Source organism: Terrapene carolina, unplaced genomic scaffold (genome assembly GCF_002925995.2).
Source record: "Terrapene carolina triunguis isolate 2854851 unplaced genomic scaffold, T_m_triunguis-2.0 Scaffold96, whole genome shotgun sequence".
In the NCBI taxonomy this organism is placed as follows: Eukaryota; Metazoa; Chordata; order Testudines; family Emydidae; genus Terrapene; species Terrapene triunguis.
In genome coordinates this window covers 36441374-36512583 of record NW_020664447.1, presented here as the reverse complement: position 1 = coordinate 36512583, position 71210 = coordinate 36441374, and the positions used below count along the sequence as shown (strand labels likewise).

At 46.4% G+C, this 71210-nt stretch overlaps 3 protein-coding genes across 4 annotated transcripts in view; all 3 read left to right on the top strand.

The window, feature by feature from the left end:
* The first annotated feature begins 19919 nt into the window (after positions 1-19919).
* Positions 19920-50555, top strand: MED6 (mediator complex subunit 6). Of its 2 annotated transcripts, XM_024218810.2 has the most exons (8): positions 19920-19981; positions 26409-26568; positions 29229-29320; positions 42126-42208; positions 43608-43716; positions 44404-44519; positions 49381-49408; positions 50065-50555. In XM_024218810.2, the coding sequence occupies exons 1-8, from the start codon at positions 19960-19962 to the stop codon at positions 50193-50195; spliced, it is 741 nt and encodes a 246-aa protein (XP_024074578.1). In that variant the 5' UTR covers positions 19920-19959; the 3' UTR covers positions 50196-50555. The 2 variants fall into 2 exon arrangements, with proteins under 2 accessions (XP_024074578.1, XP_024074579.1); XM_024218811.2 differs by lacking the exon at positions 19920-19981 and having other exon boundaries at positions 26484-26568; positions 29191-29320.
* Positions 50556-55547: 4992 nt separating this feature from the next.
* On the top strand, positions 55548-62471 carry LOC112119919 (disintegrin and metalloproteinase domain-containing protein 20-like). The gene is made up of 4 exons (XM_024218809.2): positions 55548-55568; positions 57025-57036; positions 57913-57991; positions 60097-62471. The coding sequence occupies exons 1-4, from the start codon at positions 55548-55550 to the stop codon at positions 62463-62465; spliced, it is 2481 nt and encodes an 826-aa protein (XP_024074577.2). The 3' UTR covers positions 62466-62471.
* A 5624-nt stretch (positions 62472-68095) lies between these two features.
* The window catches only part of SYNJ2BP (synaptojanin 2 binding protein), a 13593-nt gene continuing 10478 nt past the window's right edge, over positions 68096-71210 (top strand). The window contains exon 1 of the mRNA XM_029911405.1: positions 68096-68302. Coding sequence (XP_029767265.1) covers positions 68239-68302 — 64 coding nt within the window. The 5' untranslated portion in view covers positions 68096-68238. The remainder of the gene's footprint in view (positions 68303-71210) is intronic.

Below are 71210 nucleotides of genomic sequence, written 5' to 3'. Positions count from 1 at the left end.
ACAAGTACTGGGGTTGCAAAGGGGCAGCCCAGCAATAGGTAGAGGCAGCAGGTCCAGACCCAACCTTGCCTATGATGAGTGGCTGACACTGCAGTCTGCCCCAGTGCGCGGGGGCGAGTTGGTGACTGGCAGTAGCCTACAACTGAGGCGCAGTGGGGGTAGTGGGTGGGGGTTCCCCTGAGTGGGGAGACCCGGAGAAACAGTGGGGGTACTGCCAGGGGGCCAGCGGTAGCGCGACACCAGCTGACGGGGCGCTCCAGAGGCTGGAAGCTAATCCCCCAAGACGACCAGCAGGAGGTGCCGCCGGGTAAGTCTGCGCCTGGTTACAGTACTGTACAAACAAAAGACAGTCTTAAGAATCAGTTGCAACAAGAGATCTATGTCTGTACTGCAGCTGAAAGATGTCATTCCCAACTTGGGTAAACATACCTGCACTTCTCTGCTTGAGCGAGTGTGCTAAAATGGCAGTGGGACCATGGAGGCACAGGCAGCAGTTTCAGACTAACCACCTGACTATGTACCTAGGATCTCAGATGGACTTACACTCATGCAGCTAGGCTGAGCTGGCGCCTGTGCCATCACGGCCACACTGCTATTTTAGAGCACTAGCGTGAGCAGAGCTAGTGTGTATACGACTACCCGATCTGGGAAAAGACAGTTACCTGTTCCGTAACTGGTGTTCTTCGAGATGTGTTGCTCATGTCTATTCCACAATAGGGTGTGCGTGCTCGCCACGCGCACCGGTGTCGGAAGTTTTCCCCCTAGCAGTACCCGTAGGAGAGCGCCCCTAGCGACCACTGGAGTGGCACTGCCATGGTGTGGTATAAGAGGCGCTGCACGCTCCCCCCTCCCTCAGTTCCTTCTTGCCAGACAACTCCGACAGAGGGGAAGGAGGGCGGGATGTGGAATAGACATGAGCAACACATCTCGAAGAACACCAGTTATGGAACAGGTAACTGTCTTTTTTTCTTCGAGTGATTGCTCATGTGTATTCCGCAATAGGTGATTCCAAGCTATATCTGTTGGAGGTGGATAGGAGTTCACAAATTCTTGGGACGGAGCACAGCCCTTGCCGAAACAAGCGTCATCCCTGGTCTGGGAGACGATCGCATAATGAGAGGTGAAAGTATGAACTGAAGACCACGTAGCAGCCCTACAAATGTCCTGGATGGGGACATGGGCCAAAAAGGCAGCCGATGAGGCCTGCACCCTAGTCAAGTGTGCCCTCCCAATTAACAGCGGGGGGATTCCTGCCAGGTTGTAACAGACACGGATGCACGATGTGATCCAGTTGGAGAGCAGCTGAGTGGAGATCGGCTGAGGCGATGAACAGCTGCGAGGACTTTCTGAACGGTTTTGTCCGCTCCAGGTAGAAAGCCAGAGCCCGTCACACATCCAGCGTGTGGAGGCGGCGCTCCTCACTGGACGCATGGGGCTTCGGGCAGAGGACTGGCAGGAAAATGTCCTGACCCATGTGGTAGGCAGAGGAACGAAGGATGTGGGCGGAGCTGGACCTTATCCGTGTACGGGGGCTTGGAGGTCAGGGCCCTGAGTTCCAAGACCCGCCTAGCCGACGTGATCGCCACCAGGAAGGCTACCTTCCACGAGAGGAGTGAGCAGGAGCACGTAGCTAGCAGCTCAAACAGGGGGCCAGTGAGGCGGGCCAGCACCAGGTTCAGGTCCCACTGGGGGGCTGACGTACGGGAAGAGACGATCCAATCCCTTAAGGAATCAGCCAGTCACAGCATGGGAGAATAGCGTGTGGCCCTGCGCCGGCAGGTGGAAGGCCAATATGGCTGCCAAGTGCACCTTGACGGACGAGGGTGCCAGGCCTTGGGCTCTAAGGTGAAGGAGGTAGTCCAAAATGAGCTGGATCGGGGCAGCCATGGGGGAAATGCCCCGCTCATCTGTCCATCGGGAGAACTGAGCCCACTTTGCCAAGTAGGCTTGGTGCGTGGAGGGTTGCCTGCTTTCCAAGAGGACATGCTGAACCCCTTCCGAGCACATTCTCTCCTCCCAGCCTAACCACTGAGCAGCCACGCCGTGAGGTGGAGTGCTGCTAGGTTGGGGTGGAGGAGGTGGCCCTGGTCCTGGGAGAGCAGGTCTGGGCGGGACGGCAATGGCCACGGCGGGGCGACCGCCAGGCCTGTGAGGGTCCCGTACCAATGCTGCCTGGGCCATGCCGGGGCAATCAGTAGGACCTGAGCCCTGTCCATCTTTATCTTTTCCAGGACCTTGCCTATCAGTGGGAATGGGGGGAAGGCATAGAGAAACTGGCCCGACCAGGACAGGAGGAAGGCATCGGAGATAGCGCCCTGTCCCAGCCTCCCCCCGGAGCAGAACTGGGGACAGCGACGGTTCTGCCGAGTCGCAAACAGGTCCACCTGGGGAATGCCCCACTCTTGGAAAAGTCTGTGCACCGCCTCTGGATGAAGAGACCACTCATGCTGAGAGGCAAAGTCCCTGCTCAAGTGATCTGCCCGCAAGTTCCAGGCGCCCAGTAGGTGGTAGACCTGTAGGCAGTGGAGTAGCCAGGTGGAATGAACAGGGGAAGCGATCACAAAAAAAGGCGCCACCCGCTGCGGCACTTTTACTCACCGGGCAGCGCTTTTACTGACGGGGCGGCACTCCGGGTCTTCAGTGGCACTTCGGCGGCGGGTCCTTCACTCACTCCGCGGGTCTTCAGCGGCATTTCGGTCCTTCAGTGCCACCGAACACACCCGGAGCGAGTGAAGGACCTGCCGCCGAAGTGCCGCTGAAGACCTGGAGCGCCGCCGGGTGAGTAAAAAAAAAAAAAAAAAATGTAAAAAGGCGCCAAGAAATGGGCTCCCCACCCCAGGTCTGATGCATTGGACACCAGTTCCATTGAAGGGGACCTGCCTCTGAACAGGACCCCGTGGAGCATGTTCCCCGGGGAGGACCACCATCGAAGGGAGGCGATCACTGGTTCGGGCACAGTGAGGACTTTGTCCATCCTGTTTCTGGTCTGGGAGAACACTGAGGCCAACCAGAGCTGGAGGGGCCTCATCCTGAGTCTGGCGTGGCGGACCACATATGTACACGCTGACATGTGACCCAAGACCTGGAGGCACTCTCTGTCTGTTGTCACTGGAAACCTTGTGACCGTGTCGATGAACACTTTCAGGGTCTCGAACCTGTCCTGTGGGCGGGAGGCTCTGGCTGACATGGCATTTAGGACCACCCCGATAAACTTGTTGTACTGGGACTAACATGGACTTGGTGTCGTTTACCAACAGGCCCAAAGTGGTGCACGTGGACAGAAGGAGCGCCACATGATCCCGCACCTGCGACCGGGAGCTGCCCTTGACCAGTCAGTTGTCCAGATAGGGGAAGATCTGGATCCCACAGCACCTGAGGTAGGCCGCCACCACCGACATACACTTTGTAAATACCCTGGGGGCAGTGGACAGGCCAAACAGGAGGTAGTAAATTGGTAGTATTCCTGCCCAACCGTGAAAAGGAGGAAGCGTCTGTGCCCCAGGAATACATGGATGTGGAAGTGCGCGTCCTGCAGATCGAGGGCGGCATACCAATCCCCGGGATCCAGGGAGGGGATGACGGAGGCCAGGGAGACCATGCGGAACTTGAGCTTTACCATGTACTGGTTCAGGCCTCGCAGGTCCAAGATGGGCCTGAGCCCCACTTTGGCCTTTGGGATAAGGAAATAGCAGGAGTAGTACCCTTTGTGTTTGAACTCCACTGGCACCAGTTCCACCGCTCCTAGGCCAAGGAGCCACCCCACCTCCTGCTCAAGCAGAGCCTCGTGCGAGGGGTCCCCAGGAGGGATGGTTGGGCAGGGTGGAGGTAAACTGGAGGGTGTAGCCCTGGGAGATGATGCTGAGGACCCATTGGTCCAAGGTCAGCCGCGACCACTCCGGGAGGAAAGCACAACACCGATTGGAGAAGGGAAGCTTTATTGAGGGTGGATCCCTGATGAGAACTGGCAGGGCACCCCCGGTTGTCCCGTCAAAACCGTCATTTCCCTGCCTGTTTGCCTTGGAGGACCAAGGCTGGGGGGCAGGCCAAGACTGCCTCTGCGGGCGTTTCTTATAGTCCCTCGACTTTTTATAAGCAGGCTCGTATTTAGAGTGGGCGGCCTGGGCGGGAGCCTTCTGTGGCTTAAACTTAGGTTTAGCCGGAGCCAGAACATAGGGGCCCAGAGTCTGAAGCGTTATGCAAGAGTCTTTCAGGCCATGCAGTTTTATATCCGTTTGTTCCGCAAACAGAGCTTTGCCGTCAAACGGGAGGTCCTGCAGGGGGGTCTGCGCCTTGCTGGACAGCCCAGAGAGCAGGAGCCACGACGCCCTTCTCATGGACACCGCAGAGGCCATGGACCACGCGGCCGTGTCCACCGCATCCATCGCTGCCTGCAGGGTTGCCCTGGCAGCCACTGTACACTCTTCCACCAGCGCTTTGAATTCAATCCTGTCATGCTCCTGGAGGAAGTCCTCAAACTTGGACAAAGAGCCCCACAGGTTGAACTCATTACTGGCCCAGGAGAGCCTGATGGTTTGCCACCCGTTACTGGAAGCTCAAGGACGAATAAATTTTCCTTCCAAATGAGTCCAGCCTCCTTGAATCTTTATTTTTCGGAGTAGGGGCAGAAACCTCCCCTACTGCCGCTCCCTGTGGTTGACCGACTCGACCACCAGGGAGTTAGGGGCAGGGTGGGTGTATAGGTATTTATGCCCCTTGGCGGGCACAAAGTACTTGCGTTCCGTTCTCTTAGAGATGGGGGGCCAACAAGGCCGGGGTTTGCCACAGGGCATTTGAAATTTTTGCCACCCCTTCGTGGAGAGGCAAGGCCACCCTGCCCGATACCGAGGCGGACAGTACGTTAAACAGGAAGTCCGAGGGCTCCTCCACCTCTTCTGCCTGGAGGTTGAGGCTTGATGCCACTCTTTTTTTAATAGTTCTTGGTGGGCCTTAGAGTTCTCCTGCAGGATGGAGGGAGGAGGGGCCATAATTGCCTCATCAAGGGAGGGTGAGGAGGCCAGCGCCATACTTTTTGTGTCCACCAGCACCAGTGGATCCACCACCTGGTCGATCTCCAGGCACAGTGTCGAGGATATATGTCCTACCGACTCCTTCCTCGGAGGCCAGGAGAGGGAGGCCGACGGCCCTTCTGAGGCTCTGGCCACCGAGTGAACTCTCAGCGGGGGCTGCGTCGGGGGCCACGGTGCCCACTGGTACCATTGCACCAGCCACAGGGCCCGGTGCCACTGTACCTGCTGTGGCGCCAGGGGAGCGGGCTGTTCGGCCTGGCTGGCCTGACCCATTGATGGACGGATACTAAGGGAGGCCGGGCTGATGTACGACCTGCCACTGTCCCTGGACCGGGAGGAGCGGTGGCACCGGTAGCGGTGCCGACCCCGAGACCACAACCTCGACGTGGAAGACTGGTACCGTCAGTAACAGCTGCTCGGCGATCGGCTCCGACAGGCGGATCCGCGACGGTGACTTGCCAGCGATCAACGCCCGGGGCTGCAGAGGCGGTGCCATGGCGGGGTCCTGGAGTGAGACGACGAACGGGAATGGCATCGACATTTGTGTTGCGATTGGCTACGATAGCCCCTCCGAGATGAGGATCTTCGGTGGCATCTGCCTCGGTCCCGTTGGTGTTCGTTCCGCAAGGCGGAGCAGTGCCTGGAGTCTCGGTCAGATGGAACCCAGCCAGACAACCTGGTGGGAGTCGACGGAACGGTTGCTGAGCGGCAAACAGCGTCAGGAACATTCCCTTGACAGAGACCGGTACCGAGTCGGGGGTGACTGCGGAGATCCCAGCGGCGGCTTGCCTCCGGAGCGTGGAGCCAACATTGGCGGTGCTCCTGGTACCAGCATGGACATGACGTCCCGGGCCGCCTGCAGGGCCTCCGGTGTGGAGGGCATCCGGACATCTGGGGAAGCCTGCTCTGAATGGGCCGGGCTACTCCACTCGACTTGAGTCGGAGGCCTGGAGGCCGATGGGGATCAAGGACTGCCCAACATGGGTCTAGTCTCTGCCCCAGATTTACTGCGGTGCTGTGGCAGAGAAGGCCTTTTCTTAGCCTTCTTGGTGTGCCCTGTTGATGGGGACCAGTGCCGACTAGTAGATGGCACCAGGGGGTCGCCGCGCACTGACATCGCAGTGCCTGGTGTCGACTCGGAGCGGCGCACCGGAGCCGGGGTCAATGCCGACTCCATGAGGATAGCCCGGAGCCTAATGTCTCTCTTGGTCTAAGGCTTAAACGACTTGCAAATCTTACAGCGATCGCTGAGATGAGTTTCAACCAAAAAGCGTAAACAGTCTGCGTGTGGCTCACTCAGTGGCATCGGGCGCTTACAAGTGTCGCACGACTTAAAACCCGGAGCGCGGGGCATGCCCCGGGCTGGGTGCACTAGCTAAACTGAACTAAAACTAATCAAGTAATAACTACAGGTTACATACACTGACCGAACAAGAGTTCTGGGGACAAGCTACAGCAAAGCTGGAGCAGAGCAGTTCCGAAGCACCGTCACTGGCGGCAGGAAGGAACTGAGGGTGGGGGAAGCGAGCAGTGCCCCTTATACCCCGCCATGGAGGCGCCACTCCAGGGGTCACTAGGGGCTCCCCTATGGGTACTGCTAGGGGAAAAACTTCCGACACCAGTGCACGTGGCGAGCATGCACACCCTATTGTGGAATACACATGAGCAATCACTCGAAGAAGAATTACACCTTCCAGCTGCAGTGTAGCCATACCCTAAAAGGTTTGATATGCCTACAGAGCTGGGCCTGAACCAACCCCTTGCTCCTGCCACCCCAAAGCTTAGCAGTGCATCTAACTTCACTAGGTTGAGTGTAACTTGTTATGTTAGCCCCACTTCCATGTCTTATTTTTCCCCTTAATGAATGAAAATATTTAAAACAGAAGAAAAACTCCAGATGCACATAAGAAACATTTCACTTGTTCAGTTGAATAAGACCCCAAGTGTTCCTTGCTACGTGTCCTATTGCATCTATAGAATAATGGGACTGATTTCTGCCAGATGTGCAGCTATCATAGAATATCAGGGTTCAAGGGACCTCAGGAAGTCATCTAGTCCAACCCCCTGCTCAAAGCAGGACCCATCCCCAGAGAGATTTTTGCCCCAGATCCCTAAATGGCCCCCTCAAGGATTGAACTCACAACCCTGAGTTTAGCAGACCAATGCTCAAACCACTGAGCTATTAGCATACGCTATAAAGTAGTTGCATACCAACTGACTTCAATGCCCTGTGCAAAGCAGAGCACTTCTGTGCAGCTTTTAATTATACAGATGAGGCGCTTTGCGTAAGCGCAGGTTAGTTATTTACTTGGAAGATATCACACTTCTCTGTGTTGGAAGCCTAATTAAACTTTTTTTCCTGCTCCTAAGCTCCTGCTGTAAAATGCTAAGCAACCGGCCCCATCTGGTCTAGCGGAGAGAATGCCACCAAATGGAGCTCTGCTGATGTGTGAAATGTATTGGAAAGCACTCGTCTGCATCCCAGTGGCGGCTTCTTTACCTCTTGAGCTGGACTGTTACTGGCATTGCATACAGTGAGGGTAGGTTTACATCTGCAGTCTCTCCCGGATCTATAGGCTGAGGCTATGGCTACACTACAGAGCTTACAGCGGCATAGCTGCACTGGTGCAGCTCTGCTGCTGTAAACTCTCTTGTGTAGCCGCTCTAAGCCGATGGGAGAGATTTCTCCCATCGGCTTATTTACTCCAGCCCCCGCGAGCAGCAGTAGCTATGTGAGCGGGAGAAGCTGTGCCCCGACATAGCTCTATGCACACCAGCACTTAAGTTGGCGTATTTCACTCAGGGAGTGGCTAATTCCCACCCTTGAGTGACATAACTGATGTCGACTTTAGCTGTAGTTTAGCCATAGTCTCACACTGCAAAAGTAATATTGCATCCTTACACAGCAGAGGGGGAAATACCTGTCCTATCTCCTAGAAGTGGAACGGACCTTGAAAGGTCATCGAGTCCAGCCCCCTGCCTTCACTAGCAGGACCAAGTACTGATTTTGCCCCAGATCCCTAAGTGGCCCCCTCAAGGATTGAGCTCACAACGCTGGGTTTAGTAGGCCAATGCTCAAACCACTGAGCTATCCCTCCCTCCACCGTCAATGTAGCGCGTGTGCAGCCCCAGACATCTAAGGGCATCACAGACCTGTTATTGCTCAATCTCGGGTGGCTGAACGCCTTGTCAGCCTTGATCACATGACACTTTGTTGGTGTCACTAGGCATAGCTACCAGGTAACTCGGGGGAGTGGAAGGCCATAAGCGCCTATGAAACGCCTTTGCTCTGGGTCTAAGTGAACCACAGAACTCCATCTTGTGAACTTTCACCTACTTCTATGCTAACTGCTTACATGCTGAAGCAGGCTGAAGCAGTAATTTGATGGTCAGCTTTTCTAGCAGACAGCTGTAGTTTCGCTCATAAACACAGTAGTGATAAGAGCGGGGGAAAGGGAGAGGGGGGGGGAGTTCACATGCGTCTAAAGCACAAGGCCATAGATAAACAGATGAACAAGAAACTTTTCTCACATACCAATGTAGTGCCTATTGTAACTGTTGTCTGGGAGGGGTAGGGGAGAAACAGACAAAGCCTGCACAGAAACAGCTTGGAATATAAAATGGGACACTTGCTTGTATGTGCTGCGCTTGATTTGAGACATGTTGGTCTCCTAGTGCCTATTCAGAGATCTTGAATAAATTTGTTTTGCTTCTCCACACCTGGTGTGATTATTAGTGTGAAGCACACCGGGAAACGAACCCCACTGCTGCCTCCTCGGGCCCTTTGGCCGGCAACAACTTGGTTGAGTGGTGTGGTATTCACAAAAGCCCAGGCTATCCTATCTGGCAAAAACCCAGGTAGGAGACTGGAAACTCCACAAGGTTCCTCTTGTGGGATTTCCTAGACAATTATCTGTCAGGGGAAGTTTGCTCCTCTTTTAGGAAATAAAAGGAAGTACCCCAAAAGTGAGGCTCCCCCGTGAGCTGCAGGCCCGAGCTATTTGAACAGAGTACCTTGGGCCTCTACACTGGCTCCAGGCCCAACCCTCTGGCTCTACTGATACTCTCCTCCCTGCACATAGGAGTTCTACAGCATGGAGTAAGTCCATATAAGAGTCCGTATTATTACACTTTGTGAGGATTTCCTGTGGGTTTTATGAGGAAATTAGCCTCTTCTCTATTCATGGAACTCCAGCCCCGAGCAGCAGCTTCTGGGTGAAAAGGAGGATAAGGCCACAACCTTACTGCCCATGGGCACAAGGCCCTTTGTGGCCAAGCAAATCCTCTTTCTAGAAAATGCCTTGTGTGGACAAAGGAGGCAAAAAATTCCTTCTAGCTGCCTAAATTGCTAGTTTCCCCACACAAGCCTTTGAAAATTCTGCCCTCTAGTTCCTTCTATTCACTTACATTTATTCCCCCAGTATGATTCAGTAGTCATATGTGTTGCATCACAAATTTTAATCACCTGGCAAATAAAGCTTTGATGCTGCTGGTTTCCTTGACAGGTATATATGGTGTTAATATAGCACATATTACTGTTTCACAGGATCAGCAAATTTCCCAGCCCCACGCCCTAGGGCTTACCTAATCTTCAACTACTAATTCATTTCTTTTCTACAGGCCCTGAAGATGAGGCTCCTGGGTGCTTGGAGGTGGAGAGCTGGAGCTGCCACTCGATCTAGCATTGGAATCAGGAGGTCATCATAAGAGGTTAAGGTATTTGATTCAGTGGCATAAAGTACATTCTCCATCAACATTATTGGAGTAAACGTCATTCTCTGTTGGTATCAGTGGAAAAAGGTTATGCCAAATAATATGTGCAAGTTAACTTTCTCACCTACTCTATTCTGGAAACATTATCAATATCTATTAAATAACTGGGGGGGGGAAGAATTAAGTTACAATTGAGATTGCTGGTGGAATTCAAAAACTGATACAGCATCAATAGTACTAAAACATATTTTAAAAACCTGAACATTAGGATGAGAACCCCAACCCCTTCTAAGATGTCTTTGCCCTGTGGAGCAGCATACGGGGACCCTCACCAGCCCTAACTGAATCCCGAAATTGTGTGAAGTTGGTGTGATGGGCTTTTCACTGGCTCCTCCTGATCACACCCCATCCTTGCAGACCGTGCAGGGCCATTGTGGGGTGGGTATGTTTTGGGTGAAGAGTGAAGGCTGGAGCATGATGCTTTTTGCTAACTTCCAACCACTGGACTGGTCCCTCAGGAGCCATTCTAGCTGGTGTAGGTTAGGACAGGCTGCTCTAACTTGTGGTGGTTGTTTGTTCATCTCTGGCTGGCCCAAGGTCTGAGGAAGGCATTAAGGTCACCTTTGACACTCCTGACATCTCCACCCTAAACATTTGGAAATCATTAAGTAATATTATAGGAACATTTCTGACACCAACCCTACTACCAAGCACATAGACTATTAAACAGAAAACATCCAAATGATCAGGATCCAAACAACCTTAACTCTGTCCTCAGATTTGGTAGTGGTTTATGAGCCAATCCAACTTCCATGCAAGTGGACTCTTTAACATTCTATTTTACATTCAGCATAATATTATACTTTACAAGTGTAATCAGCCTCTTTAACATTACACTGCTGGAGAACTGAATACATACATTGTATTTGTTCTGAAGTACCAAGGTGGATGTTAGGACGTGATCAGTTGCTGTTGTAATGAAAGGGACTTCACTTCGAGTGTGTGTGTGTGTGGTGGAGCAGGAAAGGGAATATGTGGTGGCAGGAAAGTAAAATGGGACAGGAGAAGGGTGTGGGGAGCAGGAGGAATCAGAGTGGGACATGCAGGGCTGTGGGGTACAGGCAAGGGATGGGGGATGTGATAGGTTTGCAAATGTAAGGAAGCAGTTGGGGGTTGAAGAAGCATGAGGGTGAATGCTACATTGGGGAACATAGGAGGGTGGAGGACTGGGAGCTCAGGAGGAGTATAGGGGTGCTGGACAATTTCAGGAGGTTGGGGAACATGGGAATGAAGGGGACTCACGGGGAACACAGTGGTGGGACGGGCGACTTTCTTCCAGATTCCCTCTGGGATGTAGGGATGCTGAGCACCCTGCCCTCACTCACCCCTCCCAAGCCATGGATTCCTGACCCCACGGAGAGCTTCATGCAGGTGCCTTCCATGTTGTCCCAAGGGAGAGAATGATTGGTCTCGCCCGGGGCTCAGAATGAAAGGGGTAGGAGGGTGAAGTCTCTGCTTATCCAGCTGTGCAAATGGTTGTTCATTTAAACAGAAAAGGTCATTACAAGTGATTCTAATCTTGCTGAGTGACAAAAAAAATAGGCTCTGATCAACATTTTGGTCACCTGACGACCTTCAAGAGGCGGTGCTAGGGAGTCACAGACGGACAAGAAAGACACCACTGAGGATATGAATGTTGGTAGGGAAAAAAATCGTGTAAAATTAGTGGGAGGGAAAAAAGGGGACTTAGGGTTACCAGGCAACAAGCACTGGTAAAGAATAACATGAAAGGACAGCAGGGAGGAAGCCCTCCAATCAGTTGGCTGCCTGGGTAATTAGGTGCCTGAGAAAGCGATGAAATTAACAAATTAACATTCCATAGAAGGTTAAGAAATCTGTTTGAAGTATGTAGAAGGTGCTGAAGAACAGAGATTATTTGAACAAAGGGGCACAGTTGAGATGAAAATTATGCATTAAAAGAAAATCTCTTACCTTAGCCATTAATAATACCTTTGATTATTCAAATGGAAAGAAACATAAATCATTCATTTGCTTTCCACCACTGCTGCTGTTTGTTTAATTTTGCACTTTCATTCATCATGAACAATGAAACTAGGCTTTTCATTTTCACTTTCTGCATCCAGTCCAGCTTGCTGGGTTTCATGCATGCCAGTTGTGAATTAGGTTATCAGTTCTGTGCTGTTGAGGCAGGCTTGAAACCAAACAAAAATGCTATTTTCACTGAAATTAAAAAAATGAAAAAATCTCTTTCTATTTCTCAAAATTGTGAAGTCCTTATTCAGTCAAAACACTCATTCCAATCAGTGAGTGTTTTGCCTGAGTAAGAACAGCATCAAACCCCAGGACTTCACAAATTGATCCTGTTAGGTTTTCTAAAGCCTTGCTCAAAAATTAAAATGGGGGCCTATGTCATAACTATAAAGGGAAGGGTAACAGCTCTCCTGTGTACAGAGACTCCAAATCCTTTTACCTGTAAAGGGTTAAGAAGCGCGGGTAACCTGGCTGACACCTGACCCTAAGGACCAATAAGGGGACAAGATACTTTCAAATCTTGGGGGGGGGAAAGGCTTTTGTTTTGTGTCCTTTGTTTAAGGGGTTGTTCGCTCTTGGGACTGAGAGGGACCAGACATCAATCCAGGTTCTCCCCATCTTTCTAAACAAGTCTCTCTTATTTCAAAATTGTAAGTAAAAGCCAAGCAAGGCGTCTTAGATTTACTTTGTTTTCTCAACTTGTAAATGTACCTTTTACCAGAGTGTTTATCTTTGTTTGCTGTACTTTGAACCTAAGACAGAGGGGGGTCCTCTGAGCTCTTTAAGTTTGATTACCCTGTAAAGCTATTTTCCATACTGATTTTACAGAGATGATTTTTACCTTTTTCTTTAATTAAAAGCCTTCTTTTTAAGAACCAGATTGATTTCTCCTTGTTTTAAGATCCAAGGGGGTTTGGATCTGTATTCACCAGGAGTTGGTGAAAGGAAGGAGGGGGGAAGGGTCAATTTCTCCTTGTTTAAGATCCAAGGAGTTTGGATCTGTATTCACCAGGGAATTGGTGAGAGGTTTCTCAAGGCTTCCCAGGGAGGGAATCCAGTGAGAATGGTGGCAGCGGGACCAGAGCTAAGCTGGTAGTTAAGCTTAGAAGTTTTCATGCAGGCCCCTACATTTGTACCCTAAAGTTCAAAGTGGGGATACAGCCTTGACAGCCTACTTGACACTATCCTGTAAATGGCTAGATTTTTAGTGAGTCTGCAGATACTTTTATCATCACTATTTTTTTCAGTGTGGCAACTGCAATAAGTGTGCAATACACATAAGCGCTGATAAAAGACTGCTTTTTATTTCCCTGGTCCCAGTTACCTGATGTGGGGTTACAGTTACAAAAGGTTACTGCTTCCTGCCATAGGAACAGGAATCTGGCTCCACTGAGGCCAGTGGCTACTGGTGATCTTTTTTCTTTTTGAAAATCAAATGCAAATAAAACATAATATCAATCAAAACCAAAGCCCACAAACTAATCCAGCCAATTGATAAACCACAGAGGGAGTCAAGTAGGGCAGAGGTCAGTCAATGACTCTCTCCCCCCCCCCCCCCCCGATGACAGAGGAGAGGATTATTTTGCCTCTTATTGGGCATCTGTCAGTTACTACTATGTCTGAATCTCCATGGCTTTCTGATCACATGGTCATTCTTGTTCACTGAATAGTTCCTTCTGTGCCACTGAGATGTAGCCACCAGCTGAAGCCTGTATATGTTTTTCTTTATTAATAACTAGGTGGGCTTTTGTGTTTCTTCTACCAATGCTGCAGCACTGTCAGTAGCATTCCAAATGTCCTCAAGAAGCATACAGCTAGTGACCTCCCTGCTTTTGTTTATCTGCTGTTCCTCCTTTGGGACTGAACCCCAAGTGTGGTTATAATGTATGACCTTGGGGCATATAGAATAGCTATTACCTTCTGTTTAGAAGCCAACATTCTCTCCCGCTTGCTATGAAGGTCCTTTTTGGCATTCTTATAATAATTCTTCTGTTCTATCTTCCTGGTATAGAACTATATTGCAAGTCTTTTTTTTTCAGGAAGCTTGTTAGATGTTGGCAAGATTTTTGTCCTTCTTCCCACGAATCCTTGAACTGATGACTCTAATAAAGCATTGTGAGGGTCTGATGATACTCTAACAGTGCCAAGCAAGGAGCCCTTTAATGCCCAAAGCCTTTCCCCCCCTCAAGTTTTTGCAGTTTGTACTCCAACACTGTTAGCAATGTTGGGAACTCTAATCTGGACAGGTCATCAGCTGCAGTCATCACTGTAATTACCATATCAATTAGATCTTCTCTGCTCTAGTAAGAAAATGATACAAGCCAAGTCATTTTTTTCTGTAGTCAATGCATATCTTTAGCTGTAGTTATGAAAACTATATGCATGGACAACAGCCTAATTGAAGGGAATGCTCTAAGGAAGATATAAGCCAGTTCACAGTTTAGGGCTTTTAAAGAAAATAACCCTCCAGCTCCATTTTCATGACACTGTTTATGAGCACAAAATCCCCTGCACAACCCATGTTTATGTATACAGCATACATTGTGTATGTAAATGACAGACTGTCTGTAACTTGAAGTCTTTAAATTATAATTTGAGGACTTCGGTAACTCAGCCAGAGGTTAGGGGTCTATTTCAGGAATGGGTGGGTGAGGTTCTGAGGCCTGCAATGTGCAGCAGATCAGACTAGATGATCATGAAGGTCTCTTCTGACCTTAAATTCTCTGAGTCTATATCAGTATAATTATTGGAATATGCACCTCAGCTAGCATCAGGTTGAATGGCTGCAGTAATTATTCAGAAAAGGGATGAACATTTGGCAAATTAAATAGATGTGAGGTTCAGAACTCAAAAGACATACGGTATTTGTGGTCTGGTATAGACACAGGGCACAAATACAGTGTGCACTTCTGTAGCAGCTTTCATCTAAGGATCTCAACATGCTTTACAGCTATTATCCCATTAAGGCCCACAGTGTCTTTGTGAGGGAAGATGACTTTGGGGATTTCCAATGGTAAACACAGAGCTTTTCACTTAGCTCACTGGTTCAAATCCATTGACAGTGACGAAAAGTATGAGAAGATCGACATTAGCATTCTGCACGTTAGATGCTGGGGAGCTGGGTCTTGGAGTAGGGAATGGCATTACAGAACATAACGGCTCTGAAGGAGTCTTTATTGAACATATGTATTACCTTTCATATGCAAGTTGTATGAACCAGTGCTTAGATATCAAGATTAAAGGCACTCCAGAAATATCAAGATAGATAGAACTAGTTTTAATCATTGATCATTACATAAACTCCATTAAACATTAATGTACATTGTATTATTATTTGTACATAGTATGATGTTGCAAAGAGATGAAAAGGTCAGGGTGCTATATATATATATGAAGAATATTGAATTGTGTGTTAGATCAGATGTCAGGACTCAGGAGTACAGAAGAGAGAATAGCACCTCCATGTTGACAATACAGTGCTCTGAAATCCTTTGGAATGGAATGGGCTATAGAAATGTGAGACCATTTGTGATGGGTTCGGTCACAGAGACCCCCTTGGGACTGTCACCTGACGTGCTGAAACTACCTCTGAGCCTGTTTTCCCTGTCAGCTTGGGACTCCAGAACCCTGTCTTGTGGAGCCAGACATGCAACACAGACCCAGGGTCTGAACTATGTCCCCAAAGCTGCAGGCTTTAACTGAAAACCACTCAGCAGGTACTCCTGTCTCCCAATGGGATCCAAACCCCAAATAAATCCATTTTACTCTGTATAAAGCTTATACAGGGTAAACTCATAAATTGTCTGCCCTCTATAACACTGATAGAGAGAGATGCACAGCTGTTTGCTCCCCCAGGTATTAATCACTTACTCTGGGTTCAATAATAAACAAAAGTGATTTTATTAAGAATAAAAAGTAGGATTTAAGTGGTTCCAAGTAATAACAGACAGAACAAAGTAAGTCACCAAGTAAAATAAAACAAAACATGCAAGTCTAAGCCTAATACATTTAGAAACTGAATACAGGTAAATCTCACCCTCAAAGATGTTCCAATAAGCTTCTTTCACAGACTAGACTCCTTCCTAGTCTGGGCCCAATCCTTTCCCCTGGTACAGTTCTTGTTAGTTCCAGCTCAGGTGGTAACTTGGGGATTTCTCATGACTGCAGCCCCCCTTGTTCTGCTCCACCCCCTTTTATAGCTTTGGCCCAAGGCAGGAATCCTTAGTCTCTCTCTGGGTTCCCACCCTTCCTTCTAAATGGAAAAGCACCAGGTTTAAGATGGATTCCAGTATCATGTGACATGTTCACATGTCCTGTGAGACTTCATTACCCACTTCACATACACAGGAAGGCTTGTAGCTAAACAGAGCCATTTACAGCCAATTGTCCTAGTGAATGGGTGCCATCAAGATTCTAAACCACCATTAATGGCCCACACTTTGCATAATTACAGTAGGAGCTCAGAGTTAACTTCATATTTCTAGTTTCAGATACAAGAATGATACATACATACAAATAGGATGAACACACTCAGTAGATTATAAGCTTTGTAATGATACCTTACAAGAGACCTTTTGCATAAAACATATTCCAGTTTACATTATATTCACACTCATAAGCATATTTCCATAAACATAGGGAGTGCAATGTCACACCATTGTCATATACCCTGAAAATATTCTGCATTTAAAATAAATTATGGTTAAACAAAAAGAACATTCAAGCAGCAAAACTATCATCTTGTTTTAATGCTACGTCTGACAAATTCACAAAGGCCAGTGTCAAAGTAGACACTGGGTCTGTAAGTCAAGTCCTTCTGTCTGTCTTTTTTTCAGTGATGTGCTTTTGAATCTTTGCCCTGCATTGCCCAGCATTTTTTCAAAGTTACTTGGTGTTACTTCAGTGGGTACTTTGTTCTGTGGTTTCATATTGTTCTAAAGCCAGAAGAATTTCAAGGAATTCTCCTAGCACCATTTACTGTAAACCCAGTAGCAACCTACTCATATTTCATAAGTAATTCAAGCCTTGCAGTTCTGCATTAGTGTAGGGAGTGTACTCTCTGTGCATACACTTTAGAATTGTGCGTGTGGGGGACTGGTAATGGGAGATGGAGCTTCTCGCTATTTGGGTGCCAGTTCAAATACAGCACATGGGGGTAGTGTCCAAAAGGTTGTTACGATCTGATAGCTTTTCAGCAGCCTCGGAAATGAGTTGAGAGTTGCCTAGTGCTTAATGGCAGGTGTATACACAAAAAAACTACCACCTGACTGACATTAATTGGCTTCCTTGCTGTAAGTGTCAGTAGACTGCCCAAGGATCTACATGGGCCATGAAGCCAAAGTTCCCTTTTGTTCCTAGAGGTGATCCTTTCAAGTCAGAGTTTAGGTACATCTGCTAAACAGCTAAAGTGAGGCTTGCACTGCCACTGCTCATGCTGTACCTATTCTGTGGGTAGAGGACTGCAGTCTCCAGGGCTATCAAACCTTTTATATACTGAGCTGTTTAGAGCAGGCACTGTCTTTTTAATTATATGTATGTACAGTGCCTAGCACAATAGTGCCCTGATTCCCAGATGGGATTGCTAGGAACTACCATAATAGAAAAAAACAATAATAATTGTACCAGGAACAAAAATCATTAAATAACATGCAAATAACAGCACCATGAAGAGTGCCAGTTTTTATCTAGTTATTTATTTAGATTTTAAAAAATACAAAAAAGATGTCTGTCTTTTTATTATTCTAGGTATCAGGAATCAGGGCTTGCTGCCCTTCCAAGAGTACACCAGGATTCTAGTGGTAGTTGATCTCCTGATGAAGATGGCACATTTTATACCATGTTGCGGCCTCCCCACTGCCCAGGAAATAGCCTGTCTATTCAAAGACAACATCTTTCACCTTCATGGGTTGTCCACAAGCATAGTATCCAACTGGGAGTCCCCATTCATTTCTTGCTTTTTGTGGGAATTTCTGCATCTTTTTGGCATCAAACCTCGTACCTCAACTGTTGAGTGAGTCAATCAAGTCCTGAAGCAGGATCTAGGCTGCTTACTAAACTACCAGGACGATTCGCTGGAACTCATTCCCCACACCGAATTCGCCTACAACTCCACACATGCCCTGAATCAACAGACCCTTTTCTTCACGAATTATGGGCTCCACTCTTGGTATCACCTCAAAATCTTCCTCAACATTCACCAAGTACACAGGGCTGCTGGAACAATTTTTATAGTGGGGGTGCTGAGAGCACTTGACTCAAGCTGTAAACTCTGTATATAATGGAAACCACTTCAAGCCAGGGGGTGCAGCGGCACGCCTAGTTCCAGCACCTATGCAAGTGCATCAAGGACTCAAGCACCGGTTAGAAGAGACTAAGACAACATACAAATGCCATGCTGACACTCACCATCAGACGACCCCCAACTTCACAGTAAATGACAAGGTTTGGCTTGTGCATCCGTGAAGCTGGGCCACAAGTACTAAGGCCATTTGCAATCACAGAACAACATAACTCAGTAAAATTTTGATTGCAGCTGCCAGAATCCCTTAAGAGTCACCCTGTGTTCCACATCTCTCTCTTGAAATCTTTTGTTGAAAATCCCTTCCCGCACTGCTCTACTCCTTCCCTGCCGATAACCATGCAGGACCAAGAGGAATACGTGATCCAGCAGATTCTGGACTCCTGCCAAGTCCAGGAAAGACTTCAATATCTGATTGACTGGGATGGCTATGACCTGGAGGAGCGGCCACGGGAACATGCCCATGTCCTGAACCTCCTACTCTCTCTGTCATTATCTAAATAAGTGATGTAGATATTGAATAGAACCAGACCCAGAACTGATCCCTGGGGGACCCCACTCGTTATGCCCTTCCAGCTTGACTGTGAACCACTGATGATTACTCTCTGGGAATGGTTTTTCAACCAGTTATGCAGCCACCTTATAGTAGTTCCATGTAGGTTTTATTTCCCTAGTTTGTTTATGGTACGCTGTCAAACTGGGAGGACCCACAGGGGTTTGTCCTGGGTCCAGTATTATTCAATACCTGTATTTTCATTAATGATCTGGGTGATGGAGTATACACTTTTAAAATTTGCTGGTGACTTCATGCTGGGAGGGGTTGCAAGCACTTTGGAGGATAGGATTAGAATTCAAATAAATTGCAGAATTGGTCTTCAAATTAGTAAGATGAAATTCAGTAAGGACAAATGAAAAGTACTGCAATTAGGAAGGAACAATCACTTGCACACATACAGAACGGGGACTAACTGGCTAGGCAGCAACAGCTCTCCCTTGAAAACTAGCTTTTTCTTTCCCTTTTCATGCGGTCATATTTTATCTTCTTGAAGTACAGATGGCTACCCTGTTTGTGGCCCAAAGGAACTTACAATGTATCTGTAGCCACCTTCATCTTTAGCATGGAGAGGTGGCCCACAAAGGCAACAGATACCAGCTTGCACTGGCCATTACAGTGTTGTCAGTTCTCACCATTTTATCCCAAGTGTTGTGATGCATAGTGTTTTTCTTAAAGCCCCTCCTCCGGGAATCATGCTGTTATGTCAGAATCCGAGCTTTGTGTTTTGGAAAAAGGATGTTTTTACCCTGTGTGTTGGTGGTGGCAGGCTTGCAAACATGACCCCTGAGGACTACATACAAGAAACCAGCAGCAGCAGGCAAACAATAAGCACCTCGTTTTGTTAATTTTAGAAAACCTTGTGATTTGTGAGCCAATCTGTAATTTTTTTCTTTTGGATCCTGATTCACGAATGCTCGGGGGTGACAACACTCAGCATCCTCTGCCGGCCCGGGGTCCTGCGTCCCCGTGGCCCAGGCCGTATTAACCTGGGGAATTGCTCCATGTGATGCCAACTAGCCCCTGGCTTGGTGCACCCGCCCCCCTGCAGGAAGCCTGGGGCTGCTGGGAAGGAAAAATAACCCTGTGCCGCGCAGCAGCAGCTGGGCCCAGACCCCTCAGGGCTCTCTGACTTCGACTAGAGCTGAGTCCCACGGGGCGTCCTCCGCTTTCCCTGCCCCCCGCACTGTGGCCGTTGCCGCTCTAGTCCTTCTCTCTATGGTTTTTCTGCCGCTCTACTGCACTTCCTGCTCTTTATGGTTTCCTGCCCCGAGGCCAAACCCCGCGCCGGGCGGAAGTGCGCCGTGCTGGGGATCATGGCGGCGGTGGATATCCGAGGTACCGGCTCCCGCTCTCTCCTGATGGGACTGGAAAGCGATGTGAATGTGCCGGCGGGCTGTGTGTGGGGGGAGGGGCTATAACGCTGCAGGCTCCTTGGCGGGCCGCCGAGGCCATGGCGGCTGGGAGCTCTTCGCCGGCGAGGCGGGCGGGCACTTTAGAGACGGCCCCTGATGTCCCGGGGGATTCGGCACATCCAGACGCAGGGCTCATCTGTACAGTACAAACCACAGTGCAGCCGCTGGGCTTAGCGGCCCCTCCCCTTACAAACCGCCCCCGGAGATGGAGCGAGGCCGAGTCCTGTTACCATCCCCCAGCCCGATGCACCGACCCGTCTGGGGTGGCTGGAGCTGGTGGGTTAAGGGTTAATCTCATTGGCCTTGGCGGCTCCTCTCCGCCCGGCTGGGGGAGCAGGTGGTGGGAGACGGGCGCTGTGCTGTGAGCACCCCTGGCCCCCTCGCCACTTGAATACCCTACGTGCCAGACAAGAGACTCTGCAGCACAGGGTCTCTGTGGTATGTCTGTGCTGCTAGCTCCCGAAATGCTGCCTGTCACCCTTCCTGCCCTCACAGGCAGAGCCCTGCTGCTCTCTCCTTGCTGTTATTTCTGCACCTCAGCAGTGGTGGTTGCTGTGCGGCATGTTGTTATGTGCCATGATATTGGCATGTCGTCCAGGGAAACAAGCTGCAAGCCTGTAACTGGTGGCAATGAGAAACCTGTATTATCTCTGTGTATCTTTGTCATCTCAATGCCCTTTAAATCTCTGAAGAAACTGAATCCCCCTCTCCACTAAATAAATAAATACATAGAGATGTAACAGTCCAGAAGCTCCTTTTCTCCATGTTACATCTTGATGTTAGCATGGGGTTATTTTACGTGTAGTCAGACCTTCTTGGAAGTACTGTCTTTCTGTAGTCTGTAATACTGACCTTTGATTATATAGTGACTTTTTACTGTAAAGGATCCCAGAGTGATTTATAAGCTATAGGCCTGGTTTTGCAGTTCCTGTTCAAACAAGACTTCCACTGAGGTCAGTGGGAATCTTGCCTATATAGGGACTGCAGGATTGTGCCCTAATTACATGCAGAAATCACTCCACTTATTGTGGAATTTCAGTCAACTTTCTGTGATATGGAGACTGGCAGGCAAGTGGACAAGCAATGCATGTCACCCTGCAACCGTGGGAAACAAGAAATTATGGGCATACACACCAGGCAAATATACTCTAATTGAAAATGCAGTGGAACAAAGCAGACAGGATGGCCAAATGACTCTCACATGGCAAGCTGCTTAGTACTTGGTCTGATTTAGCTGTTGTATTTCTGAAGTGCCCTATTACTTTGGTAGAAAAGCACTGTATTATTCGAGAAGGTTTGCCTGTGGAAAAAGCCAGTGAATGAGATTAGATTAAGCTAAAGACTGCTTGTACATCTCTACTCCGATATAACGCTATCCTCGGGAGCCAAAAAATCTTAACGCATTATAGGTGAAACCGCGTTATATCGAACTTGCTTTGATCTGCGGGAGTGCGCAGCCCCGCCCCCTGGAGCACTGCTTTACCGTGTTATATCCGAATTTGTGTTCTATTGGGTCGCGTTATATCGGGGTAGAGGTGTATTTAGAAGATGTCCCCCTATTTGTCAAAGCTGTCCGATCCTAGCTACAACAAAAGTTGAGAGAAAAAAGAAGGGGGAACAGGATGGTGGAGGAGCAGTGAGAGAGACAACCCTCACCCACAAGTAGAGCTTCCTAGAATCTGTGAAGACAGAGGAGAAGAATCTATTCTGAAATATGCTGTGGACTATCTTCATGCAGATCTGATGTATATATTTGGGGTTCTATAATGCCTGTCAGATTTAATTCAGCAGATGAAGGATGGAGGGAATCTCAATATTTCAAACCTGTGGGTTAGATCAATGTAACATTCTAGAGCAGTGAAAAATACTCAGTATAGGAGTTGTTGCCTGTCATTAAAGTTTTCCAAACATTCTGAGCTGACACTTCTGCTTGCATTATCTTCAACTTTTAAGTACTCATCTCTGTATATAGATTCATCAAATTTAAATCACAAGTGTTGAATCATGAATAGAGAATAATTGGCTAGGCAGCAGTACTGCAGAAAAGGATCTGGGAATGATAGGGATCACAAATTGAATATGAGTCAACAGATTGCTGTTGTGAAAAAAAGGCAATGTGATTGTGGGATGTGTTAACAGAAGTATCATATATAGACACAGGATGCAATTATTCCACTCTACTTGACACTATTGAGGCTTCAGCTGGAGTACTGTGTCTAGTTTTGTGCAATGCACTTTAAGAAGATGTGAACAGTTGGGAAAGAGTCCAGAGGAGAGCAACAAAAAAAAGAGGTTTAGGGAGTCATGACCTCTGAGGAAAGATTGAAAGAATTGGGCGTGTTGAGTCTAGAGAAGAGAAGACTGAGGGGGACATGAGAACCATCTTCAAATATGTAAAAATATGTTATAAAGAGGATGGTGATCAATTGTTCTCCTTGTCCTCCAAGAGTAGTGCAAGAAATAATTGGCTTAGTCTGCAGCAAGGAAGATTTAGGTTGGATATTAGGGAAAAATTTCTAACTATAAGGATAGTTAAGCATTGGAACAGTTACCTAGAGAGGTTGTGGAATCCCTATCATTTAAGGTTTCTGATAACAGATTAGACAAACATCTGTCAGGGATGGTTTAGGTATACTTGGTCCTGCCTCAGCATGGGAGGAGGGACTGGATGACCTCTTGACTGCACCACTACTACCAAGCTGTCACAGTACTTGGATGAGATCAGCCCATGGATGAAGAACAGCTGGCTGAAGCTCAACTTGAGCAAAACAGAGGTCATACTGGTGGACAGAAGAAAGTATTTTGAAGAATTTGCAGCCATGGTGCCATCCCCCTTTGGTTGAGGGGTCACATTCACAATTAGTCACTTCAGTCTGTAGTCTAGGAGTACTCTTGGATTCCTCGCTGATGCTCACTTGTTACATAGCAACAGCCGTGAGTAATGTTGTTTACCATTTCTGGCTGGCTAGGAGACTCTTTCCCATCCATGCAGATGAAGACCTGGCCTTTGTCATGTCGTCGTCATTTCTTGGCTGAGCTGCAGCAATGCAATATACCTGGGCATGAAGCCTTTAGTATTTAGGAAACTCCAACTAGTACAAAACGCTGCAGCACATCTCCTCAGCTATCACAGCACATCACACCTGTCCTCTGGCTCTCTACACTAACTTCCCATAGAATTTTGAATCAAGTTCAAGGTTCTCAGTCCTTATCTTCAAAGCACTCCATTGCCTGGGCCCAGGATACCTAAAAACCATCTAAAGCTCCAGGACAAAGACTGTAGTCAACAGTTTCGCTCCTCTGGCTTGATGGACCTCTCTACAATAAGAGTAAAACTCATCTGTGCAGGAGAGAGAACCTTCTCTGGGCACGATCCAGGACTGTGGAATGAACTCCCCCAGAAACTAAGGACCATCACAAATCTCTCCACTTTCTGCTCCACATGCAAGTGGCATTTCTTTGACCTGTCTTTTCCAATATAAATACATCACAACAAGTATATTTCTTTATTTTTAAAAACAACCTACCAAAACAGACACTTAATTGCAGATGCTTCTCCCTGTGGAGAGAGGATGTGAGAATAAACAACTGACTGATGTGTAATCACAATCACGTTGCTTAATGCACTATTGCAAGGAGCTCAGATACTGCAGTGATAAATGTGGTATAAAAACCTATATAGAATAGATTGAGGTGCTTTCCAGGCCTACATTTCTATGATTCTATTAAAACAAGAAAGGGAATGTGATTAAGTTTGAGAAACTTATCTCACTTCAGTATATTATTACTTGTATTATAGTAGTGTGCAGAAAGTTCAATAAAGTGCAGGGGCCCATTGTACTGAGTGCTGTGCAAACAGACTACAAGACAGTGCCCGCCCAAAGAGCATGCAGAGTAATTAAAAAGAGGATGTACCACATGGGGAAAAGCACACAGATGGCCAGTGAGTGTAGTAGGAGTATATGGTTACTTAGACTAGAAATGTTAATAATTGTTAGGACTCACATTTCTTGGGATACTGATGAACAAGAGTTTTTAATAGTGTGGTACAGGTGGGTGTAGGGAAGGAATTTGGAGGCGACAGTAGTGGCTTAATAAATTGGTTCAGAGTGGGTGTTCCTGGGATATGGGTCAGCATGAAAGAAAGTGCAAAGATACTTGTGGGAGAAGCAGACTGGCAATTGAGGCTGGCATTGTTGAGAGTGTGGTGAGGTCATGACACGACAGGTAAAATAGCATAACGGATAAAAAGGAGAAGCTAGGTTGTGAAAGGACCTTGGGGGTCAAGATTAGAAGTTTGTGTTTGAAGTCATGGAAAAATGGGAGGCAGTGGAATGACTGAATGGGGTGACAAAGCCAAAACGATGGGCTGGGCAGATGTTCTTAACAGTAGTTTGAATGGATCTGGGTGAGGCAACGTGAACATCAGGAAAGCCAGAGAGGAGGATGCAGTAATTGAGAAAGAGGGAGGGAAAGGGGCCTGGATGAGAATATTAATGCTGTGGATAGGGAGAAAAGGATGGATCTTGATAACGTATGGAGGAAGAAGTGGTAAGATTTAGATGAAGTCTAGAAGGAGGGTGGAGTTGAAGACAAGCTTCAGGTTACAGGGCTGGGTCACTAGGAAGACTGATGGTGGTGACAGAAAGTGGTGCAGGGGAGGGGTTAGGAAGTAAGATGAGGATCTCTCTTTTTTAGCTTACTGTACCACCATGGACTTCTGTGTCCCTTAGTTTTGAGTCTCTGTCTCACATTAAACTTTGAAGGTAGATTGAGAGGAATGGTACAGACATTTGGTGGTTGAGATGAGGATATTCCTCAAACTCCATTTAAATGCATTGAATAAGATGCCTTTTTTGAAAGGATTGGGAATTATAGTACATTTTTTTGCACACATGAAAATGAAGATGTTCCCTTCTGAAGAGGAACAATTGATATATGATATCAGGGTTGCTGTTTCCTAGAGGATGGCCTGTTGTATATTATAAAAGCAATAATAAATGGACTACTCAGAAGTAGTGACCAATAATAGTCTGGTCCTGGAGTTGGAACTTTACATTCAGTTTTATGGCATATTTACTCTGAAGTTCTAGTCCTAGGAGAAACTTCTGCAGAAATACAGTTATTCTTCTGACACAAATGAGATTTTTTTCATGCTGCTTGAAAAACTAAATGAGCAGGTGTCCTGCCAAGAATATGAATATTGAGAGGTTTGGGTACCTTATTTTCATTGAGATAAAGGCCTTGTTGTCATATATATTTGGAAAGCATCTAGCATATTGTGGGTGCTTCTGCAATATAAATATTAAATAATAAAATACCTTTAGTACTGGAGGATCTCCTATTTTTATGATGAGGAGAAAGAGTATGTTATTTCACATATACTAAAGACCTCATTTTTCCATTTTATGTAAGAACTAGACTAGCAGCTCTGAGATTGACAATACAAAAATGAATTATTCACTTATGTTGTATTAACCATGGTTTGCTGACATTTTGGATCTGAATCTCGCATTACTTGTGCATTCAAAACTTCAGCTGAAGTAAAACATCTACAAGGGAATGACTGTAGTAGGAGCTTTCGGTTGCAAATAATGCAGTAGGCCCATTACATTCATAGAATGAAAGGGTTTCAATCCTGCATGCAGTTTTCAGTCACTTTTCCACCCATGCTATCTTTCTTTTTTCAGTGTAAAACTTGATGCCTTATCATTGTGTTTCCTACTCTCCCAGGAGTGGAGATTATTGCCACTGTGGCTTAAAATTATTGAATTTTTAGACCCTTTAAATTTCATGCAACCCTGGGAGGAGAGTCTAGTAAATGTTAGTACATTTATCACTTGACTACGGCATCTACTGTCTCCACAACTTTGTTTGGTCTGGCATTTAATGCTGGCTGCCGCTTACTTACTGTATTAGGTTTTCTTTCACTTTCAAAGTGAAGATCATGCTTAGTTTGCCCATTCCACTTGGCAAATGCTGCTGTTCTTAATCTAAACCATGTACAGTATGACAATAAGTGCAAGTGCTAATAATTTTTTTCCTACTGGCATTCCTAAGAAATAAAGGTGTCTGTGCGACTACCATATCTTCATGTAATAGCCAAGGAAAGAAATAAATACAAAAATATTATATGGACCGAATTATTCCTAAATAGTATATCTTGTTTCCCTCTGAGGAAGAAAATTTTAATTTTTTTTTTTTTGGTCAAAATTTTGAATTTTAGGGAAATAATTTTCATGAAAACTTTATTTTGTTTTTTGACATGCTCTAATTAGTAGGTCCTTAATTGGTAAGAATCCATAATCGTACTGACTGTTTTGGTGCTAATTTTAATTTTTTCTTCCAAGATAACCTCCTGGGAATTTCCTGGGTTGACAGTTCCTGGATTCCTATATTAAACAACGGAAGTGTGTTAGACTACTTCTCAGAGCGAAGTAATCCATTCTATGACCGAACATGTAACAATGAAGTAGTCAAAATGCAACGGCTGACCTTGGACCACTTGCAGTAAGTTACTGTAAGGAATACTGAGTTAACCTGAAAAATTGCTTTTGGGTTGGTGATTTCCAACTTGTCCTCTAAAGTAGGGTTACCATATTTGCACAATCAAAAAAGAGGACACGGGGGAGGAGGAGCCCTGCTCTAGCCCCGCCCCTGCCCTGCCCCGCCCCCATCCACTCCCTCCCACTTCCCACCCTCTGACTGCCCCCCTCAGAACCCCCAACCCCACCCTGCTCCTTGTCCCCTGACTGCCCCCTCCTGGGACCCCTGCCACTAACTGCCCCCTAGAACCCCACCCCCTATCTAAGCCTCCCGGCTTCTTGTCCCCTGACTGCCCCCTCCTGAGAACCCCCCACCCTAACTGCCCCCCTAGGACCCTACCTGTCCCCTGACTGCCCCGACCCTTATCCACACCCCCGCCCCCAGACAGACCCCCCGGGACTCCCATGCCCTATCCAACTGCTCCCCGCCCACTGATAAGACCTCCAGAACTCCTGACCCATCCAACCCCCTGTGCTCCCTGCCTGCCTCGACCCCTCTCCACACCCCTGCCTCCCTGACAGCCTCCCCAGAACCCCCGACCCATCTAACCCCCCCTGCTCCCTGTCCCTGACTGTCCCAACCCCTCTCCACACCCCTGGCCCCCTGACAGCCCCCCCCGAACTCCTGACCCATCCAACCCCCCCCCGTCCCATCCCGTGACCAGGGCCGGCTTTAACAAGAGCCCAGGAATTGGGCTGCGCTCCGGCCGGAGTCGCGGGGCTTGGGGCCGGGCTGGAGGTGCTATGCTGGGGCCGGGCCGGCCGCCCTGGAGCCCAAGCTGGGCCGGAGCCACTGGGGCTGGCGCGCTCGGCCGGAACCGGGGCCGCCGCCCTGGGGCCCGAGCCGGGCCGGAGCCGCTGGGGTCGGGGCCGGCGCGCTCGGCCGGAACCAGAGCCGCCGGGTCGGCGCGCTCGGCCGGAACTGGGGCCGGTGCCCCGGGGCCCGAGCTGGGCTGGGCTGGAGCCGCTGGGGCCGGCCGGGGCTGGAGCCACTTGGCTGGGGCTGGACTGGGCCGCGTCGCGCCTCCCTGGAGCCCTCCTCCTCACGTCCCCCCCCCGCCCCAGCTTACCTGCTGCTGTCCGCCTGCCCCTGCTTCTTTTCAGACTTCCCGCGAAGATCTGATTCGCGGGAAGCAGAGGAGGGGGAGGAGAAGGGGGGCGGAGTATTCAGGGGAGGGGAGGAGGGGGAAGACAGCTGTGGGGCCGGGGCGTGCTAAGGCTGCAGGGGATGGGGGGAGCCGAGAAGGGGCTTTGGCTGCCGAGTGGCGCCGCTTTTCGATCAATAAATAGCCGACTGGGGGGAAATCCCGGACATTTTTAGATTTTTAGAAATCCCCCCCGGACGGCTATTTATAGATCGAAAAGCCGGACATGTCCGGGGAAATCTGGACATATGGTAGCCCTATCTAAAGGGTGTCACCAACAGCTGAATTGAAGAGTGAAGGGAAAGTTGTGATCCCGCTTCTTTTCCCTGTCTCTGTTCTTCTTTGGAGGTTGATTTACTCAGCCACTTGCAGCTGGGCCCTATCCTCTTTCAGATGCCAGAAGCAATTTATATTCTCCTAGTTCTTGTGGTGCTTCCTGTGAAGCACTGTAGGTAGGATTTTGGGTATACCTGATAGGTTTCAGAGTAGCAGCCATGTTCGTCTGTATCCGCAAAAAGAACAGGAGTACTTGTGGCACCTTAGAGACTAACAAATTTATTTACACCTGAGATTGCAGGTTTACAGAAATGTCAAAAAAGCCAATTAGCTAGAAAGCTTTTTTTTTTTTTTTTTTTTGGCAGAGAAGCTACAGACCAGGATAAAAATTGTGACAATGTTTGGGGACAATGGCTCAGCCTAATTTTGTAATCAGATGAAGAGGATTAATTTCATGTCTTTTGAGTGGGATCTACTGTAGCTGGACACTTTGAGCTTTGTCACAGAATTGTGAATAAGAGTGTCTACATTATTATTTAACCTGTGGTTCCTGCCAGATTGAATTAGGTGCAATTATTAAAACAGATACCCCACCGTAGGAAGATTCAGCATGAGAAGTCTGACTTTTAATTTGGGCCCGAGGGGAAATGAATGGGTAGGCAGTCCTAATTACAAGTGGCCATTTATCAACATGACAGCAATGCAATTGGTTTTTTTTTATTTGGGGCCCTGGCAAGAGAGGGGCACATGTAACTGCATTGACAGAACTATTTGGGGACCTAGGAATAGGCTAGTGGGGGACAATGTAGATCACACTAAATGCTCACTGGTAAAGTTGTGTGCATCTGGTATTGGAGGGGAGTAGCCTTCACATCATCTGCATACATTCTGGTCAGTGCTGTTGGTCTGTCACTTCCATATGTAAACAACGTCTGTAATTATAAGTTCAATTTTTCTTCCATTTGTTTCTTCTTCTGCCAGTAACCTACCTATTTGCCAAGAAGTTGACTCCAGGATTTTTTAATGCACTGTGAGCACAAGGCTAGGTTTTGCTATTTATCTCGGAAAATCCTAATGCAAGAGCTTGTGACCCATCAAGGGGTGACCTTCGGGCCCTGTGATTGTTGTTTTGGTGGGCTTTCACATCCTATATCTTTAACTTTCAGATGAATGGAGTTACTTATTCTGGTCACTTGTCTTTTAGCCAAATGATTGGAGTGGAATATATTCTCCTTCATGCTCAAGAGCCCATCCTCTTCATAATTCGAAAGCAGCAAAGACAGTCTCCGACACAAGGTAAGGGCTCACAAAGCTTTTCCCTTTAATGACAATGTTAGTGCTTGTCTGTCTGCTCTGTTTTTGCTCTCTGTGTTCACAACACAATTTTGCTCTGGTTTTTCTTAACCTTAAATTTCGTTTTGCTTTTTAGATACTGGCATTAGGTCTCAGGGTGTGTTGCATCTTGGCATTTTTGAGTGCTGCCCCCAAAGGCTGACCTGCACTCTGATAATAGCAGGGGATTGCCCTCTTGTGGTAAAATACTAACAGTGCAATGAGAAAGTGCTGCTTTTGCAGTAAATTTTGCCATGGGCAATTGATAGTTGTTAGTATGCATGATATGTCCTATATTTATGATATGCTTTACATAAGGTTTTCAGTTTAATTAGTTAAACATAATACTAATTTTGTGCTTGCCTGGGGCTGATTAGTGCAAATTAAATTTCATGCTAATCATTCTGAGTGATTATCATGCAATTTGGAAATCTCTGATTTCCACTTATTAGGATAAGGGGAACATTCACATTGCTCTTTGCATAATGCCATTTTTATTCTGCAGCCTTACCACTTTGTACTGTGAGCTTCTCAGATGCACATGTTAAATAGCGTCTTCTAGTAAATACATGACTGGGAGACTTCCCAGGAAAGAAACTGGTGATTCAGTAGGTGAACCATAGCACTCCAGTATATTAGAGGGTGCTGAGGTAGTGTAGATGTCATCATTTGATTAGACATAAAATCAAAGTCCTAACTATTTGGGGTCATTAAAGATTCCATGGCACTTTAAGTGAGAGTAGAGATATTACCACTGTGCCATGTCTAAATTCCAGTTGGGATAACTGCATTCTGTCTCCCTATTACATACAGTTGGATTCAGTATTCTTCATATCTTATCCTAAATTGACTTGTTGTGTTCTTGTGAATTGTTAAAAAGTTTCCACATTTCAGAACAGAGTGAAATGTGTTCTGTATTTACTGTACATAATCTGTAAAGCTCTTTTGGATCTTTTAGATTAAATGATAATGTAGTAATATAAGGTTTTATTTTTGTTCTAATGAGAAAGGGCTTTTGTAATGGACTCATACCTTTCTAGTGCTGCTCCTAATTTGCTTGGTTTCTGGCAGTGGCCTTAGTGTATTATATTCATATTGGAAAAGAGCACCCGACTGCTTCTTAGATTAGATTGAATTTAAAATCTAAATTGAACCTAGGTGTTAAAGGTGTGTGCCATAGCCCAATGTATCACTTCACTGCTTCTCTTGTTCCTTAATATCCAACTTTTTAAAATCTGGAGTGGAGTTATGGATTTTACGGTATAAACATTCAGACTTCAGCGGTGTAATTTGATCATTCACTGTAGGGAGTTTAGAAGAGAATGATTTAATAATACTCTTTTCAGTTTGTGCAAGATTTCGTAGTTAAATTGCTTAGTTCCCTGCCTTGGATGTTATCCATATTTTGGTAGCTTGGCACAGATTTTAGAATCTTAAAGGCAGATCAGTTAAAGAAGAGAGTCCTACCTCCCCTGTGCTTATGAGTTTCAGAATAGGTAATCAGTACTCTCATGGGATTGCAGAAGCGTAAGTTTCATACTTTCCACTTTTAAAAGTACCTTGTCAAAGTATTTTGGGCCCAGAGTTTGATCTTTGTTAAAATGGTTATTATCTGGTGGATGATGTCCTCTTGACTCTAAATATTGTTTAAGGAGAAATATCAGTTGCTAATTTATTTGTAGTGTTGTTGTAGCTGTGTTGGTCCCAGGATACGAGTGAGACAAGGTAGATGAGTTAATATCTTTTATTGGACCAACTTCTGTTGGTGAAAGAGACAACCTTTCTAGCTACACCATGCAGACCAGAAGAAGAATTCTGTGTAGCTGAAAAGCTTCTCTCTTTCATCTACAGAAGTTGGTCGCCCACCTTGTCTCTCTCAGTTGCTTAGTTAGAAACACAAGCATTGCTGCACTGGGACAGGCTAATGAAACATCAAATCTGGAACTCTGGCAAAAAAATAAATAAAAGATCATGCAGCTGACTATGGTGAGTTCTTCCTGACCTCATTAGGTGGTCAGTTTGTGCCCTGAAGCATGAGAACAGAGAGTCCTTATAATTTTATCCTAGTTACTGAATCTACAAATGCTATTCTTACTCCTGGGTCTGATTCTTTAAGGAAACATTTTGTGCTATTTACCTCAGTTATATCCGACTGTAGGAATTCCATAGGTTAAATGATACTCTGGCTGCGTCTGTTATCATAGTAGGACTATGAGGATAGCTATGGGAGCTAGCATTGCCCTCCTTGTCATTGTGCCTGTGGCAGGTACTCCAGAGAAGGAGCCCACCAAAGTTCCTCCTTCCTCTCTAAACTAGCTCTGTGCATTGATCATCTCCCTCCTCCCGGAACCATCTCTCACTTCACAAACTAGCTGAGAGCATTTGATTACCCTCATCTCCCAAACTGATTCAGACTCTCCACACTGGCTCTGGGGCAGTAGATGATAATCAAAAACAAACAGAAATTTGTTATAATGGAAGTAGGGATTGAACTCCCTCCCTGCTAGAATGTAGCTTTATCACTAATCCCAGTGCAACAGGGGCTACTGGGTGGAGTGCACTTTCATCAGCAACAAGAGTAGAAAGCAGGAATAATAGAGACCACAATGCTAGAGTGGATGGAAACAGCTGACCAGCACACATTAACATTGCACTGCCCAGGACACCACAGCAAACCTCTACACTTATGAAAAGTGCAATTTGGTCTTTAACAGCTATGCAGACCAATCAGAGCTGCAGTTTCTGAGGCCTGGTCTACACTACGAGTTTAGGTCGACTTTAGCCGCGTTAAATCGAATTTAGCCTGGACACGTTCACACGATGAAGCCCTTTCTTTCGACTTAAAGGGCCCTTTAAACCGGTTTCTTTACTCCACCTCCGAGGGGATTAGCGATAAAATCGGCCTTAGGGGGTCGGAATTGGGTTAGTGTGGACGGAATTCGACGTTATTGGCCTCCGGGAGCTATCCCACAGTGCTTCATTGTGACCGCTCTGGACAGCACTCTCAACTCAGATGCACTGGCCAGGTACACAGGAAAAGCCCCGCGAACGTTTGAATTTCATTTCCTGTTTGCTGAGCGTGGAGAGCACAGGTGACCACGCAGAGCTCATCAGCACAGGTAACCGTGATGGAGTCCCAGGATCGCAAAAGAGCTCCAGCATGGACAGAACGGGAGGTACGGGATCTGCTCGCCATATGGGGAGATGAATCAGTGCTGGCTGAACTCCGAAGCAGTAAACGAAATGGCAAAGTATTAGAAAAGGTCTCCAAGGCCATGAAGGACAGAGGCCATAACAGGGACGCACAGCAGTGCCGCGTGAAAATTAAGGAGCTAAGGCAAGCCTACCACAAAGCCAGAGAAGCAAACGGAAGGTCCAGGGCTGAGCCGCAAACCTGCCGCTTCTACGCGGAGCTGCATGCCATTCTAGGGGGTGCAGCCACCACTACCCCAACCGTGTGCTATGAGTCCCTCACTGGAGAAACACACAGGGAAGCGGGTTCGGGGTACGAGGAAGATGAGGATGAAGATAATGTAAATAGCTCACAGCAGCAAGGAAGCGGAGAAACCGGTTTCCCCAACAGCCAGGATATGTTTATCACCCTGGACCTGGAACCAGTAACCCCCGAACTCACCCAAGACCCTGGGGGCACACAGGGGACCTCTGGTGAGTGTACCTTTGTAAATATTACACTTGTTTTAAAAGCAAGCGTGTTTAATGATTAATGATTAATTTGCCCTGGCAATCGCGGCCAGTACAGCTACTGGAAAAGTCTGTTAACATGTATGGGGATGGATCGGAAATCCTCCAGGGACATCTCCAGAAAGCTCTCCTTCATGTACTCCCAAAGCCTTTGCAAAAGGTTTCTGGGGAGGGCTGCCTTATCCTGTCCGCCATGGTAGGACACTTTACCACGCCAGGCCAGTAGCACGTAGTCTGGAATCATTGCATAACAAAGCATGGCAGCGTATGGTCCCGGTGTTTGCTGGCATGCAGACAACATCCATTCCTTATCGCTCTTTGTTATCCTCAGGAGAGTGATATCATTCACGGTCACCTGGTTGAAATGGGGCAATTTTATTAAGGGGACATTCAGAGGTGCCCGTTCCTGCTCTGCTGAACAGAAATATTCCCCGCTGTTAGCCACGCGGTGGGGGGGAGGGGTGAAGTGATCATCCCAGAGAATTGGGTGTGTGGGGGAGGGGAGTTAGTTGGGTTTGTGCTGCATGTTAACCCTGAAACCGCAGCCCCTCCTTTTACATTGCAAACCCATTGTAAATGGCCAACCCAACGGGTACTTGGTATGGTTAATGAGAGCAGTACTGTTTGAAACCATCTCCACATGTTAAGAAGGTTAAAAAAGCCAAAAGACTGTGTCTTACCATGGCTGCCTGCAAGCTGAAATCTGTGGCCTGGCACTGCGTGAGTGATCTCTCACACCAAACCGGCAGGCCCTCAATATAAGAGGAAAAATGCGACCTTGTAAATGTAACGAAAGCACATGTGCTGTGTGATGTGAACAGAACTACAGACTACCTCCCACGCTGACAGAGCACAGCAGAATGCGTGGAGGCAGTCAATTACAGATTATAGAAAAGCCCAATATGAGCGAGAGGAGAGGTGGCGTGCTGAATCGCGGGCTGAAGAGCAGAGGTGGCGTGCTGAATCGCGGGCTGAAGATGAGAGGTGGCGTCAGCTTGCACACAGAAGGCAAGAGTCGATGCTCCGGCTGCTGGAGCATCAAACTGATATGCTGCAGCGTATGGTTGAGCTGCAGGAAAGGCAGCAGGAGCAGAGACCGCCGCTACAGCCCCTGTGTAACTAACAGCCCTCCTCCCCAAGTCCCATTGCCTCCTCACCCAGACGCCCAAGAACACGGTGGGGGGGCCTCCGGCCACCCAGTCACTCCACCCTAGATGATTTCCCGAGCAATAAGTGTTAAAGTTTTAAAGTTTTAAACTGCAGTGTGTCCTTTTCCTTCCCTCCTCCCCCACCCATCCCGGGCTACCTTTGCAATTATCCCCCTAGTTGTGTGATGAATTAATAAAGAATGCATGAATGTGAAGTAACAATGACTTTATTGCCTCTGCAAGTGGAGCTTGAAGGGGGGAGGGCAGGGGAGGGTGGGGTGGCTGGTTTACAGGGAAGTAGAGTTAACCGGGTGGGTGGGGGGGTGGAGATTTCATCAAGGAGAAACAAACAGAAGTTTCACACCGTAGCCTGGCCAGTCACAAAACTCGTTTTCAAAGCTTCTCTGATGCGCACCGCGCCATGCTGTGCTGCTCTAACCGCCCTGGTGTCTGGCTGCGCGTAATCAGCGGCCAGGCGATTTGCCTCTACCTCCCACCCCGCCATAAATGTCTCCCCCTTACTCTCACAGATATTGTGGAGCGCACAGCAAGCAGCAATAACAATGGGGATATTCTTTTCGCTAAGGTCTGAGCGAGTCAGTAAGCTGCGCCAGCGCGCTTTTAAACGCCCAAATGCACATTCCACCACCATTCGGCACTTGCTCAGCCTGTAGTTGAACAGGTCCTGACTCTTGTCCAGGCTGCCTGTGTACGGCTTCATGAGCCATGGCATTAAGGGGTAGGCTGGGTCCCCAAGGATCACGATAGGCATTTCAACATCCCCAACGGTTATTTTCTGGTCCGGGAAGAAAGTCCCTTCCTCCAGCTTTTGAAACAGAACAGAGTGCCTGAAGACACGAGCATCATGTACCCTTCCCGGCCAGCCCACGTTGATGTCGGTGAAACGTCCCTTGTGATCCACCAGGGCTTGCAGCAGCATTGAAAAGTACCCCTTGCGGTTTATGTACTCGGTGGCTTGGTGCTCCGGTGCCAAGATAGGGATATGGGTTCCGTCTATGGCCCCACCACAGTTTGGGAATCCCATTGCAGCAAAGCCATCCACTATGGCCTGCACGTTTCCCAGAGTCACTACCCTTGATATCACCAGGTCTCTCATTGCCCTGGCAACTTGGATCACAGCAGCCCCCACAGTAGATTTGCCCACTCCAAATTGATTCCCGACTGACCGGTAGCTGTCTGGCGTTGCAAGCTTCCACAGGGCTATCGCCACTCGCTTCTCAACTGTGAGGGCTGCTCTCATCCTGGTATTCTGGCGCTTCAGGGCAGGGGAAAGCAAGTCACAAAGTTCCATGAAAGTGCCCTTAGGCATGCGAAAGTTTCGCAGCCACTGGGAATCGTCCCACACCTGCAGCACGATGCGGTCCCACCAGTCTGTGCTTGTTTCCCGGGCCCAGAATCGGCGTTCCACGGCATCAACCTGCCCCAGGAACACCATGATTTCCACATTGCTGGGGCCTGTGCCTTGGTCTAGGTCCATGTCCATTTCCTCATCACTCTCGTCGCCGCGCTGCAATCGCCTCCTCCTCGGCTGGTCCTGGTTTTGCTTTGGCATGTCCTGGCTCTGCATATACTCCAGGACAATGCGCGTGGTGTTCATAGTGCTCATAATTGCCGCGGTGATCTGAGCGGGCTCCATGATCCCAGTGCTAGCTATGGCGTCTGGTCTGAAAAAAGGCGCGAAACTAGTATCTGAAGGACCAGGGGAAGGAGGGAGGGAGGGAGGGAGGGGCGAGTGACGACATGGCGTACAGGTAGAGGGAATTAAAATCAAGAAAGGTGGCTTTGCATCAGGGAGAAACACAAACAACTGTCACACAGAATGCCCCCCCCCTCCCCGAGATTGAACTCCAAAGCCTGGGTTTAGCAGGCCGTTGATTTGACGGAGGGAGGGGGGAAGGAAATGAATACAGAACAAATCTATTTTTTACATCTTAAGACGACGGTGCAGCATGACTGATAGCCCTCGGCATCTTCTGGGTGCTTGGCAGCAAATACTGGGCGCTTGGCAGTTAGCCTTCAGGCCTATTGCACGATCTGATACCCACTGCAGTATGACGACGATGGATACCAGTCGTAATATACTATCTACTGCCAAAAGGCAAGGGGTTGCTGCTGTGTAGCAATGTAGCCCCATGTCTGCCAGCACCCAGATCGCCCTCGGCCTCTTCTGGGTGCTTAGCAGAAAATACTGGGCGCTTGGCAGAAAATAGCATACTACGACTGATAGCCATCATTGTCAAGACAGTTCGATAGGACAGAGCATGTCTGCCCAGGTGCCCATGATTGACAGCCACTGCTGTACGACGAGGACGGTTACCAGTCGTAATAAACCATCTACTGCCAAAAGGCAAAAGGTAAGGGGCTGGTGCAATGCAGTCCTACGGCTGCCAGCCCCACAGCTACCAGCACCCAGATCGCCGATGAAGGCTACCAGTCATGCTGCACCGTCTACCGCCAAACGGCAGTTAGCTGCTGCTGCTGTGTAGCAATGCAGTCCCACGTCTGCCGGCACCCGGATGACATATGGTGACGGTGAGCTGAGCTGAGCGGGCTCCATGCTTGCCGTGGTATGTTGTCTGCACAGGTAACCCAGGTAAAAAGGCGCGAATCTATTGTTTGCCGTTGCTGTGACGGAGGGGGAGGGGCCTGACGACATGTACCCAGAACCCCCCGCGGCACTGTTTTGCATCATTCGGGCATTGGGATCTCAACCCATAATTCCAATGGGCGGCGGAGACTGCGGGAACTGTGGGATAGCTACCCATAGTGCAATGCGCCGGAAGTCGACGCTAGCCTCGGTACTGTGGACGCGGTCCGCCGACGTAATGCACTTAGAGCATTTTATGTGGGGACACACACAATCGGCTGTATACAACCGATTTCTATAAAACCGGCTTCTATTAATTCGATCTAATGTCGTAGTGTAGACATACCCTAAGATTCTTGCATCTTAAACTACATGACATTTATTTAACCCTGTCAGAATTGGAACCTCTGGCCAGGGAAAAGTGTTTATTTCAATCCTTATTCTTGGACCACTGAATTGTCTTTTCTCCTGATCTAAAAGGGAAATTCTGCACAATATTTCTTTAAGGCAGGCCCCTTTCATTTATTTTCTTGCTGCTGTAACTTCAGAAGCCATCATGGATGGGGGGAGAATGAAAGGCAAAAGAACAGCTTTAGAGACCCATTGTTGCAGCCCTATGGTTCCAAGGAAAGGGATGAACTTTCATGTTTGTCTTCTTGGTACCATAAAGAATGGTAAGTTCTGAATTTCTCCCAGTCAGAAGAGCCATAGGAAGCCAAAAAAAGCAGCTGTAAAGAAATGTGCTGCTTTTGTACTTTAGAAAATGAAGTGCTTTTTGGCTTAATGTTTTGGGACAAGAAAACCAGAGATCTACATTCACTTTTATTTCCTACTATTTTTTCACTGGAGTTGTGAACATAAGAACTGCCAGGCTCAGTCAGACCAATGGTCCATGTAGCCCAGTATTCTGTCTTCCGACAGTGGCCAATGCCAGGTGCTTCAGAGGGAATGAAGAGAACAGGCAACCATCGAGTGATCCATCCCCTGTCATCCGCTCCCAGCTTGTGGCAGTCAGAGGCTAGGAACACCCAGAGCATGGGGTTGTATCCCTGATCATCTTGGCTAATCGCCATTGATGGACTTATCCTCCAGGAATTTATATAATTCTTTTTTTGAACACTGTTATAGTTTTGGCCTTCACAACATCCACTGGCAACGAGTTCCACAGGTTGACTGTGCGTTGTGTGAAGAACTTCCTTATGTTTGTTTTAAACCTGCTGCCTATTAATTTCATTTGGTGACCCCTGGTTCTTGTGTTATATGAAGGAGTAAATAACACTTCCTTATTCACTTTCTTCACACCATTCATGATTTTATAGACTCTATCATAGCCCCCCCCTTAGTCATCCCTTTTCCAAGATGAAAAGTCCCAGAGTTTTAATCTCTCCTCAGATGGAAGCTGTTCCATACCCTTCATCTTTTTTGTTGCCCTTCTCTGTACCTTTTCCAATTCTAATGTCTTTTTTGAGATGTAGTGACCAGAACTGCATGTAGTATTCAAGGTGTGGGCATGCCATGAATTTATATAGTGGCATTATGATATTTTCTCTCTTATTATCTATCCCTTTCCTAATGGTTCCTAACATTCTGTTAGCTTTTTTGACTGCTGCTGCACACTGAGCAGATATTTTCAGAAAACTATCCATGATCACTCCAAGATCTTTCTTGAGTGGTAAAAGCTAATTTAGATCCCATCATTTTGTTGGGATTATGTTTTCCAACGTGCATTACTTTGCATTTTTCAACATTGAATTTCGTCTGCCATTTTGTTGCAATTACGGGTGAGGGGTAAACATTCACCTGTGATGGAATAGCAATGGGGGGAATGGAGCAATTCAGAGGGTGAGTTGCTCTCCTGTTGCTTCCTCCAAATTAGCACCTGAGCAAACAGCTCAGTGTGACATCTGCATAGAGATACTGAGGAGGAGCTGCTGCCCCATTCTTTGCCCCTAAGAACTTTGGTGCAACAGCCTGAGCCCTGCCCAACAGTCCTGAACCCTCAGTGATCTGTTACCTTGGGTGAGTGACTAGGGTTCATATAGCAAGGGCACCAGCTGAGTCCTGGGGTTCCAGAGGAATAATAAGTGTTGAGAAAGATGGAGGAACTGGAACAAACACGGACAAGGGTCAGGGCCTTGGGAGGGATTGACTCTCATGTCATCACTGCGACTATGACACTGTGCTAAGGCTAACGTTATTTAAAGGTAGTTGTGCTGTCTGGGCTTGTCTGCACGAGGTGGGTAGGGGTTAACCCGCAGCTTTTTGATGAGCGTCAAGTAACATGCGGTAGTCGTAAGGATTAGCGGGGGTGAGCTGGATAGTAATCCCCCCTACAACCTGTTTAAGGCTAACCTAACTCTGGGATGACTTTACAGTGAGGCGAGTGACTAGGAAGCAAAAAATGCCCTTATTCAAAAAGGCAAAGAGCAGAACAGCAAAATACGCAATGCAGATATTCACCAAGATGGTCCTCCCCAGAAGTGCTGCAGGAATGGAAGGGAGTTGTGAGCTACTCCTGTGGGGTAACCATGAAGCTGTTCCTCATTAATGTCCAGACAAATGTGGAGCAATTTCTCAGTCATAGATTTTGCTTTATCTCCCCTGTAGACATGGTGAAAGTGCAGAGAAAAACCGGGTTCTGCAATGACTGTCTGAAACATTCAGTGTTATCAGTTGTTATCTATGGGTATGTTTACAGTGCAACACCCCCTTCACTTCCCCCCCTCCACACCCCGCAGAGCAAGTCTCAAAGACTGGGTCAAATTGTTTCGGGTTCGCAGGGCTCAAGCTACAGGGCTAAAAATAGCTGTGTAGACATTCCTGCTCGGGCTGGAGCCCAAGTGCTGAAACCCAGCAAAGTGGGAGGGTCCTGGAGCCTAGCTCCAGCCTGAACTCAAACATCTACACTGCTATTTTTAGCCCTGCCGGTTGAGCCCTGCAAGCTAGAGTCAGTTGACCCAAGCTCTGAGACTTGCTGCTGTGGGGTGTTTTGTTGAAGTGTAGAGGCACCCTGGATGAGCCTGTGAAAAGGCATTAGGAGCTTTGCTATCCCTATGGTAAAGCTTTTGTACTGTAATGTGTTACAGGGCTTTTATTACCTCAGCAGGAGCTGTGGTCTTTGTAAATTTATGGGTCTGCAGTGTCCATGTATACCTCATGTAAACTGAGAATACGAACCAAATTTCTTTTCCTGTAACCAGTATCTCAATAAACTTCTGAATTTTGCACAAAATACCGTTTTCATTATTCAGTTCTGCCGCAGAAGGGGGCAGGGTAGAGGCTGTGGCTGTGCCATGCTGCTGGCCACCATTGTGAACTGGCCAACGGGGTTTTTGGGAGGAGTGGAGTGTTTGCTGGGTAGGGAAAGGGAAACAAAAATAGGTAAATGGGCATGTGCACTCTATGGCATGGGCCTAAAAATGGCCACTAGCCGGAGCTTTAGCATGAGACAGACTGGTTGCCCAGTTGGAGCAGCCACCATTTTGGAAATGTATATGGGGATGCTGAATGGACAGCGTGGGGGGAGAAAGGAGGGCAGGTGGCGAGCCTCAGACTTAGGCTCCTAGCTCACATCTGCCTACAATGCCTCTGGTCATGGGGCACCCGGAACAGAAGGTAGCATGTCAGTATAGCACAATTGTAAAGAGAGATACTTACACGTTGAGATTCCCTCCATAAGATCTGCCTCCTCAGTCCTGGTCTGAGTTGCTGCCTGGGACTTGGGGTTGGTTGCTGCAGGGCAGGAATCAGGCCCACCTTCTACTGGCTGGTTTCAGGGTCCTGAGTCCTGAAAAGATCCTGGCTTTCCCAGGAAATCTCTACACTGGCCTCGTCATGCTCATCCCCTGATGAGCCTTGCTTGTTGCTCTCAGGAGAGAGGGGAGTGGGCAGCAGACTTCACAACTTTCCTAGGTGTGGTGGTTATGTAGATGTTTAAAATCCTGTCCAACTCCTCAAAAAAAAGGACAGGTTATATGTCCCTTGCCAGATGCTTTCCCTGGCATCTCTGATGTTAATACAAGTCCTCCTGAGCTGTTTGTTCATTATCTGGCATTGGTTGGCATCCCAGTAATGATCTGTTTGTGACATATGCTTAGCAATTTCCACAACGAGATCTTTATTCCGGTGGCTGGCCATAAGAGCTTTTAGCATCGATGCTTCTCCCCAGATGGCCATGAGATCCAGGGTCTCAGCATGGCTCCAAGCAGCTCCTTCAGGCATGTTGTAGGACTTCTGGAGTAATATCACGGTAATAGTGATATTCTCAAATCCAGGGAAATGGGCAAAATTTGGCCCTATGCCAGCTTTAAATGGGGGAGGGGGCATCTGGTTAACTTGACACCAGAGCAGGAGAGGGCACACATGTAAACAGACAGATCAGTGACGGTCGCCTGCAAAGCAGTGTGGGATAGCTGTTGGAGGACTGCCAAAGCAGTGCTCAGCAGCATTACGTGCACACAAACAATACACCAAACTAACTCTATTTGCAGCAAAGTTAGTGCACTTTGCAAGAGGACTCCAGAGTTTGAGGTAAATAAAGTTAGTGTGTTATAACGGATTGTCTCGTATTTGCAAGCATTTTCAAACTGGATTATCTTGACTTAATCTGGTTTAAACCTCCTGTGTAGACAAGCCCTGTGTATGCCCCACAACTTCAAAAAACAACAAAGAAACCTTGTTCGACAGTCAGATTAAAGAATGCTGTTCAAACCCTGAAGGGATCATCTCCAACCTGGTTTAGCTGTAGTGGACAGGGCTTTGCAAGGTTTGTTGCAGAACCATATTAGTTGGGTCTCCCAGGAAAACCCACAGTACAAGGCCTGAGTCCCAAAAGGTAAGTGTTTGCAGAGTGAGGCATTTTCAAGCAGTAATGCTGGGGAGGTCAGAGTGAAAGTTAGGAATGATTGGTTCCTATATCATAGCTTATTGTTTGGTTTCCTTAAATGGCAAAGCACATTTGAACTTTGTCCAGGACTGCTAGTCTGGGTGCTCTCATGTGATACTGAAAACAGTTTAACTTTCTGTTAGTTGTGTTTCTGACAGTGGAACAGGAATATAAACTGATGCTTCCTTGTTATAAAATGAGCTTAATATTTTCCCTACCTCACAGGTGTAGTGTGAGGCTTAACTAATTTTTGTAAAGTGCTTTGCTATACTTGGAGGAAAAGCCTGAAAGTTCAAATTGTCCTGACCAGGTGAAACAGGTAAAAAACAAGTCCACTATGTGACCAGTGAAATTAAACAACTTTGTCCCTTGTTCACCCAGAGCTCTACTTATTGACTAAATTGATACTATGTTCCTTATTTACAGTCATCCCATTAGCTGATTACTATATTATTGCTGGAGTGATTTATCAGGCACCTGATTTGGGATCTGTCATAAACTCCAGAGTGGTAAGTGTTTCTACTATGCATTTGGTTGATATAAAACAGTTATCAGTTCATATCCTGCTTTTCTTTACATTGTTCTCCCAACCCAATTCAAGAAATTTCCTCTCTGTTTGCCTCCATTTTGGGAAAAGGAGATGTGTGTTAAATTTATTAATCTTATTTGGGTTATTGCTGATTATGTACTATATTTATTGTATTACTTTTTAAACCTACCTTTGTACTTTTGAATAATTTAAGCACTATGCCCAGATGTACAGACACTCTTAATCTATGTATTATATAATTTTAACATTAGCTTTAATAAAATAAGATGACTAATCCAGTTTTTTATAACCACAATTTGTTAAACCCTCTTCTTCCCTGCCCGGTCCTTCTCACCCCCCTTTCTTTCAATGTCTCTCCTCCCTTACTTTTTCTTTCTATTTAGCAGATCCCCTCTGAATTAACCTTCCCCTCACCAAAAAATAAACAAATTGTGGAACTAACATGCTGTTTGCTGCCATTGCATTGATCACTCTGCTCTGCTTGTGTGTTCTACCCCTTCCCCTACCCTGTATCTGTTTTTTCTGTTTTAAACTGTAAGTTCTTCAGGGCAGGGACTGTCTACTACTTTGTGTGTGTACAGCACTTAGCACACTGGGACCCCATTCTTGGTTGGTTCTTAGTCACTAGTGTAATAATTTATTACTATTAAAAAATGCACTGTATACCGAGTACTCTACTTTTGCAATGAAAGTGAAATGTTCCCAGAAGAGTGTAGTGTGCCTTAATAGCTCTGACAGGCTGTTAGGGATGGAAGAATCTTAATGGTTGAAAAAAAAGAGAGAGATTAAATTTTAAAATACTCAGAGGGACAATGTCAGGCTTAAAATTACTAAAGAAATCTTTTAATTTAAGTTGCTAATTTAACTGAAAGATGTTAAAATGGAATTTACATTTCACTATTGGTGCTGTTGGCACTTTTATTATCTTGGATACTAAAACTAAAATGGTCATTTTCACTTTCTGTTTTTCATGCCCTAGTATAAGGCTGCAATACTTGTGTTGGATAGAAATATTTTTGCAAACTGTTCTCAAGGAATACAAAAATCACAAACATATTTCTGTTCATACTAGGCTTTGTAAAAGTCTCTCTTATAAACAAAATCTAAATGTTATTTCAAATAGCAACTGTAAAATAATTGGCTGATGGAGGGAAAAGCTACTTTAATGGTAAAACTACATTCCATAGTAGTTCACAAACTTGGTTAACTTTTTACCAACATACAATAGTTTTGCATGTTACACTCTATCAGTCACTATTTATGTAACAGTATCCAGGCATAGAATTGGCTGTTTGTTTATATTATATATTACTCTGTTAAATTCCTGAACATTTTCTTATGTTGACTTCTTCTGAAAGCTCACTGCAGTGCATGGAATTCAATCTGCTTTTGATGAAGCCATGTCATACTGCCGATATCACCCTTCCAAAGGCTACTGGTGGCATTTCAAAGACCAGGAGGAACGAGGTATGATGCCTGGGCCCTCAGTGCATTAAGCAACTCTCCTTTTCTTTGGACTTAATACTTAAATTTTTAGCTAAGGTTTACTTTAGCATCCATAACTCCTATAACAAGTGTTCCTTCTAATTTTTCCTACGCATGTGTGGAATGAATTTCATTATGTGCACCAATATGGAGGTGATGTGTGATTCTGGCTGGGGGTGCGGGCTCTGGGGTGGGGCCGGTGATGAGGGACTCAGGGTTGGGGTGGGGGGAGGGTTGAGGGCTCCGGCTGGGGGTCCGGGCTCTGGGGTGGGGCCACGGATGAGGGGTTTGGGGTGCAGGCTGCCCCAAGGCTATGGCAGGGAGAGAGGAATTCCCCCCAGTTCTCTCTCCCCGCAGCAGCACCTGGGCTGGGGGTGGGAGGGGTGCCTCTCCCCACTGCGGCAGGGCTGGGGCTGCGGCTGCAGGATAGGCACTTCTCCTCCATCCGTGGCAGGTCCGGGGCTGGGCTGGGTTGGGGCAGGGGTGCCTCTCTCTCGTCCACGGTGGGGCCAAACTCGGTTGGGGCAGGGGCGCCTCTCCCCCCCCATCCGCGGCGGGGCCAAACCAGAAAGAACAACCCTCTCCAGGATCAAAGAACAGATAAAAGAGAACTAGAACATCCATCATTTGATGTGATGTTGCATTTCAGCCTCTGTATATGATTTGCAGATAAAGCCAAACCAAAAGCCAAGAAGAAGGAAGAACCAAGCTCTATTTTCCAGAGGCAGCGGGTGGATGCTTTGCTTCTAGACCTGAGACAAAAATTTCCACCCAGATTTGTTCAGGTAATAGTCATTTGTGTCTGCAGTGTTACTTCGGCATACACATCAGGGCTCCTCAGGTGGACAGCTTGTGGGACTTCACTGTATTTGGTGGAACGGTAGCATTGGTTGGAATAGGAACTTTGAAAACAACAGGTTCTCTTAATGCAGAATGTAGAGGAGGATTCCCTAGCATAGGTGAAGGAGTTACCCAGAAGTGTGCACTGTAGCCTTGCAAAATTGCCATGAAAATTTACTAACTCAAGTGGATCAGGGTTTATCTCATCAGGTGTCAGACCCTGCTGCTGCCTCAGTTTTCCCATTACCACAGCCAAACAAAACTGATGTTTTGTATTTACCGTCACCTTCTGGGGACTGGTTTGTTGGAACATAAAATCGCTCGACCAGAAATTCTCAGCCTTCTTCTCAGGGCCGGCTCCAGGCACCAGCCGAGCAAGCTGGTGCTTGGGGCAGCAGCTTGTAGGAGGCGGCATTCCGCCCAATCCTAGGGCGGCACGGCCACTTTTTTTTTGTTATTGTTGTTATTCCGCTCCGGCCGCCCTGTAGGGGGCAGCAGCGTGGAGGACGGGAGCGCCCTGCAGCAAGCCCGGCAGGGCAGCCCGCGTCCTTCCCTCCCCGCCGACTGGAGCGGAGCCCTCCTGGCAGGGGGCACGGTGGGAGGGGCTGCGTGGCAGCGACCCGCTGAAGCCCTGGCCATCCCCCTTCTCTTTCTCCCCCCGCTAGCCAGGGCACATCTGCAGCGCAGGGAGTCCTCCTGCACCCTGGCTCTGGCTGCGCCACAGGTTTTTGGGGTTTTTTTTTGCTTTGCTGTTCTGGCCGCTGCGGTTTTTTCTTTTTTTTTTTTGCTTGGGGCGGCCAGAAAGCCAGAGCCGGCCCTGCTTCTTCTAGAGGCTCACTAGTTCATTATGCCCCTCTTGGGCTCAGCAGTCCATTATGCCCCTATCAAGAGTGTTGCTCCTGCCCCTCACTGCAGGTTTCTCCAGTCTGGCCTTTTTCTCTCACTGCTATGGAGGACTTCTTGGATCACCTGCAGGAGCTTCCCTGCAGGGCTCTCTTGCTCTCCCTGACCCTCTCCCTGGGTTGTAAGGAGAGTATCTCTGTGTAATAGCAGCTCACACAACCTCCCTGCTCCTTTGTCTCTCCCTTAACTCAGTAAGCTCATTGAACTCAGGCTATCCCTATTATCTCCCAGCATGCTCCAGTCATGAACTGACTCATTCCATTCATTCGGGAAGGTGGATTTAGCCTGGCACAAGAGCAGTGAGCCCCAGTCTCTTTCCAGGGCCAGCTCCCCCTGTTATACCAAGATAAAAATCTACTCACCCACTCTTTACCAAGATGTCTGATGGGGAAAGAACTAACAAATGCAATTTATTTGCCTGTTGGGGGGAAAAAATTACTCTCCTTCACAAATAGAACTTCTGCGGAGCTGGCATTGTGTATGCAATTGTTGATTTAAAGGGACATGGTAAACATTTCATGAAAGCTGGTGATTCAATAGTTGGCATTCTTCCCTCTGAGTTAGTATTGAACCAGTATCTCAGCAGTGTGCTGGAAGCCCTGCACTGGTGGAGGAAACTACCCTTGCTTGGATTAAATGTAAAGTAGGTGTCCTTCTAGTCAGACACTTTTTTTGGAAGGTACACATTGTTAGCCCCACCAGGCTGACCAAATTCCATTGTGAATAAATACATGCCCCACATATTTGTAGTGGATTCTTCTTCTCTTCCTATCCTAAGCTGTCATTGCCACCTTCCACTTCAGAAGTGGCTGCATTTCATCTGTTGGTGAAGTCATTCCTGTAAGGAACTCTGGGATCTTTTGTGATGAAATGCCCTATAGCAGCAGTTCTCAACCTGCAGGCTGCATGTGGCCCAGCTGTGTGCTAAAAAATATTCAAAATTTGCCGCTCTGGTCTGGCGGGGGTGAGGCTGGCTCAAGGGGAGACAGCATCTGGCAGCCTGCTGGAGCGCTCCTGCCAGCAGAGGGCTGGTGAGTGCCACAGGAGGGCAGAGGGCAGTAGAGTGGATCCTTTGGCAGGTTTGGGGGGTGGGGCTCTGGGCAGTGAGGTGGTGGGGCGTGCTGGAAACTAGGGGCTTACGGGGGCCTCCAGGTTTTAGGTGGGGCTCTGTTCCTGGCCCTGTGCCGGGGGTCCTGGTTGCCCAGCCCCAGGTGGTGGGTCCCGGGGTCCAGCTGTTGGCTGCTTAGCCCCACGCAGCGGGGTCCAGATCCCAGCTACTGGCTGCCTGGCCCCATATGGTGGGGTGCCGGGTCCAGGGATGCCAGCTGCCCAGCCCCACACAGCAGGGTCTGGGGTCTGGCTGCCAGGCCCAGGGCGCCGCTCCTGGCCCCGCTCTCTGGAGGGTCTCTGGGCAGGGGGTGCTGTGCATAGGGTAATGTGAGAGATTTTAGGGGGGGCACGCTGTGGTTCTCAACCTGTGGCCCATATAACACAATGTGGACCGCATATGTGGCTCACTATGATAAATAGGTTGAGAACCACTGATCCATAGAGATATAAGGACACACTATTAAATACAACAGTTCAGGCCCAAAATTTGACCCATTGTTAAAATAGTTAGGTGGGGAATCATCCTTTGGATTCTACATGCCTGTTTATTCCCCTTCTTAAGCCCACCACTCAGTCACCAAGAAATTACAAAAAAGATAGTGTTTCTGTAAGATCTAAAAATAAAATCCTTTGACATCAACAGATAAAGGCATTCTGTAAGTGCACGGTCTCTTGCAAAAGGTCGATAAGTATCCCCTACACCAAGGGATAAACTAATGTCAGAAAAGTCAAATAACTTGTCCAATGTCAAACAGCAAACCAGAGACAGTCAGGGATGGAAGATAAATGTTCTGTCTCCCAGTCTGTTGTTCTAACTACTACACATGATGCCTCCCAGGGTCAATATTTAGCACTGTTGTGCTTCAGCTGTTGTCCCTGCAACAGCAGATTCCAAATTGTATTCCCAAAGCTGTTCTGAAATAATATTATTGAGGCACAAATTAGTAAGGAAATGCACAGTGCAAATTGACTTTCCTGACTCAATAAAATATATTTAAATGTCCAAGGCTGTGGGTGAGCTGTTGCCATTATGCACTCGGCTATTTTGCCTACAGTCTCTGCAAGGGCTAGTTTCTAACTAATTATTATAAAACATTCTGGAATACTTTGAATAAGGCAAGCACTAGGTCAGACCATATTCTAATCTACTTCCAAATTCAAATACCTTCCGACACCATTGGCGAAAAATCAGTGTTTGCTCAGTGGAAAAGGACATCATTGGTAGGGAACTGCATTTTAAATTCTTAACTATTTAAATAGAATAATACCTTCATGGCACCTGACATCCAAATGTCTAAGTATTTTACAAAAATTCACTACACCATACGTGACAGGTTTCAGAGTGGTAGCCATGTTAGTCTGTATCAGCAAAAACAACGAGGAGTCCTTGTGGCACCTTAGAGACTAACAAATTTATTTGGGCATAAGCCCAAATAAACTCCTTAGTCTCTAAGGTGCCACAAGGACTCCTCGTTGTTTTTACACCATATGTGTGAGGCAGGTAATAGGATACACAGGGATCACTTCAACCACAACTGAAGTATAGCCACTTCTGGAGTGGGATGCAACTCAGTTGCAACAATGCTGTGCAACATTTTACGTCAAGAAATGAAGAATATTGACCCTGCCCATTGCTTTACTGGTTCATCTGATCAGATCACTGCAAAGAGCGGCAAGACTGCAGGCAAATTACAGAAAAAAATTTATTACAGTCATAGTGCAGGCTTGAGTAGAGAGAGAGCATAATTCATGTGCGATGTCCTATGGACTTTGGTATCCAGGTACCGAAATCCAATTCTTGTTTGAACAGCAGCAAGACACCTTAAAAAAAAGTATATATTGAACCATTGTTACACTGAAAGGTGCTAATGGCTGCCATCAGGTGAATCGAGGGTCCAAGACAATCACAGACCATGTTAAAGCCAATGGGTATGCTACACACTGTTTCAGGTTCAACAGAAAGAGCAATCAGGCCCCATGGTGGAGAGCGCCCAGGGCAATATGTTGCATGGCAGGTCAGAGTTAAGCCATGTGAACTGAGTGGTTTCACTGATTGCAGACGCAGAGGCTGGGGTATTGTTTTGCAGGGTGCGTGTGTTTTGGAGGAGAAAAAGCAGCATAAGGAGTAGTGAGAGGAAGCACAAGGGGAGAGGTTGCTGGCATGGCAGACTTGGGGATTTCTGAGCAAGGAAACTGCCTGCTGTTTATTTCTATTGTGTTCATGGAAACAGGACTTTGTGTATATTTTTTGTAAATAAATAAGATTACACCAAAAGCATACCTGACTTGTATCACTGACTTATCATCCTAGTGGAAACTACCCTGCAAAGTCCCAAATATTAGCTAACTGCCTGGGCCAAAAGGGTAGCTCTAGAATCAAATGGTCTTAATTAATTTCCTGTTCTTTACAAAATTAGATTATCTTTTGCACTGCTGGATTTGCAGACCTTTTGAGCCATATTTTACAGCCAAGGAAAACAGGCATTAGTGACTGGGAGGAGATAAGGTTCTTTGCATGACTGGAGAATAAAACATTTTATTTTTGTGTGCTATTAATTTTACATACAGATTAGAATTTAATTAGTGCTTCTGGAAGACTTGCTCGTCACTCTTCTCTTGTTTGACATCCCCATAATTTTCCCATTCACGTGAGGCCTACCCTTGTTGATATCCCTCAGAACCCCTCTTACTAGAAGTATTCTACAGCGAAAGATGATATTTTAGTCAATGCTAGGAAGGATAATAATAACAAAGCTCCAGTTCATCTGACTTTCTTTTCTTCTTTTTTGATAGCAAAAGCCTGGAGAAAAGCCCATCGCAGGTAAGAGATCTCACATTATCACTAGATTTTAAAAAGGACCCCAAATCCAGGTGTGATATAGGTTCAGTTGTGAGGCTGAACTAACTAATGGGCTCACTCCTGCTGCTGCTGAAATTGTTGGGAGTTTTGTCATTGACTAATATGAGAGCAAAATCAGGCTCAATATGGGCCTAATTTTGCAAGGTGCCAGATGGAACTTCACCTCTGTGCTTAGGCTGTAAGATGTTCCATCCCATCCCTTACCCTCTGGAGACTATCCCCTGTGCAAGAGGCCCCACCCCTCTAAGGGAACTGTTGAGCCAAGAGGCCACAAAACAGGAGATGCTCTTGGGGAGACCAATGGCCAGGTTGATTCTGCATCCTGGTGATTTTGCACCAGGGCCATTGCAGCAGGGCTGCAAGCTAGGGCACATCGAGGACTGCCTGAGGGGGTTGTGCTGGTGTTCAGCAATGTCAGAATAGGGGAACTGCAAGCTGCTTTCCCTTCCCAGTCCCTGTACCATGGCAGCCCTGAATGTCTCCTGCACAAGTATTGACTGGCTTCTATTCTCTTAAAGTCCATTATCTTTTCAAAACAACCTGAAAAGAATTTGAAAAAAAATGTAAAACTCTCAAAGCTGAGTTATAATTTATTTTGATGGTTGTTTTTTATTAAGTGGATCAGATCAAGAAGGAGCCAGAACCAGCCCCTGAAGCTATAAAGCCAGAGGAGAAGGAGACTGTAAAGAATGCCCAACAGAGTGCTGGCACTAAAGGGCCCCCAGAGAAACGGATGAGACTCCAGTGAAGGGATGGACAATTCCATATCTAGATGATTCAACGTCTGGAGAAGAATTTGCAAGTGACTCCTGCTTCCCCCTTATCTGTATTTGAACATTTAGGATTGTGACACTGCAGGATTTAAAGCCCCTTGCAACAGCTTCTTCTCTCAGCAGAAACCTATTAAAAAGCTGCCAATGGAAAGACTTGAGCTGCACCGGGAGGGTTTTTTTCAGCCTTCTCCCCATTTTGGATGTTAGCTTCTGACTGAATTTCACATTAATGCATTTTGCAACTTCCTTATAAAACCCCATTTATTTTCATGTCCTCTGGTAGTTGTGTTTTCTATGTAAAAAGAGGAACTTTTTAATAAAAAGTTGTACACCAACATTTGGCTGTTGAAGTGCCTTTCTTGCTTACTCTCTTGATTACCTATGAAATGGTTACTGAATATGCTATGTGTGCTGGTAGTAGATTTCACTTGAATGTCAGGGTATACCATGATATTATGCATGTTAACCTTTCTTGAGGAAGGTGAGTTTCCTATGGCATTAAAGGATTTACGCTGTCTGCGATAAATTGCTGTGCCTGTTAGAAGGCTGGGATACAGATCAAAAGTTTGATAACTGACAGGGCTGAATCCATGTAATTGGATGTCAACCTTCAGTTAGCTCTCAGATTCTTTTAAAATATTTTTAGCCTTCATACTTATCATGCCATCCCATTTCACTTAAAGAAAAATAATTTTTAAACCATCTGGTGCTAAGAAATAGTCACTGGCCTGTGTCTCTCATTTGTTTGGATAGAGCCGTCCTTAATCTCTCACTCTTCTTGGTCTTTACTTAAGATTGTTTTCATTTAGTGGATCACTCTAGCTGTTTTTTGAGAGGGAAAAGATTTTCCAGCTTCTTTTCTTCTTCCTACTCTCCTAGTTTTCTTACAGTGTAGTTGACAAGATGCTAAACAGCAGAAAAGCAAGGACAAGTGCCCTAAATAATGGACAAAGTTTAAATGTCTCTAATGCAGGCTAGAGTGTGCTTGGATGGACTGTAGTGTCAGACTCCCTCTCTCAGCTCTAGGCTATCAGAGGTATGTGACGCTGTGTCAATAACTGATGATCAGTTTTGATTGGGTAGCAGTGAAATAATGGAAAATATTTAGGATCATATGACACTGTCTTGGCCCATATGATTTTGTCTGGTAATATAAGGTTTTAATATTCAATATGTTAGAAAATATATGGAAATATAGCTGCATTGTTGATATAGCTGTAGATATAAAATTGGAATGTTGATATATATGGGTGGTAGTTGGGCCAAATTCATTGCTAGCTTAACTCCATTCAACCTGGGTTGAGTTTGGTCTGTTACACTTACTAACATAATCTTTTTTTTTTTTCTCTTTAACATATGGATATTTCAAACTAGCACGAGCTTCTAATTAAAATGATAGAACTAATGCTAAAGAGGAGAGAATAGGTTTGTCTCAGCATCCTGCTGAGAAGTGCTGAGCATTTTCAACTCTTCTCTGAAACCAGTGGGAAATCAATACTCAACACCTCACAGAAGCAAATCATAAATACTACCGTGAACTGGGCAAGCTAGCTGTGATTATGCACCAAGATTATCCATCATTTAATTAAAACGATGGGAACAAATTTGAAAGACAGAAGAGGGAGGCACCGTATATGTAGAATTGATGATGGTTGTGGTAGTGTTACAAGTTTGGGTAGACTGTATTATGGCTTCTGGCAATAAATCCTGAATAGCACAGTAAGCCCTCGTGTATTCTATTTTACACTTTATATTTTTGTCCTTCCCCCATCTTCATTTCCCATTTTTCCACTTCTAAATACATTAGTTACTATGGAAACAATATAATTAGTATGGGTGGAGCTTACTGACAACCACAAGCTCAGAATACAGTTCATTTTATATCATGGTTTGGGATGTAGATTGTGGATATTAATGGAGTTTGATTTTTCCTGCCTCTGTGTGGTATAAATAAATGTATATTCTATCTATCTGGATTTATCACATTCCTCTTTTATTTACCTATTTGCTTTGGTTCTACTATAGACAGATTGCTCTTGGCAGCTTTTGAATCCCATCATATAATGTAAATCTCTGTATTGTATCAATGTAAACAAATTACAGTAAATTTTTAAGGCTTTTATATTCATTGCCAGCACCCAAAGATGGTGAGGTTATGATTTGGCTTGAAAGCTGCACTGTAACATATAATGGTCCAGTAAAAGCCATCCTGTAATACTGGGGAATTGCCCTATGAATGACTTGCCCTGTTTGCCTGCAGCAATATAAGTAAGTTAGGATAAGGGCTGGTACAGCTGTTAAGCTACTGTGGGCTTGCTTGATCTCCAGTGGAAAGACGGCCCCCTTAATTAAAACAAAATTAACAGGCAAGAGTGGGTCAGTTTTCATCATGGCTAAAGGTTAAAACCAAGGTACCTCAAGATTACATACTACGTATTGTTGATAATGATCTGGAAGAGGGGCAAGTAATGAGGTACCAAAATCTGCAGATGACACAAGGTTATTTGTTAGGACCAGAGAGGTCTATGAGGAACTTCAGAGAAACTTAACCAAGCTAGGTGTATGGGCAACACACTGGTAAGTGAAGTTCGGTGTTGATAAATACAAATAAAGCACATTGGAGGGGGGCAACTAACTCATACACATAGCAAGGATCTAAATTAACTATCAACTGAGAAAAGGAAGCTTGGCATCACTGTAGACAGCCTAATGTACAGCTGCAGTCAAAAAAGATGTTCAGCTGCATAAGGAATGGGATAGAAAACAGTACTGAAAAATCATAATGCTATCATATAAATGATGTGCCTCATCTGGAATAGCATATGCAGTACTGGTCACCCTACGAAAAAGGATATTGTAGAAGTAGAGGGAGCTCAAAGAAGAGAAATGAGATTGATTAGGGGCCTGGAAAAACTCTCATAGGAAGTGACATTAAAAACACCAGGATTGTTTACCTTATAAAGCAGATGAATAAGAAGGGACTTGACAAAAGTATATAAAATGATGACTGGAATAGAGAAGATAAATCAGAAGCTTCTGTTCTCAGTCTTATAACACAAGAACAAAGTGACAATAAAAGCAGTCACATTCAAAGTGAATTTATTTAACCTCATGCTTCAGGGTTTAAGCTGATCTCTAATGCAGAGATCTGGCAGAAACCTAAAGGTGGGCGGGGGGAAGCAGGCAGACTACCCCACATTTGCCTACCATGGGGTTCTTATAACTTCCTCTGAAGTATCTGGTACTGGCCACTTTCAAAAGGATACCAGACTAGAAGGAAATCTGGTCCGATCAAGTATGGTAATTCCTATGTCACAGTTTAATAACTAAAGGCACTTGCTACCTGTGTGACGTTCTCCCATAATAGTATTTGCAGTCCCATTTACCCAAGGAACAAAGCACAGGGTGGAACCCTAAGTTAAATCTGAGTGTCGTAACAGCTGCTTTTATCTGTATTTTCTTCTTCCTAGCCACACTTGGCTGCCATTCTGCTCCTTTACTTCTGGGTAAGAGTGAGATGTATGTAGCCACTTTGAAAGATATGACATGGGGGAGTCCTAATACTGTAATTGTATTTCCAGCCTTTTCATTTGCCCTGGAGTATTCCTTCGGTGACCCATCCAAGCTCACACCTGGAGGGAGTGGGCAGCCTAATTTAGAGTGCCAGCATCTAAGATCCTGCAGGGCCAATTAATGATTTTTAATGTACAAGCCTGGTAATACCGGGAGTTAGATTACATGCCCTTTTTGTGAAAACGGTCCCTTTTTAAGAACGTTCACGGTCTGACAAAAGTGTACTTTATATTAAAGCAGAAGAGAGCTTCCATTTCCACCAGTGAGAGCTTTCATTTCTTAGCCAGTGACTTCCAGTAATCCAGAAACCAGGTTTACTTGTCAAGATTCTAATGAAATCTTTTCAAACTCTGTTAGTCTCGTTCAAGTTATCCCCCCAAAATTATTTTATCAACCAAATTGGCTTTTGATATGAACTTACTCAAGTGACATCAGATAGTGCAGTTAAACTTCAAGTAATGTACTTTCAAATAACTATGTGGCATTGTCTCTGTTCTTTTGTCTGTAATGATATTTTTAGTATGAGATTCTAAAGTTTCTCTCTATGGTATTTATAATGTACCTATCAGTGTGGTGTTTAAGTACCAAAATGTGAGATTCTTGAGCCTGCATTCAATATTTCTAATGCCACAAAGTGTTGGAGAAATGAGCAAGTAGCTCCAGAATTTGTGTTGTGAGTCACCATGTGTGTGTGCATGAAAGATGAGAGAGCTATATAGTGGATCTATGATCCCTGTTTGTGTCCACTGTGCTCTTAGATAATGACAATTCAGATTTAAGATTAGCTTTCCAAATCTTTCTTGGCACAATAGTTATTTTGGTGGCTAAGCAATATGAAACTGAAGGCTAGTGTATTTAACTAAGCATCAGTGTGTCTTACTGAATATATCATATAATGGGGAAAATCCTCTTTACAGACACTATTGTGATAAGGCTAATGGATTCTGAGATGCAGCTGAAATAAAAATGGATGTAATATTATTCACAAATTAATGGGGGCTGCATATTTTTCTTTTCCCCAACACTTCTAGGAATCCTAGGAGCTGCTATTTCCTCTTTATCACCCTCACAAACAACACATCTTAGCAACCTTCCCTGCCAGGCAAGGAAACTTAGGAGCCCACTGCCTCCACAGCCTGTTAGCTGTCCAAGTAGGTTGCCTGAAACCAGGTGTAAGCTCCCTCTCTTTCTTCCCCCAAACAAACAGCCCCAGGAAGAGTAACATTTGTGTGTCTGCTTCTCACATTGATCACTACTGGAAAGCCAGATCTACAAAAACAGTTGTTAACTCTATTTCCAGGCACACAGATTCCCCATTAAATGAAACAGATGAAGGTTAATATGCAAAAGCATGGTTTCCAGCATTTGAAGGGAAAACAGAAGAGGTTTACCTCCTGCCCCCCAAAACTGAAATACAGGTGGATGGATAGTTTTGGGAGGACAGAATGAAAATATAATCAGTTTTGGTATTAAAATAAAAAAGTGAGCCTTCCCTAAATAGACAGTTGGTGTCTGAACAAGATCTTTGATGTGATATTGACTCATTGTTCTTCATATATATATAGATTTATATTTCCTTAGGAGCGTATTCTACACACATGCTTTCCTTCCAACCCCCCACATAAGAAGAGCTTTTCCTGATATGGTATGACATGAAGATAGGGTAAGGGTAAAATTATTTTGCTGCCTATGGAAGCATTTATAAATAGACTTCACAGTAAAACTGCTGCTCCATTCCATCTACTGAACTTATCATGATGTGGCTGACACACAGGGCCGGTGCTACCATTAAGGCAAACTAGGCGGTTGCCTAGGGCGCCAAGATTTGGGGCCCCAAAAAACGGTGCCCCCAATTTTTTTATTTTTTTTTTACAGCGTTCCTGGGCTGGGCTGCCGGTGGTGCGCTGACACGTGCGGCTCAGACTCCCTCTCCCAGTGCAGCGGCCGCTCCACTTCTCCCACCTCCCAGGCTTGCGGCGCCAATCAGCTGTTTGGCGCCGCAAACCTGGGAGGGGAGGAGAATTAGAGCAGGGGCGGCGTGCTCGGGGAGGAGGTGGAGCAGAGGTGAGCTGGGGTGGGGAGCTGCCACACGGCTCCCCGGGCCAGAGGGGTGGGGAGCTGCTGGGGGGGGGGGGGGGGGGGGGGGGGGGGGGGGGGGGGGGGGGGGGGGCGCAAGGTGGAAGTTTTGCCTAGGGCCCTACTGACAGATGTGTCCTAAAGGGGAAATGTGTGTTGTTGTTGTTTTTAATTCTCTCTAACTTGAAGTCTTTAAATATAAGATTTGAGGATTTCAGTAACTCAGCCAGAGGTTAGAGGTCTATTTCAGGAGTGGATGGGTGAGGTTCTATGGCCTGCAATGTGTAGGAGGTCAGATTAGCTCCCTTCTAATCTTAAAGTCTATGAGTCTGTAATCGAAACACAATTATGTAATCTCTTTGATATGACCTTGATTTACTGTAAATGCTCAGCACAATAACATCATGAACTATTAGTCACCTACACATGCATCAATACCAAACATTTAATCAGCTATGAGTTCAACAGCTGAACTAATCTCTTGTGCTATATGTAGACTTGTATATCAAAGTGAGGCAGAAAGCAATCAGTAACATTTGCAGGTGATGCATCCCACCAATTTGGCAGAGGGCTTTAGCAGGGACTACTCCTGAGGGAATTTTGCATCACTGCGCATGCGCAGAATTCATGTACCCTGTGGATTTCTTTGCTTTCCCGCAGAAAAATGACTTCTGACGGGGAAGCAAAGGAAAAGGCACAAAAGCAGTCATGTGCCGATCCCCGGCAGCGCAGGCAGGTTTGTTTGGGCACCCGGAGCAGCTGATAGAGATGTAAAACATCGCTGGGGCTGGGTAGTTATGTATGAGAGAGAAAGAGATACATTCTGTTCCTCTCGCTTGCTATTGCAGCACACTTTGGATGGAGGGGAAGGTCTTTGGGGTGTTTCTGAGGAGGTAAGCATGGGGCAAGCTCTGTTCCCCTCAGAGCCTGCCTGCTTAGTGAATTGTTCCCATTGTCTTTGTGAATTCCCCCAGGAGTATAGAACAGGTATAAAAGTTTTAAGGCTCCTTTACATTGCCAGAGTGGCGTAAAGGACAGTATGGCCTTATAAATGCTTATAGTACTTTAGTGATTAGAACTGGTCTAAATTTTGGACTGAAAAAAATTCCTATGAAAAGGTGCTCCATGAACTGTTTGCTACTGACCTTTCTGGAGATGGTCAGTAGCCAATATAAATTGTGAGTTTGATTCCCCAGCCCTTACTTGCTCTTCAGTTGCCTATGATGTAACACTGAGCATATGGCTGAATATATTTGTTGACTAATAACTAGAAATAAAGGGTCAAACCTAGCTACATTACTATTAGTCAAGAAGGTTTGGGGATTTCCTCCAATGCTCCCCACTCCCATTCTCCATCCATTGTATTGTAGTTTTCAATTATTTCGGTAATTTATTTAACCAGAGTAATTATATTGCATTATTTTGACAAATAAAATATGCAGAATAGTGCAGAATTTTAAAATATTTTGTGCAGAATTTTTAATTTTTTGGTGCAGAATTGCCCCAGGAGTAAGGGACTCTTTGATAACCTAATGCGAGGCTTCACCTAGCAGAAAGATTAATTTAAAAAAAGTCCTAGAGATATAGCCCTTATATGATAGCACTTTGCTATTACAGTTGCTGTGACCTGAGTTATATTTACTCCAGAATACATAATCTGATCTAATTCTCAATTCTGATGTACAAAAGGGGTAGTGATGGAACAGCAATTAAGGTGCTGGAACCTCAGTAGAAGTGGGGAGGGCCCGTCCCCTGCTCCTCCTCTCCCTCTGAGGCCTTGGCCAAGCCAAAAGTCAGAGCCGGGCAGTGGTAGGAGCCTCCCCCAGGGAACCCGGGCCACTGTGGGGAGTCCCGGATCCTCCACCTGCACTACGGGGGTGCCAGAGTCCCCAAAAGCAGCCCACAGCCCATATCACTCCACCCCCCCCCATTGGGGTGAGGATGAGGGCTAAGACCCACCTTTCTAATTGCTGGTAACTGAACCTCCAGGGCTCCACCTCTTCCCCCACAAGGCCTCACCCCTGCTCCACCTCTTCCCTCCAGGCCCCGCCTCCTTCTCCGCCTCTTCCTCCCAAGGCCCTGTCTCCATCGCTGGGTCCTCTCCACCTACCCTATGGTGACTGTATGTTCCGTTTTGGCTGGGACAGTCCCTTTTTTAAACCCTGTCCCGGCCGTCCCAACTTTTTTGGCAAAAGTGGGCATTTGTCCTATTTTGCTCTTGACAACTAATCATCAGTTGGCAAGAGCAAACTGGACAAATGCATAGTTTTGCCAAAAAAGTGGGGTATGACCCCTAGCGAGGCATGGAGGAACATGCTGGGGCGGGGGGCGACAGGCAACGCCAGCCCTGCGCAGGAGGGAGGGCTTGTGAGAGTGCCTTGGGCTGGCACCGCACGTGGGTAGGCAGCAGGGGGGGGTCAGGCCAGCCCCGCGGGCGGGCAGGCAGGCAGCAGGAGGGCCTTGGGCCTGCCCCGCGGATGGTAGGGGGGCCTCGGGCTGGGCAGGAGGCAGAGGACTTCAGGTCGGCCCCTTATGCTGTCCCATTTTCCATTTGGGAAAATATGGTTACCCTACCCTACCCCTCTTTGCTCGCTGGATTGTCTCAAGGAGGCTGCCTGCAGGTATGAGGCAGCCCCAGCTGAGCAGGGGCTGGTGCTGGTTAATGATCTGGTGCCTCACCTCGCCCCATGATAACTGGACTTTTGGTTCGGGTGCCATTTAGGATTGCCAGGATTCCTGAGCCAATGAAATGTGAAATTCTATAGAAAAAAGGTCTTGAAAGGTAGATTTCTGAGGGTTCTCTCACCTTCAACAATGTTATGTGAAAATCCAAAAACTGCATATAAATCAGAGAGCAAAAGTGTGTGTGGTGGGGGTTCATAAGTAGCAACCACTACAGTTAGTCCAAAGGAGTAATAAGTCAGGTGTAGATATGGATACACGCATGGGCGGCGGGTATCATAGGCAAGGGTAGGCTGTGCCTTCCCAAACAGCCTAGCGTGGCCCTGCCCACACTCCGCCCCCCAGGTCAGGCCCCCTCCTGTGGTTCCCAGAGCACTCGCTGCTCTGCCTTGGCTGGCCCAGGCTTCCTGGGGCTGGCTGGCTGGCCTGCCTCCTGTAGGCAGACAGGGCAGCTGGTGCTGGGGCCGGGGCCATGCCGCCGGGAGTACTGCCGCCCAGAGCACCAGGGCCTGGAGCACTACCACCTGGTGCACCGGGGCTAGCCGCGCCGCCCGACCACCCGAAGCACCAGGCGTTGGGAGCGCTGCTGCCTGGCACATCGGGGCTGGCTGTGCCACCTGACTGCCCGGAGCACTGGGTGCCAGGAGTGCTGCCATTCGGAGCACCGGGGCTGGCCGCACTGCCCAGAGCATCGGGATTGGGGTCTCACCTCTGGCCACCTGGTGCTGGGCGCCGTGGTGGGGGTGCTCTGGGCTCCTGCAGGGGAGGGCAGAATGGGGGGCAGATGGGCACAAGGGGTGGGGCCGGGAGCTAGGTCACCGGCTGCCCATGGATACATGTATGAAGATTTTGGTGCATTGCTGAAGCATCCATATGTATATGGTGTAGCCATTGTGCCCAATTAATGCCTGGTTTAAAACAACTGACCATACTGGAGTTGCACTAGGGATTAATTTAGTTCACTAAGTTTAATAGGTGGTGGGGGTGCTGCTGCATCCCCTGGCTTGAAGTGGTTTCCATTATATGAAGGGTTCACAGATTGGTTCAATGGCTCTCCGCACCCCCACTAAACAAACTGTTCTAGCCCCCCTGCTAGGTTTGTCAGTATCATCTTTTTTCTTTAGCCTGGGGGTGTCCTGTGCTGTCAAGAGCATCCTCAAGCCCAGGCCTGAGCTGGTGTGCAGGGCGAGCCCGCCTGTGTTTGCTGGAATTGGCGGTTGTTATTTAAAGGCTATTTTTAGGGGCGGGGGGGGGGATATTTTTCAAACGGCAAATTGATCCAGCCCCACCCGTGTGCGGGGTGCCCGCCCCCCGTTGGTGGGAGGCTGGCTGAGGGGGTGGGAGAGGCGCTTAGGGGCAGAGCCAAGGGGGGCGAAGCAGGCTTTCCGCCTGTTCCTAGCAGGGGCTATTGATGAAGGCGGGGCCAAACCCTAGACCGATGACAACTGGGTGGGGGCGGGGGGCGTGCCTGCCCCCGACACTGCCCCCCCCGCTTCAAACGACGCCCGCCTGGTTCTCAACGGTCACAAGGGGGCGCGCGCGCAGGGGCGTGGCCCAGCCCCACAGCCGCTTCCCTGGCGAGGCGGGGCCACGGCCGCGGTTTCAGCCCCGCGGCCCGAGCGAGGCGCAGCCCGCGGAGCGGTGCGATGGGGGCGGGCGGCCCCTGGCTGGTGCTGCTGGGCTTGGGGAGCCTGGTGGGTGGCGCAGCCGGCTCGACCCCGCCCGGCGGGCGCGGCACCGCCTCCTACGCCGTGATCGTGCCGCGGCAGCTGGCGCCGCGCGCCGGGCAGGACCCGCGGGAGGTCTCCTACCTGCTGGAGGTGGAGGGGCGGGGCCGCGTTGTGCACCTGAGGCAGAAACGGCTCTTCGTGCCCGAGCACTTCGCTCTCTTCACCTACCGGCCGGGCGGGGCCCTCCAGCGGGACCAGCCCTTCGTGCGCCGCGGCTGCTTCTACCAGGGCTACGTGCAGGGCAGCCCCGCCTCGCTGGCCGCCCTCAGCACCTGCTCGGGCGGGCTCCGCGGCATGCTGCGCACGGCGCAGGGCAGCTACGAAATCGAGCCCGTGCCGGACTCCGCCACCTTCCAGCACGTGCTGTACCGGGTGGAGGAGGGGGCCGCCGGCCTGCGGTGCGGCTTGACCGACCAGGAGCTGCAGCGCCAGGCCGCCTTGATCCCTGGCTTAGGGGGCCTGTTGGCCAGGCAAGCGCCTGAGGGCGTCTGGTGGACACATACTCGCTACGTGAAAGTCGTCTTCGTGGTGGAGAATGAACGATTCGTCCGGTCAGGGAGAAACGAAACCACAGTCCTGCAGCAAATGCTAGACATAGTCAATATAGGAGACTCGATGTACGATCCCCTGGGCGTGCGCTTGTTTCTTGTGGGGCTGGAGATCTGGACACAAAACAACCTTATCCCAATTAATAATAGCATAGGTGTGATGCTTGGCACTTTTAACAACTGGAGGAGAGATAAACTGTATCAACGGCTGCCCCATGATGCAGGTCACTTAATCACATATCAAGATTTTGGAATTACCCTTGGATTAGCATATGTAGGAACAGTGTGTTCTCATCATTGGGCATCAGCTGTTCTTTCTTTCAGGGCTGAGGGGTTGTACTCATTTTCCATTGTTTTTACTCATGAATTGGGCCATAACCTCGGCATGAACCATGATAATGGTGATTGTAAATGTAAACGCAGTAAGTGCATCATGGCTGCGTACCACAGCATCACTGATCTGTTCAGTAACTGCAGCTATATCTACTATTTCAATTTAATGACTACTGGTGCAGAGTGTCTGCTTGATCCTCCAGCACCGGAGAAAGTTTATACACTCAAGTACTGTGGCAACAAGGTGGTGGAAAGTGGAGAGCAGTGTGACTGTGGCTCAAAATTTAATTGTGAAAAGGATCCTTGTTGCCAACCCAATTGTACATTGAGTGCAGGTGCAGCTTGTGCTTTTGGAGAATGCTGTGAAGACTGTCAGATACTTCCAGCAGGAAGACTATGTAGAAAAAGTACTGATGAGTGTGACCTTCCTGAATATTGCAATGGGACTTCAGAGTGGTGCCAGAAGGATGTATATGTGCAAGATGGAGCCCTATGCCAGAACGATGCCTACTGCTATCGTGGAAACTGCTCTAGCCATGATCGACAGTGCAAAATGATTTTTGGTAAACAAGCAAAGGTTGCTCCATTAGTTTGTTTCAGAAAATTGAATACTCAAGGTGACCGGTTTGGCAATTGTGGTCTTAATAGCAATACTAAATATAAGAAATGTCAAGCAGAAAATACCTTATGTGGTAGGGTCCAATGTGAAAACATGAACAGAATACCATCTTTGGAGAACCATAGTACCATACTTCAAACTCCAGTTGATAATAACTGGTGCTGGGGTACAGACTATCATCATGGGATGGATATAGCAGATATTGGAGCAGTGAGAGATGGCACATCTTGTGGTCCTGACAAGATTTGTGTTAAGATGAGTTGTGTCAATGTGTCACTCCTGAATTATGACTGTAATATAACAAAGTGCCATAATAGAGGAATATGCAACAGTCATAAAAACTGTCATTGTAATTATGGCTGGGCGCCTCCAGACTGTCAACATAAAGGATATGGAGGGAGCATTGACAGTGGACCACCTCCACCTGTGAAGGCCCCCTGGGGAGGTGCTATTGGAATACCAATATTCCTTGCTGCTGCTGCTGTTCTTGGGATTGGGCTTTGTGTATATTTTAAAACTGCACTAATGGGATGGCTTAGAACATCAGTGGCCAGATTCCACCCAACACAGCAAGCAGATGCTTCCAGTGATGGAAAGGGAGTCCCCGGTCGCTCACGTGAGACAACTGCTACTGTGTCAAAACCTGTCGTAGAGTCCATGGATAAAGCATGGGATTTTCTGTAACAGTAAATAATGTATAAACAATATATTTACCTCTTTTATGAATAAACTCAGTCTTAAGCATTGATATAGCCTTTTAAAATTGTGTCTTGAAGGACTTGGTCTCTGCCTAAACTCAGGGAGTTAGGAAAATATTAGGAGTATCTATATAGCCCCTTTCATCTCAATGCTCTACAAACAAACTCTCTCAATGCCTTGTGAGGTAGGAAAGTATCCCCATTTTACTGATAGGTAAACAGATCCAGCGTGGTAAAGTAATTTGTGCAAAGTTACTCTTTGAGGAGGAAATGTTTTGAACACTTCCACATGCAACAAAAGATAAAAGAAAAAAAATGTTCTTGTCATTTTACATTCATTCACTGAAGTGACTCGCTCAGACTTGGGTGGGAAGCAGGCCTTCCAGTCAGATGCAGGTGTTTATGGAGAGGAGAAGGGACCATAAATCCTAACCAGGGGCAGATGTGCAGAAGGAGAAAGACCATGACTAACCAAGAGCAGTTTCTTTTAAAGGTTGGGTTGCCAGCACTCTCTCACTTCATGGGATTGGATAGACCTAACTTCCATGTTCACAGCTGATAAACTTCTGAATGTTTGGAAACCGATCAGCAGCTTAGTTGATATCAAGCTTGACATTTCACAAAAATATCCTTTTTTGGAAACATTCCAATACCTTTTGTGTGTGGCTGGGTCAGAAGCACTAGGTGCCTTATTTTCAATGGGAGTAACTTAATGAGCATGCAAAAGTATAAATGAGAGCAGAATTTGGCTCAAAGTCCTTGCCCCATAGGGTCTTATAATAGTGGGGCCTGATTCCATAAACTCGCCACACATGGAACTCTCGCTGGATTTAACAGAGTTCTGTCTACCTAAGTATCTACAGGGGCCCCTTCACTACATTATCAGCCTCCCACCCCTAAATAATACATTTATCCTCAACACTGTGATGGGGTAATGGAAGTATTGTAATCTGCATTTTACAAAGAGTTAAACTGAGGCATTGGGGGGTGCCATGATGTGCCCCATTTATACAAGCAGTCTGTAGTACCACCAGGAATAGCATCCCAGGGGTCCTATTTTATTTGTTATTGTATTCTTTATATGACAGTAGTGCCTAGAACCTCCACCCAGATCAGGGCCCCATTTTGAAAAAAGTCCCTTACACAGAGAGCTAACAATATATGTTGAAGACCAGATACACCAAGTGGTTATAACAAATGGTGTGGGGGGGGGGGAACAGTAATACAAATTCTTTTTTGGCAAAGACGAGCGTTGTGCCCAGTTTGTAGGAATTGGAGGAGAGCTTTTTTCTTGTTTTGTTTTTTGGATAAATAAATGTAGCAGTATGCCAAGCTTGATATCTACCTAGCTGTTGTTGGCTAGCAGCATTCTACAAACATCATAGTAGAAACCCATACTCCTGAGACCCAGTTGTGTGCTTTAACCCCTAGACATTTCTGTACACTTGAGCTATCCTCTGAGTGAGCTAAATAGTGCCCTCAATTACACTATGCAATTCCATTGAGGTCAATATAGTTGTAGAGGTGTAGATGATGGCATAATTTAGCCCAGAGTACTTTGTTTAAAGCTAGACTTGAAATGTGAAGCAGACAGGACAAGTAGGTCTGCATTTCTGGTTTCCTTGGTTCCCTTCTCCTTACTCAATATTTAGTGCTTAGAGTCACAACCCATTAAGGTCTTTTGACTAACTTGAATGGATCAGGCCCACAGAGCACATTACTCCTATTCCCATCAGGGGGAATGCACCTGGGGTTTCATGGACTACAAAGGCTAAGACAGCAGTTATACATGTGAGCCCAACTAACCTATTTGATATTTAATAAAAACAGTGCGCAGCAAGCTATGCCATCATTTTGTGGTTTGTGTTCTTGGTAATACCAGGGCTTCTGTTCCACCACAGTTACAAGTAGCTGGACATTTCTGGAGGCTCCTCCGAGGCATCACACTACCACTATGTTTTTTATGATATAAAGGTGTAAGCATAATTTCTGCCCAGGCTCAACACCAAATTCTGTAGTTTCACCTTCCTACTCTACTATAATTGAATCTAAGCTAACATTAAAAAAATGGCTGCCTAATATTAGGTCCCTTAAGTCAACTTTTAGGCACCTAACTAAAAGGCCTGTTTTTTAAAAGTGCAGAATACCAAGTGTCATAAGAGCCAATGGAAGCTATGGAGTACTAGGCACTTTTGAAAATCAGGCCACTTGTTTAGGTACTTTAATGTGCACATACGGGTGTGCATTTAGGCAGCCTTTTTGGAAATTTTTGGTCCTACTCTACATTTTACTTGCTTAGGGTTGGCACTCTGTTGTCATGAAAAGCCCAAATACAATCCCCTTTTGGTCTTGTGAACACTAAAATAATTCCAACCAATATCAGGGCCTGTCATAGTAAGTACTGCACATACATATAGGAAAAGACAGTCCCTGCTGTAAAGAGCTTATCAGCTGAATAAGCAAGGCAGACAAGAGGTGGGAGAAAGGAATTATTACCATCATCCCCATTTTGCAGATGGGGAACTAAGGCACAGAGAGATTAAGTGACAGAGCTGGGAATTGAACCTAGGCTGAACCACAAGATCATCCTGCCTCTCAATATGAATTTGTTGCATGTTAAAGGATTCAGAGGATTTGCTCATACAGTTTATTTCCCTGTTTTTTATAGTCTTTTCTCTCTTGAGAGGCCTAAAATATGCACATCAGCTGGCCAAGGTGATCCTAACAGCAGACATTTGAACATGGAGAATTTTTTAATGCAACTTTTTTATTGAACCTGAGATAATTTAAAGTATGAATTAATTTGGTTTTCATGAACTTGTTGCAGGGAAGTTGCAAATGTAGGTGTAGTCAGGAAAAACTCTGTCTTGCTGTGACAGGGAAGTGGATCTAACTACCACATAGAAGTTGGGAATGGGAAATTGATGACTGATTGGATCTTCTGAAGCAAGCACTCTCCAGGGCAACCTTTGAAAGGAATACAATGAGAGCTGACTCATCCAGTACATCAGACCATTTCCTCTTCTGGGCTCCCTGAGTCAATGGAGTTTCCAACTGATTATATCAACTTGGGAGAGGAAAACAGGCTCTAGGTGCTGCTACTCTGCCTAAGAGCAATTTTACATCATCTTCCTTCTTTAGCATCTCTCCTTTGACCTGAATTAGCCAGGAACATTCATGCCTCAACATTCCATATGATAGCTTCCCAAACAAATCTGTCACAGCGCCTTCAGGCCTCAACATTACATCCATTAACTCCCCAGTATTGCTCTAATTAGAACCCTGCAGAAGGTACATAAAATATGAAACAGTAAAAATGTTATTTACATTTTCTTTTGCTCTTTTCCTTATTCTCCCTTCTCTTGAGCTGGCCAGGAGTGAGGGGGAAAAGAGAAGGTGCTGGTCTCTACATTATTTCTGCAATTTTGGACAGAAACCCCATAAGGCATTTGCCTAAAAAAGGGGGTTCTAAATGGTATACTCTAGTTTAAATGTTTAATTGTCATGAGTTTAGGATGGTTGCAATGCACACAGGTGATAAAACTATGAGTCAGTTATATAGATTGTCTCAAGTGCTGATAACACCTTCATAGAAGAAGATATACCTATCTCATAGAACTGGAAGGGACCTTGAAAGGTTATTTCATTGAGTCCAGTCCCCTACCTTCACTAGCAGGACCAAGTACTGTGCTTGAGAGGCTTTTTTTTTACCCCAGATCCCTAAATGGCCCCCTCAAGGATTGAGCTCACAAGCCTGGATTTAGCAGGTCAATGCTCAAACCACTGAGCTATTCCCCCCCTTGGCAGACCACATCATCACATATTCTCCAGGTGCCACATATTTTGTACAAGAAAAACTATTTGAGAAGCAATTTAGAGATTTTTATTTTTTTTCATTGTATCTTTTGATTGTATCTGATTTTTTATTCTGTCTCTCCACCTGTAAAGTCAGACTGCATTGAGTGGAGCACTTAACTGTAACACATTAAGGATGAATTTACTTAACTATATTAACATTTCCATGACCACCTTCTTTATGAGCTTCTCATTTGCATAATTACATACCTCTCTTGGGTCCACTCAAACTCCTACTGTCATTGTGTATGCATCTTACATAACATTCTAAAGGAACTCAAGGAGGACACTGGTTCTCTGTTTCTTGAGAAAGCCTCAGAATTAAAAGGACACCGAAGCCCACCAGTCACGCTATTAAGTTTAATTTAGAGACACAATAGGTGCACCTTAAACTGAGGAGGATGGTATTTAAGCTTTATCAAGTATTTCAAATTTTAGTAAAGAAAGCAATACTAAGAAGTGCTAAACCAATAAATAACCCACAGTAAATAAAGTTTAAGAACATGTTTAAAAATAAGTTTAACAACATGCTTTGCAAAGTCAGAATGTTTTTCTCAGTGACCTAGAGCTAATGGAAGCTCCATATATTTTTTTAAAAGCTCCATATTTTTGCACTCTATTCAATTTCCATTAATGTCAATGTAGGTTCATATCCTGTGGTATGATACTATCGGCTCACTGTTTCCTTGTGCTGTCCTGTCTGTCTTTCTGTCTCCATCATTTGTCTCTTCTTTTTGGGACGGGGACCATCTTTTTGCTCTGTATTTGTACAGTGCCTAGCACAATGGGGTCCTGGTCCATGACAGGGGCCCCTAGACACTGCAATAATACAAATCAATAATAATTAACAATAGTGATGATTGGCCCAGAATAACAGCCTAAGTAGAACAGAATTGAATAGAATGGTAAGATTCACAGGACTTGGGGCCAGTGCTGCAGTGAGCTCTGATTTGGGCCTTAAGTGAAAGATGGGCTAGGCCCTTTACCCTAACTGGTTGTAAGAGCTGGAGAAAAGCAAACTGAGGTCCAGACTCTGGGGCAGGGATCCACTCATATGTATTCATTTTCAGGATTCAAACCTGACTTTGAAAAGCTTCTGGTTAAAATTAATTTCATTTGGAGCCCATCTGAAAATTGAGTTGTCAGTTTAGAACAGAACTTGGTGTTTTTGAGGTTCAAGTTCTGAGTGGCTTTGGTGCTACTGGAGTTCTGATCTGCATATTTGTTTATTTGTTTTTTAAATATTTCCCTGATCATCCCAGAATTTTTTAAAAACAAGTATCTTTAATGTTTTTTTTAAATATCACAGGCTTCAATTTAGACACATATTTTAAAAAAATTCCCCTGGGAAAACAATGGTTCAAATTAAGACACTGAAATGTTTGTAAAGCTTGGAAAAAGTCACAAAATCTAAACCCTTTAAAAAACTTGTTTAGCCCCTTCCTGTATAAAATTGCGGAATTGATTGATTTTTGAAAAATATACAGTAAATATATTTAAAATAATTAATGGGGTTAAAATGAACATGTATTAGATTTGCAGGATGGGGAAGATTTGGGATAATTTACCACTAAATCCAGAGGCAGATTCATTTGAAGGTAGTTTTGGTTCGGATCCCGGTATCCTGTTAGTTTACCCCATAAAACACATGGGGTGGGGGCGCTGTGGAAGGAAACCAGCAAGAATGAAAGTGAGCTGTATTCCAGAGAAGGACTACAAATCCCAGCGATCTTAGCAGGGTCTCCTCCCGCCCGTTCAGAGGCTGATGAAACTGAAAGTGCCGCAGCAGCGATTGCTGCTTCAGGCCCGGGAGATTATTTCACCTTCAACAACTGTGCGGAGAGGAGGGGAATCAGGTGGCGGTGGTAGGCAGACAAAGAGAGTGAGCTTTAAAACAGTGCGACATGAACGGAGGAGTGGACTGGGTCCTCTCGGAGGAAGTGATCGATCTCACCAGAGGACCGTCAGGTACAGAGTTAAAAATGGGGATGGGAGGTTGGTCTGCTGGATCTGGGTACTTGTGATCTGGCGTGAAGCCCGGCTCGGTGTAACTCACTTGGCTTCACAGCTGCCAGGAAAGGTCCGGTTTGAGGCCTGTGTAATCCTGGCACTAGGTTCTAGTAGCAAAGTCATTTGCAAATACCTTCAGTGTGGAAGAGAAATCTAGGCGGAAGGAATCTGTCTTGTTTGGCTTTAATAAAACCCACAAAACTTTGCTTTTCAAACGTACTTGCAGCTTCTCTGGGGGAGGGGCTAACGCTGCATTGCACTTTGATTCATATGCCTATAAAGGGGTTTGCTCATTGCTCAGTTATATTAGCCTTATACAGTGGAGTTGGCGTGTGCTGCAGCTGAAAAAAGTCTATAAATAAAATCTCCACAATGAAAAGGGGCTGGGGCAGGGGAAGAGCATGCAGCTGGATTTTCTTCCAAGGAAATGTAAGTATGGTTTTGCTTTTTAAAAAGAAGAACTATGGGGGACTTGAGGTTTAACCAGATACTGACTTTAAACTGTAATGGGGTTCTTTCCCCTCAAAGGGAGATCTAGGAGATAAAAACAAACAATAGAAAGCAAGTCTGAAAGGGAAGCCCTGGTGTTGAACAGGTGTGTGACTGTGTATTTGTGCTACTGATCAATTAATGACAGTGAGGGGGGAGAACAATCCTAGAGTTGTAAGATAATGCAGCCAGCAGTGAAGTAGTCCTACCTTGCTTGAAGAGATGAGAGAGATGTTGCTGCTTGTTAATTCTTGGCACTTTGGCCCTGGTTTTTAAAGGTATTTAAGTGTTACTGCGCTTAGTGTTGTGATTTAGGAGTCTAAATATCATTTCCAAAAGGGATTTAGGCACTGTCAATGAGATTCCTAAATGCCTAAGCCATTTGCAGATGGGATTTTTAGGCTTCTAAATCAGTTAGCACAAAACTGAGCGCAGCAGTGGTTAAATGCCTTTTAAAAATTGAGGCCTCTGGCTTTGTATAGACCAATGGTCTCCAAACTCTTTTGATCGCGCACCTCATCAGTAAAAATTTTTTGAGCACGCCCGGCCTGAACTGCCGAAGCAAAAAAAAAGCACTCCTCCTGCCGCGCACCTTCAAGGATCCTCTTGCGCACCCCCTGTGGTGCGCGCACCCCACTTCGGAGGCCACTGGTCTAGACAAAAGCCTGGTCTATGCTACACGGTGGAAGAGTCTTCCCTTAAATTTGGCTCCCGCTGGTGTAAGTGCCTCTCTATGCCTATTTAGTAACCCAACCTCCATGAGCGGCATAAAGTCATGGTCGATGTAGTTAGGTCAATGCCTACGTCACCTGTTATTGGCTTTCAGGAGCCATTTCACAATGCCCCACACTGACAATACAATCGATACAAGTGCTCCTAGTGAGGACATGCACTGTGGATGCAAGGAGCCAAATGTGCAGACATACAAACGATTTAATAATTGCGGTGGCTGCCTGCTGTATTAGGCTGACATGATTTTGTAGTGTAGACTTGGCCGAAGGGTGAAAACATCTTGACTTAACAAACATGATTTACAGTACTGCTTACCACCAAGTGTAGCCTCCTTTAAACACCTATAAAATTATGTTAGCTGGTTGTGCTGTAACCTAGGCTCCACCCAGTTGCACTTTCTCCCACTTCATGTCTCAACAATTTCCATCCCCTTGATCATAGTCCTCCACTAGAAACATCCCTGTAATTTCTTGTATCCTGATCCATGCCATGATGGCATCCTCCAGCTGAGGATAAAAACCAGGCCCCACTTTGAGGTACAATATTTCCACTCAAAACTGCCCACCAATCTCATTGTGGTAGCAGTACAAAATACCCTCAGACACGCTGACTGTTGGGCCCCTTGTACCTGTGGAGCTGGAGTGGGCCTGTGAGGATGCTAACTTGGATTGCCTTTTCTTTTTAAGCCTTTATTTAAAGAAATTTAATAGTATGGCTGAAGTGTCAATTGCAGACAAAAATTCACTCGACATACTGGTAGCGTAAAGCAGTGATCTCTAAACTTTTTTGATCGCGCACCCCTACCAGTAAAAAATTTTTGAGCAACCACCCCCTGCCACACTGGCTCTACCATTTTTGGGAAAGGGAGTGGGGTGGAGGATACTGAAAGGGTAGTTTTTTCCATTTCAGCCCTGGGTACTGTTGCTGGGTCAATCAAACTTTTTTTTCCCCTTCAGAATGAATTTTTTATTGCATAATCAAAACTGGAGTTAGCTATGGGCCTGACTCAAACTCCTTAATCCAAAGAGTCACAAACGTTGGAAGTTTTGACTCTGGAACTGGACTGCATGGTTCAGGGCTCATCTTTAATTAAAATAAGTATGAATGAAAATCTGCCAGACCTTCAGTCCGTACCAGTGCTGTGTATGGCAGGTGACCAGTTTTGGCTCCAGTCACCCTTTGCAGAGACTGCAACACCCACATCTCTGTTGCAGGTATCACTGTTTTTCTTAGGCCTGGGCTACACTAGGTGGGGGGTTCGAACTAAGATCTGCAACTTCAGCTACGCTATTCGGGTAACTGAAGTCAAAGTATCTTAGTTCGATTTACCTGGCCATCCTCACAGCGGCGAGTCGACCGCCGCGGCTCCCCCGTCGACTCCGCTTACTCCTCCTGCCGAGATGGAGTACAGGTGGCGATTCGGGGATCGATTTATCAGACATGATAAATTGATCCCTGATACATTGATGTACCCTAAGTGAATCTAGTTCCAGTGAAAGGTACTCTCTTGACAGCCTTGAAAGATGAAGTCTTCTAGTTATCCCTAGAACAGGTACCTCATAGGTAGCAGTAGTGAAAACTTCCCTCATCTTGTCATTCTGGTATGCTGTGATCCTAAACTGAAGTGATTTACTATAAAGGTGGT

Excerpts from the sequence above, each read along its gene's own strand:
- LOC112119919 (XM_024218809.2), top strand. The coding sequence starts at position 55,548 with ATGATGTGGCTGACACACAGG. Across the intron at positions 57,992-60,096 it reads CCACCTACCCTATGGTGACT|GGGCGTGGCCCAGCCCCACA; the intron begins GTATGTTCCGTT and ends GCGCGCGCGCAG.
- MED6 (XM_024218810.2), top strand. The coding sequence starts at position 19,960 with ATGGCGGCGGTGGATATCCGAG. Across the intron at positions 26,569-29,228 it reads CTGACCTTGGACCACTTGCA|CCAAATGATTGGAGTGGAAT; the intron begins GTAAGTTACTGT and ends CTTGTCTTTTAG. Across the intron at positions 49,409-50,064 it reads TGGAGAAAAGCCCATCGCAG|TGGATCAGATCAAGAAGGAG; the intron begins GTAAGAGATCTC and ends TTTTTTATTAAG.